The sequence below is a fragment of the Vitis riparia genome, chromosome 1 (assembly GCF_004353265.1).
Source record: "Vitis riparia cultivar Riparia Gloire de Montpellier isolate 1030 chromosome 1, EGFV_Vit.rip_1.0, whole genome shotgun sequence".
NCBI classification, from domain to species: Eukaryota; Viridiplantae; Streptophyta; class Magnoliopsida; order Vitales; family Vitaceae; genus Vitis; species Vitis riparia.
The window spans coordinates 17,222,765-17,294,853 of NC_048431.1; the positions used below are offsets into that span (position 1 = coordinate 17,222,765).

Here is a 72,089-nt window from a genome sequence, read left to right on the forward strand (position 1 = left end):
AGTTTTTACTCAACCTTCCGTGACTCAAAAGCTAATAAAAATATAATTAATTCACGTGAGAGGACTCTTTTTAACTTATTTGCTTTGGTGCACAATGATAATCATTCTGAATTATTCATAAAATTAGATTGAGAGATGTTGAAACTTGAAAGGAAAGCGTGAGGCTCCGCCTTGAGGAGCCGGTGTTTGGTGAAGTGGGTTGAACCCATGACAACCGGGTCGTATTCTGGCGCAGTACCTGCAACGCCAACCATCCAATAATTCGATTTGGTCAGTGCGCTTTGCTAACGTACGCCGGAGCGTACCCTTTTGAACTTTCTTTTTTTTTTTTTTTTTTCTACTTTTAAAAATAAAACCACCACCACTACTATTCATGTTGACCCTCTAGTATCCCCGGCTCACGTTAGGCTCCTCTCATTCCCTTGGATAATAAGTCCATTGGTTGAGTTAACGGTAACGGAAAACAAAATCGAATGAGAGTGGTCGTTAAGATACCAGTCTTCTTCTTCTTCTTCGCTGTTTGGCTTCTCGGAAAATTCTCCTCAAGGTACTGCTACTTTTCTCACCCAAACTTTCTCAGAAAATTTCTCGCCATCTCTGCTGCTGCTGCTGCTCCAGAAATTTGTCTCTCCTGTTTAAATGTTCTCAACTTAGTCTGGATCTTGGATTACTTAGCTTCGATTTGGATACCGTGAATTATTGATTATGTGCAATTTAGACTGCTTAGATTCTTCAATTTTGTACGAATTCTTCCCTTTTTATTTGCTAAACTTAAATCAAAATTGCTTACATTGTTCATGAAACAAATCCGAATACCTTAGCATTAAGTCTGGCTTAGGATGTTTTGGAGCGTATAAAAACAATCATACATATGGTTCTGCACTCTGGTGAAAATGATGAATCTATTGAAGGTAATTGTTTTGGTTGAAGTGTTATTGATGGCTTGAATAAAAGTGATAAACTTCGTTAAGAGTGACTCTATTTTTCTAGTTATTTATGGTAACACAAAAATTTGAAGATTAAATCTTTTTTGGAATTCTCCTTTTTCATTTTCCACTTTTTATTTTATCAGTAATTTCTAAACTTTGGCTGACTAGATCTTTAGAGCATTTATTTATTTTGATGCTTGAATTCGGTAACTAAGATGTACATTTGTGAGCATGAGCTCTGGAATCTTATGTTTAGAAAGTGATGAAATTGGCAAAACCTTAAAGAATGCTTTTGTGTGTGAATAACTATTTAAGAAAATCATCAGTGGCGAGGGCTCAGTCAGGCCAATAAGTGAAATTGGTTAATAAATTTGTAATTTGTGTGCTTTAAAGTTTTAATCAGAAATTGGTTCCTTGATACAGAGGAAAGAAATAAGAATGGCCGTGTTCTAATGTATCTTGGGTTTGCAATGCGGTATGTTATTGTCTTGGATTTGCATGCATAGGGAATGCTTAGGGTAGAGGCTCATGAGCATCTCGCTGAAGATGAACTGATTGGGTGTGGACTGCAGTAATCAACCAATAACCACACAACATGATATGTTAAAAGGGAGCTGGGGCATCAGTTGGGATTTCCCCTGGTTTAACTTAGAAACTTCAAAGATGGATACTGTAAAAGGAACAAAAACAAGTAGTGCAGCATATCTTTAGTGCACCAGGTTAGAAATTGACAATGAGCCAAGTATTACTGTTAGACAATTCAATTTCACTGTTACATTTATTTTGTATGCTAAAGGTTAACCAGCTGATGATGGACCTCTGCAGTATATTTAGTGGACCAGATTAGAAATTTTGGTGCTCATAAATAGGACTTTGACTATGAGGTGGCTACTACTATAGGAGAATTCAGTTGTTATATTTATTTTGTATATTAGAGGTTAACTGGTCAGTAAAGGACTAGTGCCTTCTGAACATAATAGGGTGAAGTAAACCAAATGCATTCCTGTATATATGTGACTTTGGCTTGTGCTGGTCTTTGTCATTCCATGAAGGATGAGCAATGCAGAGAAATGGGGAATTGAGACTTAAATTCCCTATTTATTATTTGGGGTCCCTTGATGCTTGAAGTAGGTTGTTTATACTTGTTAATTAGTTGTATTAGTTGAACCCAACCACATATTGTGCCTTTTGTCTGCAGTATGGGCTGAATGTAATAATACCCACGTTCTGCTTTGTTGTGAATAATTCCCAATCCTATAATTGTATCTTGCTCTGACTTAAGTTTCCTTCTCCCTCATCTCTTTTGGAAGTTGCTTTATTGTTTGAATTGTAGCTTTATTGTTCAAATTTGCCTAAGAGCTGATAAAAAGTAGGGATGCTGGGGCTTTCCTTTCTTTTCTTCCTCCCACTCCCTAGGTAGCTGAAGAGAAGAACGAAGGCATGGGAATGGATAACAATGTTGTTGATGATACTGATATGAATGGAAAGGGCATGGAAGAACTAGAGTGTGCTGTTAAAGTTTTACTAAGCTTAGATTTGGACCTGGCCTATTCTTCTGAGAAGTTGGTAAATTTGCACGTGCTTTTAATGCAAGTTTGGGCTCGGGAAAATGTTTTTGAAGCAATGGCAATGGAAAAAGACCATATCTCAGCAGACTCCGTTGAGAAGGCATTGGTATTTGATCTCTTATCTGGTATTTTAGATTCAGAGGTAAGAGAGATAGAAAATTTCATGGATACTCTCCAAGCAGAGATTGTTGATGCCCATAAAAAAATATATTCGTGCAGTCACTTGAGAGAATTATTCAATGTAATGGAAGAGAAGTTGATTGATTGTGAAGAATCTTTGAAGCAGTCCCAAGAGCAGGTTCTGAAGATGAACACACAGTTAGCCAAGTTTCAGAGGGTCTTTTTAGAATTTGAATATCAAAATGGTAAGTCATAAAACTTCGTCTAGTAGTGAACCAAATTGCCCTGAAATAAATAATGAAGATGTGTAATAAATGTAGTCATTTTTTGTTTCACTTTTTATTTACCTTCCTAACACGTGTATATTGACAGGGAAAAATGATGAGAATATTGATTCAAGAGAGAATGGTCAACTTTCAAACATAAATTTGAAGTTGAAAATGCCAGCAGTCAGACAACAAAGACATATTCTAAGGGTCCTAGATAAATCTCTTGAACGAGAGCTTGATCTTGAGAAGAAGTTATTGGAGATAAGACAGAGTGAAGAAGAGCTGAAACTAAAAATGCACTTAACTGAGCAGGTAGGTTTCTACATGGAAGAAGCAGCAGGGGCTATTTATGGAAGGTTTTTAGAGGCAGAAAATTTAGCTGAAGTGCTAATGGGGATTTCAAAGGAGTTAGTAGGTCGGCTTCAGATTGCTCAATTCAACCTGAATGGCTCAATCCAACGAGAAGCTGAGGCTAAATATAAACTTCTTGATTGCATGGAACAACTGAAAGCCAAAGAAACTGCTTCACAAAGGCTTGAGAAGATCAATTCTGAACCTTGTGTTTCTCAAAGAGAACAAACAACCAGTATAAAAGTCAATTTTGATGAATCTGAAGTGTTTACTTTGAGAGAAAAGATTCAATTGCTTGAAGAACAGCTGAAAGAATCTGAGTTACAACTGAAGAATGCGCATGCATCCAATGAAGCTATGCAAGAACAATTGAGTGGAATGGACAATCTAATTGAATCTCTAAAAGAAGGTATTCTTAAGGCAGAAAGCAAGGCTGAAAGTGCAGAAGGCAAGCTTACACTGTTAACGGAGACAAACCTGGAACTCACTGAAGAGATGGGTTTTCTTAAAGATAGTACAACCGAGAAAGCGGGCTCGCTTGAGAAGCAATTGAGGGACTTACAAATCCAACTGCAGCATGCCAAAGCCTCCTCTGAAGCTAGTCAAGAGCAGCAGAATATGTTATATTCTGCAATTTGGGATATGGAAACTTTAATTGAGGAACTGAAATCAAAAGTTTCAAAAGCTGAAAGTAAGACTGAGAATGCAGAGGAACAGTGTATCTTATTAACTGAAACTAACTTCGAACTTAACAAAGAACTTGGTTTCCTAAGGGATAAAATGGATTGCCTTGAGAAAACTCTGCATCAAGTTAAGTGTGAAAAAACAGCAAGTGCAGAAGACATTAGTATTAGGACTAGACTTATCATGGATATGGTCATGCAACTAGCCTTTGAAAGAGAGCGCATCCAGAAGCAGGTATTGACTTTCTTGCATTGTTTTTCCTTGATTCCAACTTCTTTTGTTGCTTGTTCTGTTCCTTCTTTTGCATACCTATGTCCAGGTGAGTTCAGCACCTTGTGGTTTCTTTCAAGATAATAAAGAAGAAAAGACATCAATAGATAAACCAGCTACAACAGGCTCACACAGGATTTAATTTTGGTGCAGTTGTACTCTCTAACAGAAGATAATAGAATTTTGGTGGAGAAGATACAGAAAGCTAAAAACAATGCTTCTGTAATTATGTACGGCAATGGAGATGGTGAAGAGAAAGACTTTCTGTTTGTCAAGCATAATTCAGCTACTGCTACTCAGGCAAAAACATTCAAGGAAACAGTGACAGAGCCCTTGCCAAAATCCCAGGCATGTGTTTGTTATCTTTCCTATTCTTTATGATAAGTGGACTGATCAAATCCTAAAAACAAACAGTTAAGAGGTAGAAGTGGTACTGGTCTGCCTGTTTTAGGCTGTATTTGGTTTAGGGGCCTACTTGATTTTGAGTTTTCTTAGTTGGCAAGATTGGGTTCAAAATTATCCAGCCTTATATACTATGGATAGACGTGATCATTTACACTGCACTGAGGTTCTCAAAGTGCCAACTTTGGTTGAGCCTTTGAAGGTCAACATCACTTCATTGACATCTAGGATATCTTGTTATTCATGAGTGTTTTGTCTGTACTCAGATAATAACAGCCTTGCATGCAATGCTTTAAAAAAGATGTTAATTGGATGTATGATGAGAGTAATCCTTTATTAAGAAACCTAAATCTTGCTACAACTAATCACTAGGATGAATTTAGAAGTAATTGCTTGGCAATGATGCTTAAAAGTGGTTGAAAATTTGTGATGACTCTAAAAGCAAATTATCTCAAACTTGAGGTTTAAGGTTGGCACCTCACCAAGATAAATCATAGCGTGATTAACATTTACTCATTGACAAGGCCACTATCAAGAGTCTTTATTGCTAGCTCTATTTTTTTTTTCCCCTTCCTTGTACACCTCTTATTTCTTTACATTGTACAGGGTTTGCATGATTTCTTCACTTTTGTCAATTCCCATCCTGTTTATTTGTCGGGCCTTTTTTTCTTCCTTCATTTAGAATTTGTTTCACCTGTCAAGTCTAAAATTGGGTCCCTTCATTCTTGCTTCTTCTACTTGTAAATTCTTAATGCCAGTAGATTTGTATTGGTATACAGGTTAAATTTCGTTACTCTAAGGAAAAGGTTTGTTGGAATCCAACCAAATGATTCAGATGGAATGGGTCGTAGATCCAGCTTTTCTTATAATGCCAAGTTTCACTCTTCAGCATTTATTTTATTTTTCTTCCTTTTTATATTCCTTTCTCACAATTTTGAGGCGTTTCTCTGCAATATTTATCTGAAATATTGGAAAATAGATTAATCTTTTTTGTTTTGAACTAAATCACTCACTGGATTGATGGTTGATTTATACATCTCTTAGTTCAGAAACCCATCAATGATTTATCTGAACTTGAAGTTTCTACTGATCTATGAGATATTAATGGTTGTATTTTGTAACAAATTAAATAAAATAATTTCTTAATCCTGTGCTTCCATCTGATGAATTTCATACTCCTTATCAACATCTGGTACTGTCTTTGGAACCATGAATCTTATACTGCATGGCTGTGTTGGGATGAACATGTTTTTTTATAGTGAATCCAAAATGGTCAAGCTTTACAAAACAAGACAAAACATGGAAATTTCTGACAAGGCATTTTCTTTACCTTTGTGTTACTTCATTGCTGAGAGAACTTCAGATTTCATGCAGATTTTGAGTAGTCATGGATTACTGTTCTAAGCAATTTCTTCCATTTCAACTGAATTCAGGTGGATGAACCATCAAAAGATTCACCTGAACCTGAGACTGAAGTAGAGACTTCTGTGTCTGCCAAAGATGCTGCAAATGTGGTCTCAGATGTGGTCAGGGAAAGACGGCTTAACCTAATCTACATTTTTGTGGCAGTTCTTGTCTGTCTTATTCCAGTGGCAACCATATATTTGTTCAACAAGAAGCTCATCATGGACGATGTTTTTAACGGTTAACCTCTGATTACCTCATTGCTGGGTTTGTTTGCATTTCATTTGCTCATGTTGTGTCCTGCAAGAAAGTGTCTGTACCATTTTACAGTTGTGAGTGTGGCCTTCATCAAGTTTCTTCACCTCCTAATTTGTTGTCAACATATTTTTTTTAAAGATTGCATCTTTTGTGGAATGCAAAATTTTGTACATAATGTAGTAATTATTTCTTGCTAACTGCAATAGATAATCATGTAACAGAGTGGTTATAATTTTTGAAGGAGGTGATGAATGTCAATGCAGAAGTGAGAAGAATTTTGGTTGTTATATCATATATGTAATGTTTTTTTGGCCTAAAATACTTTCTCAAAAAGGAAAGTGGTTTTTAAAATAAATTCTAAAAAATTAGAAGTTAGAACATTATTTTTAAGAACAGTATGATTTTTTTTTCCCTTAAAATAGAAATGTTTTTACTTTAAAATTTAAAGGACGAATTTTTTTTAATACCCCATTTTTCTTTAAACAATTTTTAAAGATTATTATTTTTTTAGGGTAATTTTAAAAAAGATTTTACTTTTTATATAAGAGTTAGTGATATATTTTTAAAAATAAAAAATAGAATTGTATTAAAAATTAATTTTTATTGATATTAATGATAAAAAAATAAATTTCAATTTGGTTTAACAAATAATTTTATTGTCAATTGATTAGAATGGAGGGAAAATCCACTACTTGAGTAACAAATGGTAATTCAATCCACTACCGAGTAACGAATGGTAAGCGACGTCGTTTTAAAGCAACCTAATAAACAACGAAGGCTCGAACCATCAGTCAATTTGGGAATACGTTGGAACATAAAACCCTAACCTGCGCCTATAAAACGCGAAGAACCACAAGTCCAATGGAGGCTGAGAAAGCGAGGGAGAAACGGCCAAATCAACCATTCTTTTCTTGTACTTCAACAAAGTCTGATCATAGATCAAACCTGCTGTGCTGTTTCAGGATCATGCACCGGATAGCCCCTTGCAACTTGAAGTCTAGTTTGCAAGGAAAAACTCGAGAAATTGGTATTTTTTGGTGCTAGATTAATTATTTGGCAAAGATTTGAACAGATCTCTTTTGCCAAGACAGTTTACCATTTTCCCCCTTAAATTTTCTTCTTAAACAAACATATAGATTCCCTTGTCGTTGTGTTGAATCTTGTTGCATGCGTTGTGAAACCATGCTTGTTAGGCCTACTTATATCGCTGGAGTTTTCACCTTTTTTCGATTTTACTCATTTTTTGTTGTCGTTTTTGAGGGGTTTTCCTTGAAATAAAGGATAGACTTTTTTTTGGGGATTTGCTTGAAATAAAAGGGCAAAGCAAAATGATGAGGTAGTGAGATCTGAAATTGATGTGGAAAGATAGAGAATAATATGGTCTTCAAAGTTCTCTGATTGCTTTGCTATTGCAGTATACTGAATAGGTCAAATGGGTGAAATTTTCTTTAGAAGCACCAAAATTCATGGTCTGTAATCTTATTTTACAGACTAGACGAGCATGGTGCGATAACATTACTTGTCTTTCTTCGTTCCTATGATGTCCTCGTCTTCTTTTGTCAACTGACAGGGCGCTCAGGACCCAGAATACATCTTTCACCTTTGTTTATTCAAATTTCACGTTCAAATCTGAATCCAACATAGGAGTTTTTTTATTTATTCCTTTTTCAATTTATGCTTTCAGATTTATTTATAATATTGTTTCCTTTTCAACTTATAAGGCAAATTTGTTAAAAAAATACATATTTTAAAATTTTTTATCTTAATAGAAATAATTGTGAAAGAAAGGGGACTTAAAACTTATTACTTGATTTTAAGTTAAATTATTTTTAAATTATTAATTTAAAATTTATTATTTGATTTTATTAATTAATTTAATTATTGTAAATCATCACATTTTATTTAAAGTATTGTAGCATAATTAAAAAATATATTTTTGCTATAAAAAAAAAGGTCCTGCTGGACTCTTGGGCTCCTACCATGGTGGGTGGGTGGGTTCCTTCTCATGGAAAGTAGCAACTTGGAGAAATATTCCAATCATGAACCAACTTAGAAGAATTAGTAGACAATAAGATTTGATTGAGTGGTTGCGCACAGAATGAGATTGTAATAACGAACTATATGTGCCTCCTTTTTATGGGCATTTTCAATAAATTATCATTTGCTTATTAAAAAAAGGGAAAAAAATAGATAAAATGGAAATTTCTAAAAACAACATGAAGATCATTTTATATGGATAATAAAACAAACTAAAATAAATTCACAAATTTCTAAAATTGAAATTGAAATTCTATCATATGGTGTCATTATTTTTACCTCATAATTCATCCAATTCTAGGCAAAACTAACAATCATAAATATTTATAGATTTTTTTTATTAAAAATGAAAATAGATAATATTTAGATGAGAAATGAATTTGCGGAAAAATTTCAAAATCCAACCACTTGTGGTATATAAAAAAAAAATTATTATAAGTTCCAATGAAATTCTTTTAATTCTAAATATATACTAGTAGAATGAATAATTTCAATTAATTTTTAAAAAATAGAAATTAAGATTTAATAGTATTTCTAAATTAAAAGCCCAAAAATTAATGAAATAATCTAAATAATGAAACATATATTTCAATTGTGAAATCCATAAATGTGAAGATACATCACATGAAAACAAGTGTTAATTTGTGAAATTTTTAATTTTTTTTTGCAACTAATCATAATTAACATGCTAATTATTATACAATTAGCAATTTCTTAAGGTTGCTCATTGACTATAGGTGCCAAAGTTTGGGATTTTAGGGTTTTATGTTTTATTAACCCTAATTTTCGTTGAATGAGAACTTTGGTAATTTTGGGATTTTTATATATTAAGAAATTTTACCAAATGAGTGATATGATCCTAAGGTCATGGGAAATTATTTTAATTTTCAATGTCATATTTTTATGCTTAATATATGTATATTTTGTATATGGTATGTTTTGCATAAAAAGAAAATTTTAGTAATTTTAATGGCAATAAATTTTCTTAAAAATTGGATTCCAAAAATGTATTATTTATTAAATTTTGGGATAGTGTAAATTAAGAAAAAAAAAATTGTAAAAATAAACAAGAGCAAATTTCCTTTGGTCCAAGGAATCAAGGGATATAGACTTTTAATATCATCTTAAGGCTTATCTTGATTTTATGTTATCACAACTCCAATGTTGGGCTAGGAGAAAAAAAAAAAAAAAACCAAGGATTGCAAATTTTCTTAAGGACAAGACTAGATATGTTAGTAGTGAAAGTAATCACTCCAATGTGGGCATGATAAGGATCTTGACTATACGCTTAACTTAGAATATAAAAGTGATTTGCCCAATGTAGGAATTATGGACTTGCTAGGATAAAGTCCTTAAAAACACAACATGATGTAATAATATAAGATTTCATTAATATTTACATTATAACTTATATTTCACTTTGCTATCCTACTTATGCATCATGGTTGATTTGAGTATTTGAGCTTGCATCACTTGCATTGTACATATATTTGGGTGCATTATAAGTTGCATAAAGGATCTAAGTCATTGCAAGATTGGTTCATGAGTTTAGGTAATCCATGTGAGGTTGTAGTGAACTATCTCCTAATTGGAGGGATGACTTGTCTTAATCACCTATGAGAAAACAAAGGCTAAGTTTAGTTAAGAAAAACACCCAAAAGGAGGGGGGGGGGGGGGGGGGGGGGGGGGGTGTTGAATTGAGTTTTTTAAAATCTTTTCAATCACAACAAAATTAAACAAAATATAAGCAAAGTAAAGAGATAGAGTTTAGAGAATTCAAACTCGGGTTTATAGTGGTTTGACACTTCTTTGCCTACGTCCACTCTCCTCAACCTCCTAACCGAGTGAGGGTTCCATTAACTTGAAGCTTCAACCAAGCTTCCAATCTTCTTACACTTGGATTTCGACTCCAATGGGCTCTTACACAACCTCTTCAAGATTCAACCCTCTTGAAGGCTTTAACATTCAGATTGTTACAAGATATAATCACTCAACCTAACTTAAAGATGGCTCAAATACAAGACAAAGCTAGGATGACAAACAAGAGTGCACTAATGGATATGCAAGTGGTGATTTAATGCACTTATGAAAGAAATGAGAGCTTTTTGATCAAGAACAGGTAGGTGGGCTTTGAATGCAAGTGTTCTCTTCTCAATAAATGAAGTGGAACTCTCAATTTATAGGTTTATAAGCTTGGGAGTCAAAAATAGCAAAAGGCAACCTCGTCCGGTCGAGCTAGGGGTCGACCGGTTTACCAGCCGTTGGAGCATTTAATGCATGACAGGTTACCGTTGCTTCAACTGGACCTCGACCGGACCTTGACCGGTAAAGGAATCACCTCGATCGAGAAGAGAAGGCTACTAGGAGAGAGAGAGAAGGTTTTTAACCTTTCTCGACCGGACGACCTCAACCGGTAGACCGGTTCCTCAATCGGTCGACCGGTTCCTCAACCGGTTGACCGGTTGGCTATAGCCTCGATCGGTTGAGCCTTTTTGGCCCCGAAAAACCTATTTTTTGATTCCTTTCTTTTCTAACACTTAGGCAAGGTCTTTAGGTAAATTATTAAGCCAATTTTGAAACATTTTGCCTAAGGTAAATTAGTTAAAAACTCGGGTTTTAATGAAATCAACATTTTAAAGAATAAACCGAGTTTTCTAAGATGCATGAAACGTATGAAAATCCTAAGTGCACTCATGCATTCATCTTACATTAATTTCCTATGATTACAAGTCTTCCAAGTGTCTCGATCTTGTATCCATTTGGTCATTTGATGAATTTTCGAGTTTATACCTGAGATTCTTAAACATTAAACCAATTAGTTACTTAACCATGGTTTGTTATCATCAAAACCCGATTAGGAGAACCCTTGGGCTAACAACCTACATGAGTTTCCCATGGTGAATACACTAGTGTGTATGAATTACACATTAGACAAAACCTATAGTGAATTATGACATTAGCTATCAGTTAGTTATGATTTCATTAAGCTACTGTGATGCATGGACTCTCAACCTTGAGAAAATATTGAGTTAGTGCTAAGGTCTTTAGTGGATTTAACCTATGGGTGAAACCCTGAAATGATCATATATTCCATATAGATTGAGTCATTGTTGATTAAGGTAGGTGAAAACAAGTATTTTCAAGATAGACACCATGATATCTCATAGGATTGAGATAGAGTGTTTCTTTAGATGATTTTAAGGACTTGTAATCATAAAATCTATGGCTTCTTAGCAATTCCTTTAATGGAATTTGACATATGCTCTTAGTAAGTTAGAGTATGTTAGTTGGTCATATAATTGGAGGATTTAAGACTTAAGGATGATATAAGTAATCTTGAGAGATTGATAGCTTCTCTCTTGTTAGATTACATACACCAGTTCATAGGGAGCTTGCATGTTGTGGTTAGTAAGTCATGAACATGAAAAAAATGATTAAATTGGATTTATTCACTTTATTTTTCAATTTAATTTCATAGGATGCTAGAGTGTAGTTGATTCACTATAGTGGAATGTTAACTTTAGAATTGAATTATGATGAAACTAGTATTTTCCTATAAGTCACATTGTATAGGAAAACCTAGATTACTTTGATACCTAGCCCTGAATCTTGTAGGATGAATGTTATTCTTAAGCTTCTCTAGATTGAATTACAACAAAAAAACACGGTAATCAAAACCATAACAACATAGATCTAGAGATAAAACATCATACCTGGGATTTGGCTTGATTGATTCCAATATGATGAAGTAAACCATAGGCGTCGTAGATCTCGTAGACCTAAAGATCTTCCACTTGATTACACATTTCACAGATATTTGGCATAAGAGAAGGATGGTCTTCCCTAGAGGGAGGCTAGAGTTTTATTTTCTGGAGTTTGAAAAACAATGATCAAAAGTAAAACCTTAAACCTCTAAAGGGATTTATATGGACTTTTCCATAAGCTTAAGTGACTTGAACCTTTCTTGGGCATAGGTCACTTAATCTAGCTCATTTGGATCCTAACTAATTAATTAGTTGTATTGAGCTTCAATTAATTAATTAACCAGATCTAGAAAGTCAAATCATAAGATCCAATGCAACCTTACATTTCCACCAAAACTCTGATGCACACTTATGAATTACAACCCTATAATTCCCTCAAACAAGTGTGCCACCATGAATCAAAAGCACAAATCGGGACCATAGGGACCCATAGGAAAATACTAGCTCCCTCTAAATCCAATTTTGAAGTTAACTCAACATCCCACTAAAGAGAATTATCTGTAATCCAATATTCGATGATATTATAATGAGACAAAGTTCGGGTTTGTGATCTATTATCTATTACATGTAGACCCCTCATTAATTGGTATCCATAATCTATCAAGGTATGTGTTATCTTCCTTTCAAAATTACATCACTAATCCTCTGTCAAATTCTACACAAGAAATTATTATGATCATAGTTTACTTGATCACATGTTTTTAGGATCACCAAAAAGGACACAATATCTCAATTCTATGAGATATTATAATGCCTTTGTGGAGAATACTTGTTGTCATTAGTCTCCATCAACAGTTACCTAATCTATAAGGAATATATGACCACCTTAGGATTTCACCCATAGGTTAAAACCATTGATAACTTTAGCACAAACTCAATATCTTCGCAAGGTTAAGAGTTCATGTAGTATGGTAGCTTGGTGAAACATGATTACCCAATAGTTAGTGTCATGATTCACCATAGGTTCTATTCAATATATAACCATACATACTAGTGCAACTTTGAAGGGTAACTGGTTTGCATTAATTATATTTAAAGTAGTGCAAACTTTATTATATAGATTTATGAATATAAATGATAAAGTTGTGTTAAACAATTGAAAAATAAAACTTTAATGTGTTGTAAATTGTTATATATTAGATTGAAGACTATACTGAAAGTTTTGTCCTCATTGCAAAAAACTTGGTGAGTTTTCTATTAATTTCTTACTTTTATATCATTGATAATGCTATTTTTTCCTTCATTATTGTTTTAAGTTGCACTTCTTCCTTGATAATGCAAAGAATTACCTAGTAAATTATGGGTGTCTTTGAAAGTCACAAGTTTCATTTGCTATGCAAAGTAGATTGTTTATCAAATCACGGGTTACAAGAGATCAATCTTTTTGTTATATATGGATATGTTTTGTACATGTTTAAAATGCTTTAACTGCAAACCATGGGCAACATATTTTGTAAATTTATTATTAGTTACTCATATAAATGTTTTGTTGGTTTTAAAGTTTTTCATTGTTCAATAATTGTTTTTTCTTCTCATCATCATATTATATTTAGTTAAATTAAAAAAGAGGAGTGATATACCACAATTGATATTAAACAAGTTCACAATAGCATTGTAATAGGTCTCCAACAACATTGCAATAGGTTCTAATATCATTTTTTTTTATATTTAAAATTAACTTTTTTTATCATAATTTTTCATAGTTATTAGCAAATGCATAAAACACATACAAATAACCATTTTCAAAATACTTATTGTATAATTATAATGATTGAGAAAAAAAATATTGGGTGAGCATGAAAATAGTCATCCATGAATAATAATAGCAGGTCAAAATAGACATTAGTAAGAGTAGATGTAGGAAGAAATAGGCATTATTAAGAAAACAAGACCAAAATAAACAGTCAACAAATGAAATAATGATAGTTAAAAATGGGCATTATTAACAAAATATGATTAGAAAGCTACTTTTGTACAAAGAGGCGTATTTAAACACTAACAAACTTGACGCGTCTTTGCCTAGTTCAATTGTTTCTCTTTTGTAGGAGTTTGATGATGTCTTTCCCGAGGAGGTTCCACATTGTTTACCTCATATTCGAAGAATTGAACATCAAATTGCTTTCGTGCCTAGTGCTCCCATTCCAAATTGACCAGCCTATCAAAGCAATCCTAAGGAGACAAAGGAGCTATAGAGGATGGTTAGTGAATTGATGGAAAAAGGGCATGTAAGGGAAAGTATGAGTCCGTGCGCCATGCTGATTATGAGTTTGAAAAAGGATGGGACATGGAGAATGTGTGTTGATTGCCAAACAATCAACAATATAATGATAAAGTGTCATCATCCTATTCCTTGCTTAGTTGATATATTAGATGAACTACATGGTGCTTGTGTATTTTCTAAGATTGATCTAAAGAGTGGGTATCATCAAATAAGAATGAAAGAGGGCGATGAATGGAAAACTGCTTTTAAAATGAAATATGGTTTATATGAGTGGTTAGTTATACCATTTGGATTAATTAATGCACCGAGTACTTTCATGCGATTAATGAACCATGTCTTGTGTGATTTCATAGATAGATTTGTTGTTTATTTTGATGATATTCTCATTTATAGCAAAAACTTAGATGATCATGTTGTGCATTTAAATTCAGTTCTGGATGTACTTGGAAAAGAGAAGTTATATGCTAATTTGAAGAAGTGCACCTTTTGAACTGATAAGCTTGTGTTTCTTGGTTTTGTTATGAATGCACAAGGAATACAGGTTGATGAAGAGAAGGTTCGCACGATTCAAGAATGGTTGAGTCCCTCAAGTGTAGGTCATGTTTGTAGTTCTCATGGACTCGCTAGCTTTTATAGGAGGTTCGTGAAAGACTTTAGCAATATCACCACACTTGATTCGTCCCCATTGCAGTCATGCCATTTGATTTTAGCTCAGATAGGTGTTATCAACAAAATTTATAAAACCTAAATTACCTCACACTAGGGTAGCATAGCTAACATAGTATAGTGGCTCTAGGATCGTCCACAGGGATGGGTTTTCATTGTACAGTTGAATTAAGTGAAAGAAATAAAATGGTGCTTTTCCTTATGAAAATTAGTTTTTAAAGAAAATGGAATTGTGGTTGCAAAGATTGATTTTAAGTTAAGCAAAAATAATTAGTGAAGGTAATTACAAAGAAAAGGTCTCTTGGAGCTTTAGGTTACTAGGATCGGGTTCCTTAGGCAAAGGGGGAGATTCTAGATCTTTTCCTTGCATTGGAGACAATAACATAAAGGATGGTTATCTCCCAAACCGGATTTATATTTAACAATTAAGATTTGATCCAAAGGGTTCATGGAAAATGATAGTTGCTTCCCATTAATGGCTTCAAACACTAAAGACCCTCACCTTGAACCACCTTCCAATGGCTCGTAAATGATAACTAATAGACATCTATGGATCTAGCAATAAGCATTCATAGAATCCAAAAAGCTTACCAAGTATTGGCCATTCAAGGTGCTTTTAAGGGATTTAAAGCTAAACCTTGAAATAAAGACCATTAATGATTAACAACTACTTTCATTTAAAACAAGGACAATTCCCACCTTTGCATTCAGGTCCTTCACCTAACTTCCATCACTCCAAGAAACGTAAAACCTAGCCACTCATCCCCTGAGAAATCATCCTTAGAGGTTGTTTGGCTAGAAAGAAAAGTGAAAACAAAATGAGAAGGAAAGACAGAGCAAAAAGCTCTTTGTATATCTTACTACGGGAATTTACAAGTGTTAATGTAAAACATACATATACTCTTTCTCTCTCTCTCTCTCTCCTTATATATATATGCTACCTAAAAGATATATAAAAAGATATAAAAGAAAATATCTAGGTTGGTTACAAGGAGAAACTAGGAAATTACACAAAATATCTAAAGATAAAAATTTAACGGAGTTGGTGCACAGGAAGATTTCGCATACCATGCAAAATTTGGCATGGTGTGCGAAATCCTTTAGCTGTCTCAAGTGGTTTCGCATGTTGTGCGAATTTCACAACCATGCGAAAATGCTGGTTGTTGGATTTCTTCCTCTGCTTTTCTTCCTTGCATCTCTAATTGGCTTGGAAAAGGGTTATGAAGTGCTCCAAAGCTTGGATTCTTCATGTATTTGAGCTTTAACTCGCATTGCCATGGATTTCACAAAATTCTCCCTCATTCTTGGCTTGTTTCAATAATCAAATAGCTACCAACAACACCACAACTTGCCAAAAACTGATTAGTAACCCTTGCTAGGTTCCTTAATGTGCCAATTGAGTTAAAAGGTATTAACTACTACTCAAAAGTATTTAAAACAGTTAGTTTCAAGCTATAAAAGAGTACTTTTTGAGTAGTAATCACTCTCCCAATCGACATATTGCTAGTCCCTTAGCAATGAAAGAGAGATAAAGAAGAATAGTCAGTAAAATAATTTACAAAATCATGCTAATCACTCCAAAAAATTTTCAAGTGGCATGATGCGAATTATACTCTCTCATGGAACATCAAAGAGGCAAAACCCAACCTTCAACAAGAGTCATCAAATCTCCTGCCTAATTACAATTTATAAAGAGTAGGCATTATGCAAATTTAAAGATCAAAAGAATTTCCATTCCCAAAGGTTTAATCCTTATTTTCCATAAAAATCTAAGTGTTAAGCTTATTAGTTTCCGATTATAGTATGTCGGACTATTCTCTTCCCCCAACCTGGATCTTTCTCAAACTTTAGTAACCTGACCAACCTCCAATAGGATAAGAATGCACCTATTTTATTTCACAATTTTTTCATTTTAGGAGTGCAATGCTAAAGTTATTGTTTTCTAAAGTGTCCATGTAACGGGAATCCATCGATGACTCCCAACCAATCAAGGTTTAGGGCATCAAGATTTAAGGATCTTTCGACCAATAACTCCTCAGATTTTTCCTCGGACTTTTGAGATTGAAATTCAATACCCAAGCATCTACAATATGTTAAACTCCACCTATTCACCCTTATAACAAGCATTGAGGTTGGTGACTCCCAATCAATCAAGGCTTAGGGCACCGAGTTTTAAAGACTTTCGCCGTATACCCCTCAGACCTTGCTCAAGTTTCAAGGCAAGCGAAACACTTTGTTCTTTTTCTTTTTTTTTTTTCGAAGGCTCATTGGCCTTTTATAAGGTGTCCCAACACTATTAAAATGAGGTCAAAGGTACCAAGATGAAAATTTTCTAAGTTTAGGGGGTGAGATAGTTTTTCATCTCATAACCGAAACCTAATGTGCACAGTGTGTTATAAGATTAAAGTGGAAGAAATAAGGTTGAATTCCATAGGAGTTTCAATAATTCATCAACTTCAATAAGCATAATACAAACTCCAAGATTCAAGTAAAAAAAAAAAGCAAGAACTCAATTCCTCCCATTTCATTTTGAGAATTTTTCCTTAATAACCATGGAAAGCAAAGTGAAAACTGTTAAAAAAATTAAGCCAAAAAGTAACTAAATTAACAAATTAACCTAGCATTATTAACAAAACTTCCTTCCTCAACTCTTCCCCCAACCGAGATCAACATTGCCTTTAATGTGTCAAGAGCAATTGAAAATAAAGAGAAGAAGTGGTACCTCCTGAATGAAATGGAGTCTAAGTCATATAGGAGAAACCACATGAGTTAAAAAACAAAAGAGTGATAAGTAGAGAAAATAGAAAAATGCTAAGTATAAGCAAAAATGATGTCTATATATTAATATGAGAAAGTACAATATGAGATATGATCAGGTAATACATTTAATCCCAAAATATAAAGTATCAAAACAAGGATATATCTCCACTAATATAATATAGAAATACAATAAGATAAAGAGATGTCCTATGATCAAGTAGTGGGAGCCTCAGGTGGAGATGATGCATCCTTAGGCGTAGCTGTGATTGTGGGAGGCTCATCCTGAGGTGGTGGAATCCGGACCTTTGCTGGTGTAGTGTCCTCATCTAAAGCTATAGGCTTTGATGATGTAGGAAGGTTAGGTTGAGGCTAAGGCAAGAGTCCAAGATGCTGCTGAATTTGGAGGAGAATAGCAGTTTGCTGGTCCTGATGGGCACGCATCTCAGCCATTTGCTAGAAGAGAGTAGCAGAATGGGTGGTGGTGAGTGTTTGAAAGGTATGCACAAGGGCGCGAAACTTCGAAGCTGATATGGTCATGGAAAGCTCGGATGTAGTAGGTGCGACTGGTGGAACAGTAAGAGTCATAAGCGGAGCAGCAGAAGTAGCCTCAGGTGTGGGCACTGGTGGTGCAGTCTCTGCCGGGAGCTCGCCCTGCTCTGGCTATGGGGGCATTGGAGGTGCTACCATGGGAGGGGCTCCTGAAGGTGCAGAATAGCCCGTCAACTGATTCCATTTGTCGAGAGTGAATCGCTCTCGACAAAGGCGACGACGCTCGAGTCGAGGCTCAGTAAGAAAGCCCATGTACTCTAAGATCTGACACAACAACCTCGGGAATAATAATGGAATGGTGTCGGCCTTCTGAAGCTTCTTTCTATGGACCTTCTCCTCAAAGTGGATGAGGGAGGCCATGATCAAGTGGTGCGGGCCAAAGTAGAAGCCCTATGATATACAAAATAATGTGTCTAAAATAGCTCATCTCCTCTGTATTGAATGCTGTAAGGGAAAGAGGTTGAAGCGTAGCACCACGTCTACGAGGAGCATCCCAGGTGGAAGCTCATTTCGTAAAAGGATCGAATCTGTGGAGGTCCCCCTAGATAAAATGTAGACCATGTCCCTCTAAGATACTGGGGACCACTGTCGAAAAGCAAATGGATCATCTGGCTCGTAAGGAATCTGTAGAGCCTCTGTAATATGCCTGGCCTCGAGGACACCATGACCTGCATCAATGGTGAAGTGAATCGCAGTAGGACTCGGGACGCCACGAGTAGTCATAGATTGGTAAAAGTCTAATGCTACTCTAGGATAAAAGAACTCACGAGGGGTCATGAAGTGCTCAAGGTGGTACCTCTGGAGTAGGCCGTAAGAGTCTCGGAGCTCAGACTGTTGTAGCATGGCCTCCTGATCAAAATATAGCTTCGAGTGGAAGAGTCTCGCTCTGCAATCTGAGTTGCCCTCAATGGGTGGTGCTGTGAGCATCAGACGTTTGATAATAGACTTCGGTGATAGGTCAAAAGGAACCTCAGAATCTGCAGGAGGCTCAGGTTGTGAAGCTCTAGATGACTCGCCTGGGCTTGAAGTCCTGGCCTTCTTGGCAGGAGGGCGCCGTACTAAACTTTCAGGACGCGAAGTTGTCGCCCCTGGGGTAGTAGGTGGTCTCCTCGTCTCGTATCTGCGCTGAGGAGCAGGTGAGGAAGGACCAGTGGCTGCTCCACCCTCGAAAGGTCGAATCCGCGACCTTAGGTGGAATTCGTGACTTGAGCAGAGGAGGCTCTCTGCCTCGTAGTGCGTCTCGATGAAAGGGCGGGAAGGGCTCATTTGGTTCGTGCCATGTCGGAAATGAAGGCAAGCCTCGGGTTCATGCTCGAAGGGGGCACGATATTGAATCTTGAAAATGAGATGTGTGCGGGGCTCGGTATCGAATGGAGAGAGGTGAGGTCGCAAGGTGGCAAAGGAAAATAAGGGATTCGCAGGGTGGGGGGGTGTTTGCAAAATGAGGATTTTAGGGGGGGGGGGGGGGGTGGGGTTTAAAAAGAAATGGCAGGTGACATTTCATTTTCGCACAACGCCTATTAGTTTTAACGTAGAGTGCAAAATGGCGTTGGGGGTGCGAAATTGGTTTGCAGACCCCTTTACGTTTCGCATAGTGTGCAAAATTTTTCGCAAGGTCTGCTTATTTTCGTTGGGTGTGTGAAATTGATTCGCAGGGTGTGCAAAATTTCGCACCCCATACAAAATGATTCATTGATTTCACATGCCCTACGAAAATTTCGCAGGGTGTGCGAATTGATTTGATTGTTCATTTGTTTGAAATCCCCTTGCAATTGATCATCAAAAACCTAAGTTAAATCAAACCAAAATAAAATTTAAACGAAAAATCAAAATCAAAATCAAAACAAGTAATAATATAGGAAAACTCTTAAATAAAAAATAAAACAAAATGATATGGACTCAATAGTCTTTATATAGACTAAGTCCATCAGGGAAATTGGTCTTGTCAAGCTTGATATGGATCAAGGAGGATGAATTCCTCCTCGTCGCGAGAAAAATGCTCCACAAAAGGCTTGAGAAGGTGGCCATTCACTTTGAAGCTCCCGGTGCTGTTAGAGTTGAGTAGTTCCACTACTCCATTTGAATGCACTTGGTGAATGGTAAAATAACCTATCCATCTTGATTTTAGTTTGCCCGGAAAGATGTGGAGCTTAGAGTCATAGAACAAGACTCTTTGTCCCTTTCAAAAATCCTTACGGGAAATCAACTGATCATGCTACCTATTCAATTTCTCTTTTTCAATTTTTGAATTGATGTAGGCATCGTTTCTTAATTCCTCTATCTCATTGAGGTCTAAGAACCTCTTTAACCTAGCTCTGCTTAGATCCATGTTGAGCTTCTTGATTGCCCACCAAGCTTTGTATTCCAATCCACAGGGAAATGACATGCTTTGCCATAGACTAGGCGATAGGGAGACATCCCGAGAATGGCCTTATAAGTTGTTCTATATGCCCATAGTGAATCAAGGAGCTTGACTGACCAATCTTTTCTGTTTGTGTTCACCACTTTCATCAATATGTTTTTAATCTCCTTGTCTACTAACTCAACTTGCCCACTAGTTTGAGGGTGATAAGGTGTAGCTACCTTATGCTTCACCCCATACTTAGCTAGGAGAGTTTCAAAAGACTTGTTACAAAAATGAGTACCCCCATCACTAATTATGGCTTTGGGCACCCCAAATCTTGAGAAAATGTTCTCCTTGAGAAACTTGAGAACCACTTTATGGTCATTATGCTTGCATGGGACCGCCTCAACCCACTTAGAAACATAATCTACTCTCACCAAGATATAAGAGTAGCCAAAAGACATAGGAAAAGGTCCCATGAAGTCAATGCCCCAAACATAAAAAGATCAACTATCAAAATGAGGTTCAAAGGCATCATGTTCCTGCATGTCAACTTCCCAAGTCTCTGGCATTGATCACAACTCTTGCACATGGTGTGGGCATCTTTGAAAAGTGATGGCCAACAGAAACCCGATTACAACACCCTTATGGTTGTCTTTTGAGAAGCAAAGTGGCATCCACATGCATTTCCATGACAGTGACTGAGGATCCCTTATTGCTCTTCTTTAGGAACACACTTCCTTATTATTCGATTTGCACAATACTTGAATAGAAATGGCTCTTCCCAATAGTAGGCATGAATTTTTGCAAAGAAGTGCTTCTTATCTTGTGCTTTCCACTCCCTTGCAACTTCTCCTATGACCAAGTAGTTAGCAATGTGCGCGTACCAAGAGGCAACTTCCACCAACATGAGAGACTCTTCTAGAAAATCATCATTAATGGGCATTCCAATGGAATTATGTGCGATAGCTAGCCTTGAAAGGTGGTTTGATACCACATTCTCCACTATTTTCTTGTCTTTGATCTAGAGATTGAACTCTTGAAGCAAGAGAATCCATCTAATCAGCCTTACTTAGTCAACAGATACTTCAAAGCAGAGTGATCAGTGAAAACCACGATGAAAGACCCCACCAAGTGATTACTACTCAAAAAGTGCTATTTTATAGCTTGTAATTAACTCTTTTAAACACTTTTGAGTAGTAGTTATTACCTTTTAACCCAATTAACATATTAAGGACCTTTGCAATCATTTCTAATCAAATTGTGTTAAGTTTTGGTGTTTTGATAGCTTTTTGATCACCAAAGCAATCCAAGATTGAGGAGAGTTATTTGGAATCCTTGGCAAAGCAGTGAAGAGCTCAGAAACATGAAGAACCGAAGCTTTGAAGTCCTTTTCCATAAGCAAATCCGGAATGCGAGGAGGGGAAGCAAACATGAAGCATTCTTGATGACAGTCGTGTAAGCCACTTTTGGAGCATTTCTCGGAGTTCAATTTATGCATGCTATATGTCGTTTCGAAGCTCAGGAAGTCAACAATCCAATGCTTCAAACAGTGCATGATTCGGAGTTGAAATGAAGGAGTTACATCCATTGCAAGCAGATCACTCCAAGCTGAAGGAAATTTTTGCACGGCTGCGAAATCAGCCTTGGGCTGCGAAAATGTTGTCCTTTTGCTGGGAAAATTTCGCAGCCATTTTGCATAGTGCAATGGAATTTCTCCTAAAGCTTCCCGATATTTGCGACCGACATTTTGAGATTTTTTGCTTTAGATATTTGATGTCTAAATCCCCAAACTCTCCTTGTAACCCACCTATCATAGGATTCCTTAGTCTTTAAGTAAGAAAAAAGGGTGAATAACCTCTTATATATAGTTTATAATTTCCTTTACACAAGAGTCATCATGAAATCCGACGAGAGGAAGAAATATATTTTTACAGAGCATTTGCTTTGTTTTTCCTTCATATTTTTGTTTTCTCATTATTTTTATTTCTAGCCAAACAAGCTCTGAGGAAGTTTCCTCAGAGAATGAGTGGCTAGACTTTTAGTTCCTTGGAGCTAAGGTTGCCAGGAAAGGTTCCAAATGCAAGAATTAGTAGCTTTGTGGTTTCAGCCATTAATGAAGAGAAAGTGTGATCCTTTAATGATTTCTATGTTTTTAGTTAACTTAAAAACCTTCAATTCACTTGAGCCAACACTTGGTAAGGCAAGTGATCTCCTTCCATGGAGATGCACTAGTTTACCTCTTGCGAGCTTTTGGGAAGTGACTTGAAGGTAGGATTTTCTAGAATTTCCAACACTTGGTAAGCTTTTGGACTCCAAGAAGACATCTATTAGTTATCTCTTGCGAGCTTGAGAAGGAAAGTCCAAAGTTAATGATCACCTTGAATGACAAATGCTAGGTGAGAGGCACGAGTCATTGCAAGTTGCATCAGTGAGGGGGAATTAGAGCTGAAATCCATTTAAGGAATGCATCTGTACAACACCGGTTAGAGAATTGACTATATGTTAATTCTCTAATGCGAGGAAATGAACCAAGTGACCAGAACTCTGTTTTTGCATGAGGAACCTCCCCTGTGAACCTAAACCTCCAAGGAATGTTTTTCTTCATAAGTAATTTCCATTACTTTCTTTTTAGTTAGCTTGAAACAAAACTTTTTTCAACCAAAGTTTGTGTTTTCTTTTTTAAGCTAACCTTGAAATGAAAAAACACCAATTCATCTTTGAAGTAATATCAATTGTGGAGTGAAAACCCATCACAGTGAACGACCCTAGAGCCACTATGCTATGCTAGCTAAGGCTATCCTAGTACATGGTGTAATAAGTTATAAATTTTGTTGATTACTTCCTGAGGACCAAAATCAAGGGACACCAGCTGGACATGAATCAGCTGAGACACCAATTGAGAACGTATCACCAAGTAAGCACGAAACTTATCCAAGGCAAAAACTACAACTAACAATTCTTTCTCAGTGGTTGTGTAGTTTCTTTGAGCCTCATTTAATGTCTTGCTCACGTAGTAGATCACATAGGGTTTTCCATATTCTCTTTGCCCAAGAACAGCTCCTATAGCAAAGTCACTGATATCACACATTACTTCAAAGGGCAGTTGCTAGTTGGGAGCCCTCACTATTGGTGCGGTTGTCAGAAATAACTTCAATTCTTCAAAAATCCTTTGGCATCTATCATCCCACATGAATTTAGCATCCTTCACCAATAGTTCACAAAGAGGCCTTTCAAGCTTAGAGAAATCCTTGATAAACCTTCTATAGAACCCGGCATGGCCAAGGAATTGTCTTACTCCTTTGAAATTTGTTGGGGATGGCAACTTAACAATGAGTTCAACCTTTGCTTTGTTAACTTCAATGCCTTGCTTGGAGATGATGTGCCCAAGGACAATCCTTTGTTGTACCATGAAATGACACTTCTCCCAGTTAAGCACTAAGTCTTTCTTAATGCATCGGTTCAGAATAGCTTCTAAGTTGACCAAGCATTCATCAAATGCACTTCCATATATGGTGATATCATCCATAAAGACTTCCATAATACGTTCCACCATATCACTGAAAATGCTTAACATGCATCTTTGGAAAGTTGCGGGTGCATTGCATAAGCCGAAAGACATTCTCCTGTATGCATAAGTTTCAAATGGGCACGTGAAAATGGTCTTCTCCTGGTCTTCAACATCAATTTCTATTTGAAAGTACCCGAAGTAGCCATCTAAGAAACAATAAAAAGGATGCCCAAAGACCCTCTCAAGTACTTGATCAATAAAGGGTAATGAGAAATGGTCATTCCTTGTTACAACATTCAACCTTCTGTAATCGATACACACACTCCAACCTGTAGTGAGGCGTGTAGAGACATCTTCTCCCTTATCATTTTGCACCACCTTGATCCCAGACTTCTTTGGCACAACTTGAGTAGGACTCACCCATGGGCTATCTGATATGGGGTAAATAATACCGGCCTGAAGTACCTTAAGAACTTCAGCTCGCACCACCTCTTACATGTGAGGGTTCAACCTTCTTTAAGGTTGACAAACTGGCTTAGCTTCATCCTCCATGTAAATATGATGGGTGCAGACTAAAGGGCTAACCCCTTTCAAATCAGGCATTTGGCACCCTATTGCCTTCTTACATCTTCTAAGGACTTCAAGTAGACAATCCTCTTGATGAATGGTAAGAGCTGAAAATATAACAACAAGACACTGCTTATCTTCTTCCAAGTATGTATACTTCAACTCTGTGGGTAGTGGCTTAAGAATAAGCTTTGGGGGCTCCTCCTTAACAGCTTTTTGCTTCTCCTCCTCATTGAATAAGGGTAGAATTTCTTCTCTTCTCCTCCAAGGGGGCATGGTAGCCAGCAAATCTGAGGGTTCAGGTAACCCTTCATCAAGATCCCCAAAGCTCTCAACCAAATCCTCCTACATTCTCTAATCACAATGCTCATCCACTAAAGTGTCAATCATGCACACTTTCTTTGGGTTTTTTTCTTCTTCCGGATGGATATGCTTTTTGTACAAATGGAAGATGTTGAACTCTAATGTCATGTTGCCAAACGTGAGTTGCATGACTCCATTCCTACAATTGATGATCACATTTGATGTAGCTAGGAATGGTCTTCCAAGTATGATAGAAATATAATTAGTTCATTTGACAACTAGATCCGTATCAAAAACAACAAAATCCACTGGATAGTAGAATTTGTCAACTTGAACCAGGACATCTTCGATCATCCCTCTTGGAATCTTCAAATCTTCACTAATCTATCTGCCAGAGATAGAGTGATGGATGTTGGCTTCAACTCTCAAAGTCCCAATTGCTTGTCGACAGAATAGGGTAGCAAATTCACACTTGCTTCCAAGTCTAACAAAGCTTTCTCCACACAAGTCCTTCCAATACTCACTGAGATGGTAGGGCAGCCCGGATATTTGTACTTCACTGGAGACTTGCACTGTATGATGGCACTTACTTGCTCAATCAAAAATGCTTTCTTGTTCACATTCAACCATATCTTTATAGTGCACAAGTCCTTCAAGAATTTTGCATATGTTTGCACTTGTTTGATCATGTCTAGCAAAGGGATATTGACCTTCACTTGCCTCAACACTTCAAAAATTTCTGATGCATTATTGGTTCCCTTTTTGCCATGCAAAGCTTGGAGGAAAGGTGGAGGCATGTGTTTCTTCATCATATCTTTCTTGATTACTATCATCTCGGGTTCTTCATTCATACTAGAATCATGGTCATTTTTCTTTGTACTTTTCCCTTTTCTTTTTCCTTTAATTTCCTCACTTTTTTCTTTTTCTCCTACACTCTCTTCATCATGCTTTGGCTTGGATGTGGGTTGATCAACCTCTTTACCACTCTTCAAGGTGATAACTTCTTTGACTTCCCTCACCTTTGAAGATTCTCCCTCTTAAGCCTCCATTTCATGGATACCCTTGGGATTTTGATGAGGTTGAGAAGGAAACCTTCCTTTCTCTTGCACTGTGTTGAGGTTGGTAAGCCTTGAGATTGCGTATTGGACACTATCTATCTTCTGAGACAGATCATTTTGCATCCTATCCATCATTTTATTCAATGTACTCTCCACACTGTCAATTCTTTGATTTAGTTGAGCATTGATGGACTTATGATCTCCCACAAAGTCTCCCACAACCTTGCTAAGGTTCACAATAGCTTGTTCAAGATTCAAGGCTTGCTGAGGTGCTTGAGCAGGTTGTGTGTATTGAGGTGGCTTTGGTTTCCAAGGGAAATTTGGATGGTTCCTCCAATTCGAATTGTAGGTGTTGCCAAATGAAGCATTGTTATTGGGCTTGAATTGACCAATAACATTTGCTTGATCACCAAACATCTCTCTCACTGCTGGAATTGTAGGGCACTCTTCCACCAAGTGCTCATAAGATTGACAAATGGAACAAGGCATAGCCTACACTGGTGTCTCAGAAATAGCTTGCACTTCTTGTACCTTCTTCATTTCTAGCTCTTCCAATCTCCTTGCCATAGCTGCAACCTTTGCCTTCATGTCAATGTCTTCATTCAAAACATACACCCCACCCTTAGCGTTAGGTTGAGGCTTCATTCTTCCCACCTCCCTAGCATTTGGTTCATCCCATCCTCTTGAAACTTCAGCCACATAACTCAAAAAGTCCATGGCTTCCTCCGAATTCTTACTCATGAAGTCTCCTCTACACATAGTTTCTAGGAGTTGCTTCATTGAAGAAGACATACCATCATAAAAATAGCTCACTAAGAGCCATGTGTCAAAGCCATGGTGAGGACAAGAATTAATAGCTTCCATGTACCTTTCCCAACACTCATAGAATTTCTCATTCTCTTTAGTTGAGAAGTTTGGAATTTGCCTTTTCAAACCATTGGTCCTATGAGTAGGGAAAAACTTCTTAAGAAACTCAACTTGCAAATCAGTCCAAGTTCGGATACTTCTTGGCCTTAAATAATTAAGCCAAACCTTAGCCTTATCCTTCAAAGTGAAAGGAAATAGCTTGAGCCTCATCAAGTCAATTGAAGCTCCTCCTTCTTGGAATGTATTACAAACCTCTTCAAAATCCTTAATATGCGAGTAGGGATTCTCACTTTCTATCCCATGGAAAGTAGGTAGGAGTGACACAATATGAGGTCTGATTACTAGCTGCTCAGTGGGAGACACTATGCATGACGGTGCACTCATACGAGGTGGATGCATGCGGTCCCTCATGGATTGGTATGCGTTGAAATTATCCTCTTGACCATGTTGGCTATTTTGATCTTTAGGTGGAACATCCATGATGTTCAAGCACACTTCCAACTCAGTTTCTTGAGGAGTTTCAATCTTCACAAGTCTTCCCTCAATATTTCTTATCCAATAGGGCATGCACAACTAAAAATCACTGAAACAAAAACACAGAGAACCAAAGAAATACAATATTAGGAAAAAGTTAAGGTTAGTAAAAAGCTAACTAAAAGATAAGCTAAAATAGGGACAAAGAAAAAAAATTAGTAAAAGAAAAATCACCAAACTTGTGATGAAGATCACAAGTATTCACCAAAAGTCATGTCAATATACTTTGGCACCATCCCCGACAACGACGCCATTTGATTCATCCCCATTACAGTCATGCCATTTGATTCTGGCTTAGACGGGTGTTATCAACAAAATTTATAAAACCTAAATCACCTCACACTAGGGTAGCATAGCTAACATAGTATAGTGGCTCTAGGATCGTCCATAGGGATGGGTTTTCATCGTATAATTGACTTAAGTGAAGGAAATAAAATGGTGTTTTTCCTTATGAAAATTAGCTTTTAAAGAAAATGGAATTGTGGTTGCAAAGATTGATTTTAAGTTAAGCAAAAATAATAAGTGAAGGTAACTACAAAGAAAAGGTCTCTTGGAGCTTTAGGTTACTAGGATCAGGTTCCTTAGGCAAAGGGGGAGATTTTGGATCTTCTCCTCGCGTTGGGGATAATAACATAAAAGATGGTTATCTCCCAAACCGGATTTATATTTAACAATTAAGATTTGATCCAAAGGGTTCATGGAAAATGATAGTTGCTTCCCATTAATGGTTTCAAACACTAAAGACCCTCACCTTGAACCACCTTCCAATGACTCGTAAATGATAACTAATAGACATCTATGGATCTAGCAATAAGCATCCGTAGAATCCGAAAAGCTTACCAAGTATTGGCCATTCAAGGTGCCTTTAAGGGATTTAAAGTTAAACCTTGAAATAAAGACCATTAATGGTTAACAACTACTTTCATTTAAAGCAAGGACAACTCACACCTTTGCATTTAGGTCCTTCACCTAACTTCCATCACTCTAAGAAATGTAAAACCTAGCCACTCATCCCTTGAGAAATCATCCTCAGAGGTTGTTTGGCTAGAAAGAAAAGAGAAAACAAAATGAGAAGGAAAGACATAACAAAAAGCTCTTTGTATATCTTACTACGGGAATTTACAAGTATTAATGAAAAACATACATATACTCTTTCTCTCTTTCTCTCTCTCCTTATATATATGCTACCTAAAAGATATAAAAGAAAATATCTAGGTTGGTTACAAGAAGAAACTAGGAAATTACACAAAATATCTAAAGATAAAAATCTAACGGAGTCGGTGCACAGGAAGATTTCGCATACCATGTGAAATTTGGCATGGTGTGCGAAATCCTTTGGCTGCCTCAAGTGGTTTCGCATGGTGTGCGAAATTTTGCACAACCATGCGAAAATGCTGGTTGTTGGATTTTTTCTTTTGGTTTTCTTCCTTGTATTTCTGATTGGCTAGGCAAAGGGTTATGAAGTGCTCCAAAGTTTGGATTCTTCATGTATTTGAGCTTTAACTTGCATTGCCATGGATTTCACAAAATTCTCCCTCATTCTTGGCTTGTTTCAATAATCAAATAGCTACCAACAACGCCAAAACTTGCTAAAAACTGATTAGTAACCTTTGCTAGGTTCTTTAATGTGCTAATTGAGTTAAAAAGTATTAACTATTACTCAAAAATATTTAAAATAGTTAGTTTCTAGCTATAAAAGAGTACTTTTTGAGTAGTAATCAACACTACTTACCAAAGTCATCAAATAGAACATTGGATTCAAATAGGGGGACGAACAAAAGAAGACGTTCCAATTGATTAAGGAAAAATTGACTCATGCTCTTTAATTTGCATTGCCTGATTTTACTAAAATGTTTGAAATTAAATGTGATGTTTCAGGTATGGGTATAAGTGTAGTTCTTATGTAAGGAAGAAGACTAATTGCATATTTTAGTGAGAAATTAAGCGGGGCAACCTTAAACTACCCTACTTATGATAACGAATTGTATATGTTGGTTTGAGCATTGGAAACATGACAACACTACCTTTGGCCTAAGGAGTTCATGATTCACACCGATCATGAGTCTTTGAAGCATTTAAAAAGCCAACACAAATTGAATAGGAGACATGCATGATGGGTGGAATTCATTGGGACATTTTCATATGTCATTTGATACAAGCAAGGTAAGGAAAACATCATTGTCGATGCACTTTCTCGAAGATACACATTAATTTCTACTCTTGATGCAAAATTACTTGGTTTTGAGCATATTAAAGAATTGTATCCTTTAAACCACAATTTTTGTGAGGAGTTTCGGGTCTATGAGAAAAACGTTGTGGGTAAGTTCCTTCAGCACGATGGTTTCTTGTTTCGAGAAAATATATTGTGTGCCAAATTGCTTTTTGCGTGATTTGTTAGTAAGAGAATCCCATGGTAGAGGGTTAATGGGACACTTTGGAGTTGCTAAGATCTCAACCGTCTTGTAAGAACACTTCTATTAGCCACACATGAAAAAAGATGTTGAGAGAATTTATGGTAGATGTGTCACATGTAGGCAAACAAAATCCTGAGTGCAACTCCATGGTTTATACACGCCATTGCCTATTTCTAGTGAGCCTTGGATTGATATTTTGATGGACTTTGTGTTAGGTTTCCCTAGGTCTAAACATGGTAGAGATTCAATTTTTGTGGTTGTGGATAGATTATCTAAGATGGCACATTTCATTCCATGTCATAAAACTGATGATGTTTCACATGTTGCTGATTTGTTTTTTTTAAAGAAATTGTAAGATTACATGGTATGCCTAGAACAACAGTTTCGGATAGAGATGTTAAGTTCTTGAGTTACTTTTGGAAGACTTTGTGGTGTAAGTTAGGAACTAAATTATTATTTTCTACTACTTGTTATCCACAAACTGATAGTCAAACCGAAGTAATGAATATGACTTTTTCTACTTTGTTGAGGGTTATTATTAAAAAGAACATAAAAACTTGGTAAGAGTGTTTACAACATGTTTAGTTTGCTTATAATTGTACTATTCATTATACCACTAAGTTTTCACCATTTGAAATTGTTTATGGTTTTAATCCTTTAACCCCTTTGGATTTAATGCCATTACCTTTGTTTGAACGTGCCAACTTAGATGGAAAGAAAAAACTGAATTTGTTAAGTAGATACATGAGAAAACAAGACTCAACATTGAGAGGAGGACGGAGTACTACACAAAACAAGATAATAAAGGGCGTTGACAGCTGATTTTTGAACCCAGAGATTGGGTTTGGTTTCACATGTGGAAAGAAAGATTTTTAGCACAAAGGCGATCTAAGTTGTCTTCGAGAGGAGATGGATTTTTTCAAGTCCTTGAGTGCATCAATGGCAATGCATATAAGTTAGATTTGCCAGGTGAGTACAATGTTAGTGCCATTTTCAATGTTACTAATTTAAGTCGTTTTAATATATGTGATGATTTGAGGACAAATCCTTTCCAAGATGAGGGGAATGATGAGGGCACGACTAACAAATAGAATGTAGTTTTTATTCAAGTTCCAATTGGTTTGATTACAAGGGCTAGAGCTAAAAAGTTCAAGGAAACTCTCAATGGATTGATTCATAACATTTGGGTTGAGGTAAATTCATGGAGGCCCAAGGAAGATGCTCCATGTGTCCCACAAGGATGGATTTCCATGATTTAAGCTTTTGAATAATCTAGAAGAATCCCTTAAAGAGAACATATCACAAATTTTGTAGATTGAGTGGAGTTTTCTAAATAGGTGATTACCCAATTTTGATTCATCAAGGAGAATGACTGGCTCAATTTAAAACAATCTTTTAAGATAGCTAAATTGCCTTTTGTATTTATTATTATATTTTAATTTTCGAATTGTATGGGAAAATAAGAAATTCAAAATTCCTTTGTTTCCTTTTATTTTAGGGTAGGTGTGATTTTAGGAAAATATTGGATTCAAAATTTCAAAAGTCAACTTAGGATAGTTTAGTTTCATTTTTCTAGCTATATGCAAAACCTAGGCAACATATTTGGGGATTTTCTAGTTGCCAAATTCGTGGACCTTTTTGTACTTAAATAACAATTAGCTTAATGAAAAATAATTACAGATTTCATTCATAATTTTGTGAGAGAAGATTCTCTTTGGTTCTTTTAGAACTCTTTGACCTTATTGGAGCAATTTCCGTGGTGTTCTCCTTTGACTTATTAATCAATCCTTCCATAATTGATTGTGGTGTCTTCATTATACAAGGTTCTTACTTCCGTATAAGCAACGGGTCGTGGTTTCATATAAATCTGTGTCTAAAAGATCTTGGAGTCATTCTTGATCCACAAGTTTTTCAGTTTCTTGGTGTATATCGTATCAACCTTGGCTTCCCATTTCTTAGGAAGAAATCTCAATATCTTCATCACTTTCTCAGATTCCTTATAGGTTTTTCCTAAAGCTTGAAAACCATTGATAATATTAGTGAACCTTGTAAATATCTTAACAATGGTTTCATTATCATTCATGGAAAACAATTCATAACTATGAGAAAGTATATTAATTTTAGACTTTTTTTTTATATAACTTGAATTGCTCTCTCATGAGTTATTTTAAGTAGTCTCCAAATTTCTTTAGTCAACTCACATTGACCAACATGATTATATTTGTTTCTATCTATAACACAATACAAGAAATAAACAACTTTTATATTTATTTGAGCTTTCCTTTTATCAAGCTCATCTCATTCTTGCCTAGGTTTTAAAACAATCACCCTATTCTTTAATTTAGTTGGAATATGGAGACTACTTTCAATAACATCCCAAAGATCAAAATTGGTTGATTTTAAAAACCATGTCATTCTTGTTTTCCAATAAGTATAATTGATTCCCATAAAGAATGAAGGTAAAGTGGCAAAAAATCCTTCCAAATAGGGTAACTTTGATGATTTAGTCATATCTTCTTAGATGGTTAAATCTAAAATAAGAGGTCTACCTCTTATACCAATTGTGAAACAAGGTTAAATTGATTAAGGAAAACATCTAAAGGTAAGGAAAGGGGAGAGAGGGAACTGAATTGGGTGGTTAAAACTTTTTAGAAAATTACTTAAATTAAAAAACAATGCAATAAAAGTAAAGAGAGGGGGAAATAGAGATGCAAAATCATTTTTATAATGGTTTGGCAAATCTAGCCTATGTCCACTCTCCTCAACCTCTTCTCCAAGTGTGGGTTCCACTAGTTCAAGGCTACCAATGCAAGCCTTTAAGCTTTACACTTGGATCCAATGGCTCCAATGGACTCTTACAAGGCTCTTCAAGTTCAATGTCAACTTGAAGCTTAAACTCTCAACCTTTCTCCAATAAGGGATGTTTAATCACACTCAACCTAACTTAATAAAGGCTCAAATATAGTAGAATTTAGGATGAAAAAAAGGGTGTACTAAGATGGATTTGCAAGTGAAGAAATTAATGTACTTGAGTTTGAGAACTTTGAAAATGAGAAATGAGTAAGTGGACAATTCAATGCAGGTGTTCTTTTATCAATAAATGCACAAGAGCTCTCAATTTATAGGAAACCAACCTTAGGTACCACTTTATGAAGAAATAGGCCTCAATTGATCAAGCTTTGATTTGACTGATTGAGTAGTCGTTAGACATTAAATGTATTGTAGGTGACTATTGATCCTTTTTGAGTTTTGACCAACTGTTGATCAGACCTTCAATATTGCTTAATGAGGAAAGGCAATGCCTCTATCAAGAACACAAGTGTTTTGGAAGAGAGAAAAGGTAATTTAGTGTCTTGACCAATCCTCGACCAAGAAAAGGCAATTGATCAAACTAATTCCCAATTGGTTGAATTGGTTTTGGGATACCATTAATCAATTGGGCCCAAAATAACCCAAAAACATTTTTTTTTTTTTAAGTCTAAGGCTCCTCAAAACTTAGGCAACATATTTATAAACCTTTGTATGTCAATATCAAATGGTTTTGCCTAAAGATTTTGAATATTAACTTAGTTTTAAATAATTTATAAATGTTTAAGCTCAATTTTACAAAAATGAAGTATGAATGAATGTATGAAAACTAGTTTAATCCTTAGTGCGCCAAAAGGATTCATCTTACATATCCTTAACTTGATGAGTCTTCAAGTCCTTTGAATCCCTTTTAAGTGGATGTAAGCTTTCTTTTTATTTTCTCATCAAAACTTGAAACTTTATTTGATTTAAAACTATTAATTCCTTTAACCATGTGTTGTTATCATCAAAACTTACTTAGAAGGACTCTTAGGCTAATAATAACATTTTATTCAAATATGCATATGAAATTAAAAGAAATCTCTATACATTCATATTATATATAAAATCCAAATAAGATAAATTCTATTAATCTCAAATTGCCCAAAATTTTAAAATATTTCAACATGGAGATTCATGCATAAAATCATGTATATTTTTAACAATATGCCAAAAGAATAACATATATTTTCATGATCATCATATTCAAAATAAATCTTTTAACATACTGTAGATCTCTTTTGCAGACCAAGGGATATTTTTTCTTTTTTTTATTGCTTTTATTGATGGCATTTCATGGAATGTTTTCCTACCACCCTGGGAGGAGTTGGGCAACATGTTGTTGGAGTGGGGGATGGTTTCCGTAGGAGCTGCATGCATGGGACGTGTGGCAAAGACATCACCACCTTGCCATGGTGGTGGTTGAGGATGAGACCCTTTTGCTGAAAGGTGAGCAGTGGAACGGGTAGAAGCTTATAGGAGAAGGAAAACAAAGCAAAAGAAAGGGGATGAAAGAAAAACTGGGAGGGAGAGTTTTTCGGATATAGAGGTTTTTGAGGTGGAAGCTGGAAAGAGAAGAGAATGAGCTAGTGAAGAGCAAAGGGAAAAGGTTTTCAGTGAGGGAGGCGGAGCCAAATAGAAGGAGAGAAAGGAAGTGGGTTTACTGTGGTTTTGATGTAAGCTTAGAAGAAGAAGCAGAACAACTTGAAGTCCAGCTAGTTCCGCTGGAGGGGAGCATTTTCGGGTACATTTGCTAGACCACATATTGATTGCAATTGATTTTATTTGGGTTGCTATGATTGTGTTATAATAAATCCATGCCTTATTCTTTATGTGAAATTTGTTTAAGAGTGATCTAGTTCCTTTTTAGCTTTCCTTTGGATGTCTGAGTTAGATCTTTGATCTTATTTCCACTTGGTTTTTCCCACCTATACATATGCGTATCAACTTCAATATGAGAAGGGGCTTGGTTTAATGTCTTCTTTGATTTATTTGATGCTTTATTTTTATGCTTGCTCCCTTATTATTTACTCTTTGCTCCCGATAACTATTTGTACCCCTAAGGAGAAGGGTTTTGTTAGCATTGCCATTGGTTTTCATATGGGCACAATTTTTGAATTTGGGTAGATACTGTTTCATTACTCATGGAGTCACTTGGCTACTTTGCTCAGAATTGGTGACTGCCATACTAGGGTATTGGTGTCGCCTTTTGACTGCTGATGGTTCATGAATCCATGTTGTTGAAACTAAATGGGGTGATCATTAAAATGGGTTGTAGTTTAGGAAATTGAAAGAGGAAGTTCTTTCTAGGAGATGATGATCTTTGTCATGATCCAAATTTCATTTGCATTGAAACTACATGCTATTCCATTAGAGAGTGATGCACCATCCTCTCCAAATTTATTTTCAGATTTAAATTCTTGGAGTCAAGCTTGAACAATTCATCGCCTTGGGAGCTTCTCAATTTTTGGGCATGATGCAGAGAAAGAAGTTGTGCTGGACCCACTTCTCCAAATCTCTTTTCCAATCTGGGTTTTCAGTTTTCTTGACTCCCTCCGTACCTAAGAGATCTTTAAATGCTCTGTTTCTGACACCGTTCCTTAGGTTTTGCTTTGTTTTATTTTTTTTTTCTTTTCCAAGATTGGTGGTGGGTGTTTTTGAAACATGTGGGGTTTTATTCTTTGCCTCCTCAACAAAAGCATCTCTCAATTGTTTTTTTTTTTTAAATCTTCAGGAATGAGATGGGTCTGTGAAACCGAGTGGTGCATGTCTTCTTGTACTCCACCGTTTTGCGATTTTTGCAGTTGGTTTGCTTCAAATGAGTGATGAACACAAGGGTTTTGGCTTGGTTAGTGAGTAGATGTCAATTCAACTATTGATTTGAGGGGAAAAATGGGATATGGTAATGGGTTCTACGAGTCAGAGGAGTTCAATTTATATGCCAAGTGGTTGATCGATCCTAAGCTACTGTTCGTTGGACTGACAATTGGAGAAGGTGCTCATGCCAAAGTGTATGAAATAAAGTATAAGAACCAGAATTTTGCTATTAAAATTATTCACAGAGGAGAAACACCAGAGCAGATTACCCAAGTATTAGAATGGCCCACTTCTCAGCTAGCCAAAAATGACCCCACCAGCCCCTTTATATCTTTCCCACTACTGCATGCACACATGGCTCCCATTCTGCTTTATTTTGAGAGACACATGGCTTTTCTTCAATCTTTCCATGGTTTTTATTTTTTATTTTTTATTTTTTCTTTTTTTAAAGTCAATTTTAGAATCCCACCCTCTATGAATCATTCCCAAAGGAGACATGTTCTTATTTTTTTAATTCTTCATTTTTGCTTTAAAAATAAAAATAAAATTAGTGTCAAAACTTCAATTTTAAAATAATTTTCCAAAATTCCAATTTTTAAATTTATTTATTATATATATATATATATATATATATATATATATATATATATATATATATATATATATATATTATGCTCTACCTTCTCTCATCTTTCTCTCTCATCATGTAAGTCCTTTCAAGCCCCAAGCTTTCTTCAAAGCTTTCCTCCCATTGTAAGATATTTCTCCTTATGTATTCTATGTTTTACCTCCTATGATGGATGGTCTTTAAATTATGTAAATTTTCAAGTTTATTTTAAGGTTACCTCCTATCATGGATGGTTTGTTTTATATTTCCAGTTTACCTCCTATCATGGATGATTTTATATTTATGAACTAAACAGCTTTTGGTTCCTTCTCTTTTGCTAATCCTGTTGAAAACATCACTCTTTGTGATCAAGAAATTAATCTTGTTAGAATAGATGATCTACCTAAGATATTAGGTACCCAATTCATTCATAATCTCATTATAAATGATATTTTAAGCATTCCTTTATGCATTTCAAAATTTCAAACTGATATTTTGAACCAAGGAATTTTAAAAGTTGTTTTCACATCTGAGAAAACAATTAAGTATATAGCTTTTAAGTATAATTTAACTGATTGGATTATTTTAAACCCTAATTTTCAAATTAAGTTTATTAAAGGAGAAAGTTCCATTCCTAATCACTCAACTCGTGGAATTTGCAGGGTTCACGAGACCATGGCCCCTAAAAAGAATACCCAAGCTCCTAACCAGAAAACCCAACCCAGTCAAGCTCCTTCTCCCCATAAAATGCTATGGAGCCAACAAGTTGAAGAAGAAGAAGCAATACTTCATTCTTTTAACCCTATGCCTAACAAGATGATGACCTTATACTATGATCATTCTGATCCAGTTAATCCAGTCAAGGCCACCTAGTACCCAACCATTTCAGGGTCCCAGACCTTCAAGCAAGTCACTTAGGCTAATCCCTCTCAAAAGGAATTAGCATCAAGCTCCTTTTTTTCAAACAAGCAAATTGTGGTGGCTGCTAACCCCACACCTCTTTCAACAAAATCAAGATATTGACAAAATGATTTAAATCAACCTCTTTTGGTTATAGAAAGAGAATCTTTCACTGAAAACCCCAGAGAGATTGCTGCAAAAGCTTTTCAAGAAAATTTTCATTATCCCTCTGGTGATATTTTAAAAACAAGAGAGTTTTATGAAGCAGTCCTTACAGAAACTGGTTCATTAAAATTAAGCATAATGCTGACAAATTCAGCAATATGGGTTTGACATTCTCCACCTGCCATATCTATAAGATTCTTACTATCAAGTAATGGGGCGGAAATCCTAATCTTTCAAGGGAATTTTCTGAACCATCAAAGCCAAGGTTTTTTAATTATTGGGATTATCAGAGAGCATGATATAATGCTTTTCTGATCCAGAATAGGGACTTTCATCATTCATGGATGTTCTATTTCCATCTAAGAATCAGCTTATATATATATATATATATATATATATATATATATATATAAATTCCATTTTCAAATAATTCTTCAAAATTCCAATTTTAAATTTAATTTTCAAATGATTTCCACAACTCCAATTTTCAATTTAATTTTCAAAACTCCAATTTTTAAGTTTAATTTTCAAAACTTCAATTTTCAAATAATTTGCAGAAACTCCAATTTTCAGTTTAATTTTAAAAACTCTAATTTTTATAACTTTAATTTTCCAAACTTTAATTTTCAAACTTCAATTTTCAAAATTCCAATTTTCAAATTTTCAAATTTTCAAATTTCAAATAATTTTTAAAACTCCAATTTTCAAAGCTACAGTTTCTTTCAAATTTAATTTTCTAAACTTCCATTCTCAAATAATTCTTTAAAATTCCAATTCTCAAATTTAATTTTCAAAACTCCCATTTTCAAATAATTTTTCAAAATTCCAGTTTTCAAATTTAATTTTCAAAACTCCTATTTTCACACACACACACACACACACACACACACACATATATATATATATATATATATTAAATTCTAATTTTTAAATTTAATTTTCAAATAATTTTAATTCCACTCTAGTTTTCAAATATTTTTAATTCTACAACTTTTCATCATTCATTAGGGATTTTAGTCATTAAAAATCCAATTTTTGAATAAACTTACTACCTTTTCTTTCAAGTAAGCACTTTTATTTTTATTTATTTATTTTTTATTTTAAAATAATTTTCACGTTTTTCACCGTTTTTAATAAGTATGAATGAATTTTGATAACTCATGAAACAATGAAATTTATGAGATTAATTCATGCTTGGGCTTTGGTGGGGCCCCTACATATGAGTTTTCTCTTTTGATTGTCAACTATTATGCTTATTGAATATTGCTTGATCTTTGTCTTGCTCTTTGATATGCATGTGATAATTTTATACTTGAGCTAATCTTGTTTCCATGATAGTGCACTATTACGTGCTACTAAGGTACGATTTCACTCCCACTTTAATTTGCTTATTTTGTGCATGATTCATTTTATTATTCGATCATTTCATTGGTATCATTTGATTTCCTTATTAATTGCCACACTTGCTTCACCTTATTTAGTAGAGACCCATTTTTAGGGACTTAGAGGGGTGTTACGGTCTTTTTAACGTACCTTCTCAATAAGTAACTTTGGTTTTCCACATACTGTTTTTTTCAAATAAGGAGTCACACTTAGAGTTTTCTTTCTTATTTTGATTTTCCTTAAAAATAAAACAAAAATAAGTTGCGACTCTAAGTTTTTTTTTTTCTAAAAATCATATTTTTCACCAAATAAAAAAAAAGCAATTACGTTGTCGAGTGGGAACACATGGAGCAAAATACGAGGTCCAAACATATTTTAATATGTTTCTTCAAAATTCAAATAAGGAAAATCATATATGTCAATTTATATTTATATAATAGCAGGTCAATTTTTATTTTTATTTTTTTTAAATCTCTCCATATATATATATATATATATATATATATATAGCATCTATTTCTACATTCTTGATAAACAAGATTTCGAGAAGAAAATCAAATCCTAAGAGAGAATTTCTAGTTCTTTATGATTTTTGACATAATTGTATTTTTGATAAACAAAATAATCATATATTATACTTATCATATTTTCTCAAAATAAAAAAATAAAATTAAATCATAGCATAAAAAAATCTAGTTTTCTAAAGCAAATTAACATATTTCTGCACAAGATATCACTCTTAAATATTGAAAATAAAAATAAAAATTACTAAAAGTAGTCTAAACCCTTTGTATAATTTTTAAAAAGAATCTTGTATATTAAAAATTCTGAAGATAAAATATACTAAGATAAACCCTAATAAAATAATTTCAAAAACATCACACCTTCATACAATTAAAATTCTATACTGGTATATGCAACTAATAACTCTATCTAACTTACGACTATAAGAGTTGAAAATATCATATCAATTGTTTTGCTTATAATATGAAAAATATTAATTTTGCCTATAATTTTCTATTATAAAATTATATGAATAATATCTATGTACTTGTTTTCATAGATCATAACTTAAATTATGATTATGAATTAATTTTATGTAATTTTTAGTACAACAAAATGTAAAGATAATGTATTTATAGCTGCATGTTAAATATTTTTCGCATGACTTCTGGCTACATGAATTTTACAAAATTGTTAATTGATAATTTTATTGGACACAAGGCTCTTGAGATATCGTAAATATTATGTTAGTGATATAATAATTAATGATTGTAATAATCATGAAAACAAAACAAGAAGAGATACTACTTCGTGATATAACACTACATGTAAGCAAGAACTTTCTTTTGAAGAATAAATTCAATGAAAAATTTTAAAAAAGAAAAAGAAAAGAAGAAGCTAGTCATGTTTGGTAAACTTTATAAACCCAAAAGCTTTTACTTAAAAGAGGTAATCCAAACCACAAGGTGTCATAGGAACTTATTATTTTTCATTTTAATTTTATTAGTGATTAATAGATTAGCACTAAAAGGGAAGTGTAATTGGGGGTGGAATCCGCTGGTTGACAGTGCTCCAAGGTAAGAAGAAAATGATGTACAAAAATAATAATGAATAAAATGGAGGATGTTTTGGTCAGTCGCCAAATTTCAAGTAGTACAATTTTTGTGAACACTGTTGCATTGTCTTTAATTAGATTTAAGCACAGCCTTGAAGCACAGAGAAACCAATTCAAAATGACCATATACAAGAGAGAAAAAAGCACAGAGAAACCAATTCAAAATGACCATATACAAGAGAGAAAAAAGCACAGAGAAACCAATTCAAAATGACCATATACAAGAGAGAAAAAAAAAAAAAAAAAACAGGGAAAATAGCAAATCATTCATATATTAGACGAAGCATTAATTTTTTGAAGTTGGAGAAACTGATGAGTACAGCTTAACTACTCCTCGTCTGTAGCTGCTAGCCAACCTGCTGGAATATGGCAAACATCAATACTGAAATAGCTGATGCCATGGAAGCTATGGAATAATAACTGCAGAACCTTGCAATTTTAGACTGGCTTTCCATCATCAAAGCTGTAAATGCACCATTGAAGGCAAAGCTGACTGATACTAGGAAGGCATGAAAAATAGATGGGTGTCCCTTAAAGATGATTGTGGGTACCGGATTTCCGTCTATTTGCTCCAACGGAAGCACCATTAAGAAGCCTGCTACAGTGAAGGAGATGAAGAGGATGGACTTCAATATGATGGTTTGGATTGCTGGGATTGAAATAATCTCGAGAGACTCAATCGTAAAGGATACCAATACTTTTGGTTCCTGCCCCATTTCTTGAAAGTCAAGATCAGATATGGTTCAAAAACACTGATCCAACCATTGATATATATGCAAATTAACTTTCTGGTTTTCTTGTTTCATGGAAATGAGGAAGCCGTTTCCAGGAAGCATCCCTCACTTTATCTCAGATGATGACGGCATACTCCAAATTCTTCGGTCTTTCTGTTCTCCTTCTATATGAAGGATCTAACATGTCCACAGAGGAGAAAAAAGAAAAAAAAGCCGAGACATATTCATAAGATAAGAGGCGTCACACCGTGTAGGGCCTCACGAATACACCCGGAAATGTTCGAAATTAAGTACGGTTATTTTGAAGGTGAATCTTCTTAGAATTAACATCAATGACGAGGAAAAGGAAGTATAAAAGCAGGAAAATGATGAGGAAAGCCCAGGGTATGCTCGAAGACCATATCCTAGAATTGTTAACCATTGGCATTGCCAGGGAAGAGAAGAGAGGATGTGTGGTAAATATAAATGTAATATGACCTCGAATAAATCTTGACAATAAAAAAGAGAATAGAAAAATACGAGGGTGAAATTAATATAGTCAAGATTAATTTGACTCATTTGGTCGGCCCCTGTAAGTATCCTGCTTGTGTTGTTGTTTCGACTCATAGAGCTTCCCGGAAACTACTCTCCAGCATCCTGGAATTTCTGGGTCTTCCCTTTTTGGCATATAAGACACTGCTTTACAAGCTCTATCTTCCATGGCTTCTGCCCCTACCTCCACATTAAGTCCAGATCCCATCGGAAAATCGTTGAGCTTAACAGATGAAACATTAGTTGGGGAACCAAGGAAGAGGAGGAATGTTAGCCCGTCACGAGAACCAGAAACTAGTTCTAGTATTCCTGATTTTCACACCATCGACATGGGTCATGAATCCTCACCCTCCTTATCAGAGGTAGAGCTCCAAACTCCAAGACCCAATCTTCACCCTTCCGGCTTGACGTTAAGAATACTTCTACGAGCTGCCATTCCTGTAGCATTAAACCGTGATGAACCACAGCAAATGAATTCTGCTGATCGTTTTTCTCACACTATCCTCTTGGAAATTCAACATATGGGCCAAGAACAGGGAGATGTACCGCCCCTGTTTCAAATCATTGCACAGCATGGAGATAGGGTGGCGGAAACTTCTGCAAATTTGGGGAAGACGATTGTGAGTCTCACATTCCAGGCAGGGTTGGGTCTGCTCGCACCTTCTTTGCAGAACTCATCTCCAGGTCCACTTCACGTTGTTGAGCTTGCTATGGTGATTGGTTTTGCGGCTTCTTTTATGGGGATTTTGCTGCGCCATACTTGCCCTGCAATGGCCAGAATAATGGAGAAAACCGGGTATCTTTCTGCTGCATTGGGGTTCTTTGCAATGATGACTTTGTTCCTCCACCAGAAAGTCATGTGGATCGGTTGGATCGCCTCTGCTCTGTCCTTGCTAGCTTTTACCTTAGCCTGGCTCGTACCTCATCGGTTGGGTTTGGGCACTGCAAGCTAGCATAAGGCCACCCTTCTACATTTTTACCGTAACTATTATACTTTAGTATCATAGGTTGCTTTTCAACAGAGTTGGCCACAAAACAGTATTTTTTTTTTAGGGTTAATTTTCCGGAGACCCTAGAGTTTTGACGTAAATACACTCAATTATTATTGATTTCAAATTTGATCGATTAGTACCCTTTTCTCAAATTTATTTTTTAAAGATATTTTAAGTTAATGCATTTTAAATATAAGTATTTAACAATTATCTAAAAACTAAATTTTATTCTTTAAAAAATAAAACTTATACATGAGATACATTTACAGGGGTCCTAATCGATAAATTTGAAATCTGTGGTTGCTTTGTATATTTACATTAAATCTCATAGAATCTTAATGAAATTAACCCTCTTAATTAAATATTATTTTTGTGGACAAATTCTTTTATTTCATGTGATGTTACTTGAATCCAATTGTAATAATCCTAGGATAATAATGTTTTTTTCTCTTTCTTATGTAATTGTAAAATCTTCCAATTAGTCAGCTGTATCTCCTCTCTGACTAGTAATTGGTGGTTCAATTAGTTTGGGAAACAGACAACAGTTTTTTCTCTCTCCCTTTTTTTTGTTTGGTTAATTACAGTGATGATAATTTATTTATTTATTTATTTTTCCTTCCTCTCTAAACAGTTTGACTGATAACTATCATCGTATTAATCAAACTTTAAGGAATGCACATGTCATTATTATTTAATTTAGATATGTGTATCTAAATTAAAGAAACACGCTAGAGAAGATGGCATTTCGATTTTCCAATTCGATGAGGCTAGAAAAATAAATAGAGGTTTAATTATTTATGGACTTGCCAATCAGCTTAGTAATCATACAAAAACCCGAGATCTGTTGGTGAATTTTTGTAAGCCAAGGAGGTGATTAAAGGAAAAGAAGCTGTTTTACGAAGACTTGTAAAACGAAGCCCACAAGCTCTGTGGAGCCAAGTTCGACTGAGGAATGAATCAACTCTTGTCTCCATCCTGAAATATGGCAAACACCAGTATACAAATAGATGACGCCATGGAAACAATGGAATGGTAGCTGAAGATCCTTGCAATTTTAGGCTGGTAATTGTGGATCATTAACCCGCAAAATGCGCCATTGAAGGCAAAGATGAGTGATATTACGAAGGCATGAAAAGCGGAGGGGAGGCCCTTGAAGACGACAGTGGGTACCCGATTACTTTCTACTTGCTCAAATGGAAGGGCCACCAAAATGTTTGCAGTTGCGAAGCAAATGAACAAGATGGACTCCAAGATGCTTGTTGAGATTGCTGCCTTGTTTGAAATTTTAGTCTCCACCAGAGGGCGAACTGCAAAGGATATTTGCTGAAGCTGATGATGCTTCTTCTCTTCCCATTTCATGATGGCCAAGATTGTTGTTGAGGCAATTGTCGTTGCTTAAATATATGTGTGTGGCTTGGAATACCAAGTGCTTTTGAGATTTCAAGGAAACGAAGCGGCTATCTCCAGGAAACCTCATATTCGTTGAAATACACAGAAGACCAATTCTGTGGGGTGGACGTGGACCCCCCCGTTTATATTATAATGTCGGCATATGCAAACTGTGTATGACCATTTTTCTTCTTTATTTGAGATTCGAGATAGAAAGTTGGACTTTGAAAAGCATTGTGAACATGAACAGACACTAACATGATTCCTGACAGGAAACTTCAAATACGCGTTCCACTGCTTTTGGTTGGAAATTTACATCAAGATCCAAGAGGAAAATTCCATACATGTTCCTTGGCCTTGAGAGGATCAAGGCTTCCACCCTTGTGCTTTCATTGTGCCTTCCATTTTATTTATTACGGTTCTATTTTTTTAAAATTAAGCTATCCGAGATGTGTTTATTAAACTGAAACAAGAGATCGAAAATAAGACAATATTAATTGCCAAAAAAAAAAAAAAAAAACTCTTATGTATTATCCCATCAAATTCCCAAAAAAGAAAAACATTCTTTATATATAGTTAGAGATTTAAAAAAATTAAAATGAACCATATAGATATAAATTTAATTTTGAAATTTTAAATATAAAAAATAATTACATTTCAGATACCAAAAAAAATTTAATTAAAAATATTGTTACAAATTTCAAATAAAACTAAAAAATAAATTTACTTTGTAGAGTTAATTTCATCAACCTCCCTTGAGATTTGAATTGAATATACCTAATCACCATTAATTTGAAATTTTATCAAATACCTTCTCATATCTTGTTCATTTATTAATTTTACTTGCTTTCCTTTTTATTAAAAATAAATAAATTATTTAATGAAATGGCTAAATGTTTAATCAAAATCTCATAGAGCTTAATATATTTAATCCAAATGAGTGAAATTAATATTTACTTTATTAAGTTAAATAAAATTAAAAAGATAATAAAATATTTTATAAAATCTACTTATTAATATACTTATTGTTTTCGTTTTTTCCATCATATAATTTTTTTTTGAATGATATTAAGTTTTTTTTTTTTTTATATCATTTTGTACTTTATATTTTATTGATTAATTTTTTCTTGATATATTCTATTCCATCATTTGAAAATTTTAAATTTATTCACATTAATTGGATCTATATTTAGTCTTAGCCATTAAAGATAATATAACTAATAAAATACTTTGAACCATAGACAATTATAAGTATCAACTTCTTAGTAACTATTTATACTATATTTAAGTGGATATATGAATTCATTAAAAGTTTAAATATTTAGATACTGAATATATTAGCAATATTACCATATAATAGATAATTTCTAGGTAAAAATTTTCATCACTTTCAATTGATTTTATATTAATTTGAAAAAAAAGATCTCAAACTTTATGAAAAAATTATAAAATTTATTGGAAAACATTTTAAAAGATTTTTATGGTAAAACATTTTTTTTTTGCCATCATCAATAGAAAGTTGTTGATTTAAGGTTATCATATTTTTCAAATTTATGAACAATTTTGTCCCACCAAACCAAACTTTCTAGCTCTACCACCATGGAAAATCACTTACAAATATTATTATAAATTTTGCAAATGTAAAAACCATAGGCATAATGAAATGTAGAGTAAATTCATAATTCTGAAAAATTAGGTACATACATTTATCTAGACCAAACACTACCTTTCTCAAGGCTCTTATACTCGCCAACACCAACATTAGTCTTCATGTTCTTAGTAAACTAATCAATGACCTAAGCGTTTGATCAACCACCACAACTCAACCACAAATACGATTAAGTTCTTGAGAGTGTTAGAAATATGTAAACGATTAATAACAACTATAATTTAGTGCATGTACATTTTTCAATACCATAAAGTGTATTTATATAAAGAAAATCATAGCTTGTTTGGATTGATAGCTTCACTAATAAATAACAAATATTCAAAATTTATAAAAATAAAACAAAATATCCAAAAGCTGCCTTTGGCATTTTGAAGCCCAAACAACAAGCACTTTTTAGAGCTATTATTAGGGAATTCTACTTCTAGAAGCGTTAGAGGTAATTTTAGGTTTATGATCACTATGTTAGCAACTCAATGAATATAATTTAGTCATTCCTTCACCCATTTTGCAAGATTGTTTTTAGAAGCTTTTGTTATTGTTTTTTATGTAGTTTATATCTCTTAGTTTTACTCTTTAACTTAGTTAAAATCAGCATTTATGCACTTTGTTAAGACATTGAGTCTTTTTATTATGTTGCCAATTTTGTTCCCATTAATGTTTGGCCAAAACAGTCCTTTTAGATGGTGACTTACTCTCCATTGAATATCAAGCGTTGTTGTTTGTCTAACTGAGAAGTCATAGGTACGTTTCAAAAGGTTTGACTTATGGCAAGTTAGGCTCCTAAGAGGTATTAATAGGAATGATACTTTTTTAATTAATGAAAATTGTTTTTTTATAAATACTATAAGAAACAAGGGATGCTCAAGCAGGCAACAATGCTCAAGTGTTGGGATTGCTCAAGTGGTGGTTAAGTGCTTTTGAACTCTCATGACTTTTTTCGCCAAGATTTGGAAGATATATATATATATATATATATATATATATATATATATATATATATATATTTTAGAATTTCATGCAAATATTATTTGGAGACCTTATCATATCGAATCTCTTCAAGATATTTGCTTATATATACGTCTTTATAAGTCTTCTAGGGCAAGGGATCAAAATTATTTTTAGAGAGGTTCATTGAGGAGAAAGCCTAAGCACTATACCATATCCGATCTCTTATTCAAAGGATTAAAGTATTAAATCTTGGGTTGAAGACTTTCATTCCTTCAGCGAGGCTATTGCGTCATAGACATGAATCAAGTTGTAGGTACTGGAGAGTAAGTCTTGAGGGCGATCAGGTAAATTTGTGTAACTTGATCTCATATAGTGGATTTATATTAACGGTCTTAGACATCATGGTTTTTTATCTCCACAATCAATGTGGGGATTTTCCACATAAAAATTCTTATGCTTATTGCATATCTTTATGATCTTGCTTACATTGCTTATTGTTAAAAGGATTGATTATCCCTAACTTCTCATAGGAAATAATTGGGTATAATATATAAATCTTATTTAAAATTTTTAAATCGTACCCATTCACCCTCACTCTCCCTTCCTCCCTTTGGGTGTTGTCCTATTGGACCACTGTTTTTCACACTTTAATTGTGTTGTATGATAGAATGGACAAGGGATTTGGGAGGTTGGTTAGTGAGTTTGTTGATTCACTATCCACTATCTAGCCTACTATATCACAACAAATTTAGCCAACTCTTGTGACAAAAGAAAGGAATAATGTTAATGAGCTAGCATTCTTACCCCCCAAGAGTAGAGGAACATTCAATGTAGTGTTATGAACAATAATTTAAACCTCAATAACTAGTCATTTAAAATCCTTAAGGATTACTTTCAGCCTTACTAGAGTAAGTGTACCATCATGTATTGTTTTTCCTTACATTGCTCAACCTATAAACATTAGGCCACAAATTATCCAATTGTTGCTTTAATTCTATAGAATGAAGGGTTAAGAAATCTTATGACTATTTAATTAAGTTTGAAGAGGTGTGCACTACATTTAGAGAGCTAAGTTACAATTTGGGTCACTTGAAGGTTAGGCTCTTCTCATTTTCCTTGAAAAAAATGGCAAAACAATGGTTGCATCACTTAAGATATAGAAGCATTGGTTCCAAGTATGAATTTCAAACTACCTTTCTAAGTTGATTTTTTTCAACCTAAAAATTTACCTATTTGAAGAGATAGATCATGACTAATTTTTGCATAAGGAGAAGGAGACCTTATATGAGTGTTGAGTTAGGTTCAAGGATTTTCTTTTAAGATGTCTCAACCATGATTTTGAGACATGTAGGCTTGTTTCTTCTTTTCATAACGAAACCTCTCTATAAATGAAACAAACCATTGAGAGCGTGTGTGAAGGAAAATTTATAAATCATGAACTTGAGACTTCAAGATCTTGGAAGTTCCAATCCCGAATCTAATTCTTTTGCTTCAACATAGCAAAACTCCACATCTAGTGGTGAAGTTTTGAAAATGAACACTAAAATTGACTTGCAAGCCAAAAATTGTGTTGACAAGGAAATTTTAGGAGTTGAAGATGAAAAAGAGCAAAGAGATTAAAGTTATAATAGAGGGTCCTAACTCTTGTTTTTAAATTGCAATCAATTATCTATAGATCATTAAGTTCAAATACAATAGAAACAAGTCTTGAATAAATAAAAGTTATTGGACAATTTATAATTCAATATCAAAATTGATTTGTAAACACTTATAATCCTTGTTAGAGGAACCATCCAAATTTGAGATAGAGAAGTGAAGTCCCCTCAAACCAATATTTGTATGTTCAACCTTCATTTCAGTAGGAATAATAGCAATGCGGAAACCTTTTTCTCATTAACATCGGTATCAAGGGCCTTAACAAATATATTTTCAAAACCTTATCCCTCACACCCAAACTGAAACAAGTTCTTCACAAAATTTTCAGCCTTACATCCTACTTAATAGGAGAGTTTTTAAAGAAAATGTGCTAACATTCATTCCCAAACCTGAAGTCAACATGCCTAACTGTTTTCTAATTTGAAGCTCCAACTGACACAATCACAAGTGCTCTATCAATGTAGGAATGGACAAGTTGTCAACTTAACCAACCAAATTCTATGAAGCAATGTGTTGTAGAAGGGGAAGCATCCACAAAAGTTAAGGATATAAAAATTGTGATATCACTAAAAAGTAGGAAGGTAGGAAAAAAAAAGTATATGAGAATAAAACAAGGAAGATAAATCAAGAGCAACGAACTAGCTATTTAAGCTTATGGCAGAATCAAAATTAAAAGATAATAAAAAAATATTTTTTAAAAAGAAAATAAGAAAGTTGAAATAAAAAAATGCACAAAGAAAATGAGAAAGAAAATAGCAACAAAATTTTTGTACATAACACTCATATTTCTCCTCTATTTTTTCTAGCTTTACAAGCCAAAAGAATGAGTTTAACAGGGAAATCATTGAAGTCTTCAAATACGTAAAATTAATATCCTCTTACTTAATGTTATTGAAAAAGTATCATTTTATGTAATTTTTTTAAAATTATGCAATTAAAAATTCAACAAGTGTACATAAAAAAACTTTCATGGTAGAACAAGGAAGTGCAATCATTCAAAGGAAGACCCTCCATGGACCTGTATTTTTCACGTATAATCATACTCGAAAGTTAAAATAGGACACCATATATATATATATAGGAAAAAATAAATTAATTAACAATGTTAGAAAGAGATTATCAAAACAAATTAAAATTATCTAATATGTACAAGGTATCTATAATAAATATCAAGATTCAAACATGGTTGAAAATTTATTAGAAGAATAAAATTTATGGAAACATTTTGTGACTCAAAAATTGGACAACATACAAACATGTAAAAAAAAAATGAATTTATTCAGTAGGGTTATTCAACATAGCAAGATGCATATAATACATATCAAGGATCTAATAAAGTTAGATACACATCAAACAAGACTAATTAAGAAAACATTCAAAGATGCAACAAACAGGGTAGCAAATGAACATGTGAAAGATCAATTTATTTAACATGGTTAGAATTGAATTACCCACAAAAACAAAAATCACCTAACATATTCAAAATGTTTAGAATACATTTCAAGGTTAAAACAATACTTAAATATACACAAAATAACCTAAATGTGAGGAAACATTTTATGGAATAACAATAGGACAACACGTAGACTTGCAAAAGATCAATTTATTCCATAAGCTAAGAGGTAGATTTTTCAACAAGGACAAAATTTTCTAATATATTTAAGATGTCTATAACATATTCCAAGCCTAAAAAATGATTAAAAATAACTCAAATGATATAGACAAAAACTTTTTATGGCACAAGAACAAGACAACCTATAAACATGAAATGATGTAATAAGTCAAAATATGCTTATGAGTATTATTCAAGTAACTATTAGCACAACTAAAGAGAAGTAGACAAGAATTTATATAAACTAGTATTATTAGATGATTTACAAACAAATGTTCTAAGATCTTGGCCTATGTTTATGTTGTATGAAGTTCTCATACTCTCAAACTTCAAATGAATATAGAAAGGAACTCAAAAGGCTAAGGATGTGTCTCATAAAAATTCAGCTTTAAAGAGAATTTCAAAAGTTGTAAAATTAAGACACGATTTAAAAAAAGAAAATTGTATGCTTAAACATTAGCCAGATTAATTTGTATCGATACTCCAACATTCTAACCCTTAAATAAATATGTTCGAAGGTATATAAGGACTAAAAACAATCTTAATAGATTTCGATTTTTAGAACTATCTATGACTCCAATAATAAAAATGGTTAAAAACCAAGGATATGGGAAAAATGAATAGTGTTAGCTAAAAATATGGGTAATAGTTTATCTATAATGCTCCCACATTTTCTTAACTCTCGAATGAACATAAAATAAAGTTTAGAAGGATCAACACTACTACAAAATTATAACGTTTCATTTTATGGCATTTTCATAGTGTCATTATTTAGCTTATAATGGAATATACAATAGAGCTTATTAAGAACATCATTGTTAATGTAGTTTTTTTTTTTTAATTCTACAGTGCTTAACATAAAAATCATTGTTTGATGTGGCTTTGCTTACTTATAGTTTGGTATACAATGACACTTATTGGAAGTGTCTTTGTTTTTCTATTCAATCTTAGCATTTTTTCAAGTGTCAGCATTATAATATGAAACCTTGGCACTTTTTATAAGTGTCATATTCTTTTCTACTTTACATACCTTAATTCCCAAATAAAAAATAATCATAAACCGCACCCCTCAAATCCCACTCTTAAACCCAAAAAAACCTAAACATTTTAGGACCTTACATATAATGATAACTCCAAAGGGAAGACTGTTGACAATGAGTTCCCACCAAAAAACTTCACTAACATTTCTAATAAATATTCACCATTATCATCCTCAGTGAGAATTTTAGACCCCATAAGACCACAAGTATCCTGATAAGCTATCAATGAGTTACTTTTGAGAAGATCTACCAACAAATTCCATTGGCAAGCTACCCAGGTTTTCCATTTCACATAATATCTCAAGAAAATAGGATATGAGTTCTCTTGTTTTTGTTATATTTTTCCAACCCTTTGATCGAAAGATTTCTTTGATCTGTACTTCATAAATATTTGTTTTATGGTAACTAATTTATGTTTAGATTTTTTTTACTCTAAACCATGATTTAGTTGCCAAGAGAACTATGAAAAGAACTAAGGAATTTGGAGCTATTAAGAGGAGGTGGAGGTGTCTATTTTATTTTATTCTAAGGAGAAGTCTAGAATTCTTTTTTTTTGGTTATTTTTTATACCTTAAACCTTTGTTTCTTTGTGTGTATTCTATATAGTTCTTGTTTTTTGGGTTCTTATATATAACTTTATGATTTTTTTTTACACTTTGAAATGTATGGAAATGAACTCAAAGTAAGAAAAAAGGGAAACAAAAATTTCCTCTTTATATAATGTCCATTTATATTTTGACTATTTTGGTTTTTGTTATATTATCACTCTCTCTTTCACTCATGTCATTTAACTTTATTTTTCCATTATTTTGATGTTCTTAGAAAGTGGTATTTAAGATTCTAGAAAATGGTTGATTGCATAAAAGTTGTTGGCTATTCAGTAAACTTAAGTGTAGAAATTTATTGTGTTTGTATTCTCTTACCCGTAATGTTACAATAGTTGTGTAATAGGATTTCAACCAACTTATTTTGACTTGAGGAGAAGTTAGTTGAAGCCCTTTGATGTTCATATATAAGGATCTGGAAGACATAGTTTTTATTTAACTAGTATATTCACTAAATCATTAATTTTAGCCCTTAGCATATGCATTCAATCTAAGTATGTCATTAACTTATATTTGGATTGTTGGTTTGATTGGTTTAGATTGGATTATCTAGAGTTTTTACAAAATTTGGATTTGGACACCATAAATAGTTGTAGTAAATCAGAACTGAGATATGGATTCGTACTTATTGGATTACTTTTGGGTGTACAATTCTAGAGAAAATTGAAATGCTCTATATGGAGGAACCTTGATCTTGGTGTATAATCCAACAAATATTGTCCTGTTTATTGTACAAAGCTAACTCTAGAGGAACCTTTACCAATCACGTTTGCTCCCACAGATGATTTAGGTAGTGACTTTTTGAGAGGAACTTCCAACATATTTGAAACTCTAAATTCTGATAGCATTATTGAAGCACCAGTGACACTAAAGAGTTTATGTATACCAACAATTAAGTATGTGAGTAGCTTCAGTTCCTTAAATAGCCAATATGGCTTTTGGGTCTTTCTCTTTTCCTTGTTACAAGCATAGCACCCACCTTGTGGCTACCCGTATTTTTCATATTCCTTAGCATCAATACAACCAACATCATTTCCTTAATAGGACAAGAAAAATATAAATGGCAAAAATTATGCATTCATTATGCAAATGCATACTATAAACTTCTTTTTCTAGTTAATTGTTTAAACTAAGTCAACATCATTTAAGGTCTTCAATTTTATGTTTTTTATAGACGCATCCTAAAGAATTAGGTGCAATTATTTAAGTTTTTAAAAGTGAAATGGTTACAAGTGTTTCAGGATCTTAGTAAATGCTTCAAAATGATATAAAATACTATATTTTAGGAGCCTTATAGCATATTCTAGGAGTTAGTAATTCAACATAGAGGGTGTTTGGTGAAGTCGCTAGATTTTTTCTTATACTAATAGCCACACTTCATAGTCCTAAAATAATGTTGTGAATCAGACAAAACTATATACAATTATATTATCCCAAACTGTTATAATCTTCTATCTAATTAAACTATATTATTCTAATGAGGCTTTAGAGTTTTAATCCATTGGGATCAACCATACTTTATTTACACTTTTAGTTTTCATTTCTCCTTAATGTTATTACAGTTATTTTTTATGTGGAAGTCCACCAGTTTAACAATGTGTACATTTTGGAATTTAAGCATGAAATGAGATATCATCGACTTTTCACATTATAAGGTGGTTTGTTATTTAGTTTGCTAAGGTTTGTATTTATTCTTGGAATATGTAGTGTTTTAACTCTCTATATCTCACAAGCTGCTTTAGCGACAAACCTCAAAAGGTAAATCTCGGAGTGTGTATATCGCAACTCATCTAAAAGTAGATCTCGAAGTGAACAAAAATACTGCTCATTTAGATAACTCAATCTGTAAGGTAATAATGATGAAAGCAATCTATCTCATGAGCATCTGGCTAAAGGATCCACCTATGCTCCTTAGGTGAAACCTGATGTGATCCATCTCTGTCTCAACAAATCCATGTATGGAGGTCCTAATATAGTTAATAGTCGAAAGCCCCATACTAGTACTCAATCTAAAACCAAGTTGGTCGTTGTCCCAATCTCAAGGATACTAAAAGAAAATGGGGAAATATGCCCCAGTATAAGATCTGATGTCAAAGTCATAAGGTAAATAACCAACACCTATCATCCATCCTTGTACTACTGTCTAGTCAAACCTCATCGATGAGAGGGGGAATATGCTCCAGTATGGATATCTGGTACACAACAAAGAATATGACATCGCCAACCAAACATTTGTCAACGCCAATCAAACATCTCAATAATCAAGATCAAGGATAGCCACACAACCCAACCACGACTAAGGATCTCAGAATAGAGGGGAAATATGCCCCAATGTGGATATCTGATGCACAACAAAGAACATGACATCGTCAACCAAACATCTATCAACGTCAATCAACCATCTATTAACATCAATCAAACATCTCAATAATCAAGATCAAGGATAGCCACACAACCCAACCATGACTAAGGATTTCAGAGTAAAGGGAAAATATGCCCCAGTGTGGACATTTGATGCACAACAAAATGATGAATCTGATATCATCAATGGACTGTCTCCAAACTCAAAAAAATCCATCAAACATCGATATGCCAAGCAAGAGAGAGAAAACAAGTGCTTCTAAAAGTATTTCCCATAAGCAAAAACATAGTAACGACTTTACTTCAACCAATCTACAAAAGCCCGTCCAATTGAAAACTGTCAAAGATAACGTCTGATCTCACGACCTTAGGGTGGTCTTAAGACGCGGGACGTAACGTAGGCCAGGGTGATAGGGTGAAAGAAATAAAGAGAAACTAGGCTCAAATACCCAATGATCAAATCCATACCCTTGCATATAGTGTATTGCATAGAAAAAATCTCTTGAGCCATGGAACTTAAGAGGAGTCCATGGGAATGTCGATGGTGAAATGAGAAAGGAAGAGAAGTGGTCAAGCCATCAGTGGATCATGAAGAAAGGTGTCAAATCGGAAAAGTGTATAAGTGTCAGAATGGGACAAAAAATGGGATAAATAAATAATAAGAAAGAAATTATGGAAAATCAAATGAAGGTAGTGAGAAAGTAAAAAATGAATAATGAGCAACGCATATCAGTACAACAAGGTAAATCGTATCACTCATGATGGAGTAGTAAAGAAGACACTGATTCAGAGACCTTATTGAAAGGTTACTCAACTCTCATACCTATAAAGTATAGATCCAGGAAACAAAGGATCTCATAAAACTAAAAAATCTCACAAAAAACTCTCGTCCCTCCAACTGCATAATGAAAGTGACTTAAGGAGCAAAAAGTCCTTATGAAAAACTTGCACAAACCCTCAATGATAAACCTAATAAACCCTTAAATAACAACACATGCTCAATGGAGTAGGATGTCAAGTACAAACGTATCACTACATTTTTTTTTTTGTTTTTTTTTTGCGGTGTGCGCATACCTTGGTCATCAATAAATCTTACTCCAATGAGAAACTAAAATGAATGAATAAACTCTCTCAAATTACTCACGAACCCCATCCCATGAGACAATCCTTCAAACTAAAATCTCCGAATCAATGGCAAATGATGGGATGAAGAGAGTGATATGACTGCTCTCTATGCATTAGTATGTGAAGAATCATCATTCCAAGTGAAGGAAATATGAAATGTATCAACCACTGAAAAAAACCAGGATTGAGATGAAAATGTAAAAATAATGGAACATAACAAATAGGAGGGTGAGGTGATAATAACAAGGATGAGAAAGATAAGCCTATAAGTCCAAAGCTCATGAGACTTTCCCAGCAAAACAAAACTATAAATCAAAGGGCCCTAACCCGGGTGTAGAAATGATAAGTAGGGTTATAGAAAAAAGAAGGCTACAATATATCATATGAGGCTCAATGGGCTAGAAATAGTCTAATATATGAATAAAGGTGGTAAAGTGTAAGGCTAACCGAAATGATAGCCACTCATCTTGCCACCATAGTCTCAAACGTAATACTTTTTCAGCTGATCCAAATTGGTAGGCTCTAAAGGTTGGTTTCCATCTAAGTCGGTTAACCATACAACCCCTTTTGAAGTCAACTCTCGAACAACATAAGGCCCACTCCAACTAGGTCTGAACTTTCCTTTGGGGTCTCCAACCAAACCTCTAAAAATCCTCAAAACCAAATCCCATTTCTGGAATGGTCTAGACCTAACTCATTTCTTGAAAGCACAAACTATCTTCCTCTGATAAGCCTGAACATGATCTATTGCGCTCAATCTCCTCTCATCTAAAAGGTTAAGCTGATCAAATTGAGTTTGAGCTCACTCTGTCTCAAAAATCTGCTGCTTAAGGGCTACTCTCAGTGAACCCATCTTTGTCTCAACTGGCAAAACAACCTCCATACCATATACCAGAGAGTCAGGTGTAGCTCTTGTAGAGGTGTGAAAAGAGGTACGATATGCCCACAGTGAAAAATGGAGTTTCTCTGACCAATCTAAAAATGACTCAACCATCTTTCTCAAAATCCTCTTAATGTTCTTATTTGCAGCCTCTACTGCCCCATTAGTCTGTGGCCTGTATGTGATTCATGCCTAATTGGTGTCTCAGCTGATTCGTGTCCAGCTGGTGCTCCTTGATTGAGGGATTAATCAACAAAATTTATAACCTATTACACCATATACTAGGGTAGCAAAGACAAAGCTACTATAGCATAGTGGCTCTAGGATCGTTCACTGGGATGGGTTTTCACTTCACAAATGATATTAATTCAAAGCTGAATTGGTGCCTTTTCATTTCAAGGTTAACTTTAAAGGAAAACATAAAGATGTTTGAATGAAAAAAGGAAAGGTTTTAAGCTAACCAAAAGTAGTAGTAACTGATTTTACTTAGAAAAGAAAAGTGTTTCTTGGAGTTTAGATCACTGGGCTCAGATTCCTTGTACAAAAAGGAGAGTTCCGGTCACTTGTTTATTTTCCTCATATTAGAGAATTAACATAAAGTCAATTCTCTAACAGGTGTTGTACAGATGCTTCCCATTAATTGGATTTCAGCTTTAATTCTCTCACTGATGCAACTTGCAATGGTTCAAGCCTCTCACTTAGCTTTACCATTCAAGGTGATCTTTAACCTTGGATTATCCGTCAAAAGCTCGCAAGAGGTAACTAATGGATGTCTCCTAAGAGTCCAAAAGCTTACCAAGTGTTGGCTATTCTAGAAAATCCTACCTTCAAGTCACCTACCAGAGGCTCGCAAGGGGTAAACTAGTGCATCTCCATGGTTAGAGATCACTTGCCTTACCAAGTGTTGGCCCAGGTGACTCCAAGGCGTTTTAAGTTAACTAAAAACATAAAAACCATCAACGGGTCACACTTTCTCTTCATTAAACACTAAAACAACAAAACTTCCAATTTAAGCATGTGGAAACTTACCCGGTTACCTTAGCTCCAAGAGACAAAGAGTCTAGCCTCTCATCCTCTGAGAAAACATCTCAGAGAATGTTTGGCTAGCAAGAAAATGAAAATGAAAGAGAAGACAAGAATATATAGGAAAAACAGAGCAAGTGCTCTGTATTTTCTTCCTTCCCAAAACTGTACAAAGGATCCCTTGGAACCAAAACTCTAACACCCAGAACAGGCTCCTCGGGCTCCCTTTTAAAACCAAAATTACAATGATAGCTATTCCCTTGATATTTTGCCAAATTCCTAGCTTAAAAACTAAGGAAACCTATCATTGGTGACTTACAAGGAGAATTTGGGCATTTAGGCAACAAAAATCTAATGAAAAATATCTCCAAGTGTCGGTTACAAATATCGGGAAGCACTCAGGACCACTTCGCAGGTGAAAGGTGAGGTCTGCGAAATTTCGCAGGTGCACAAGAAGAGCTGCGAAATTTCTTCATAGCAGCCAGCTGCTTCATCACCTTCACAAAGTTGACTTCCCTCTTGTGGTGCTTGGCTTCCATCGCGGCGTGAAGCTTCAGGGGAACTCCATAGCACTGTGCAAAAAGGCTGCGAAACCATTCCGCAACAAGAATGGTGATTTCGCAGCACTTTTCTGAAGCCTTCCTTCAGCTTGGAGCAGTTGTCTTCCAAAGGCTGTAACTTCCTCATTTCAGCTTCAAATTGCACACGGTTTGAAGCATTGGATTGTTGACTTCCTAAGCTTTCAAATGACATATTGTATGCATAAATTGGACATCAGGAAGTACTCCAAAATTAGCCGCAGTGACTGTCATCAAGAATGCTTCATGGCTGGATCCTCTTTGCTTCCCTTCTTTGCTTCTCTCCTTGCATTCCGGATTTGCTTATGGCAAAGGACTTCAAAGCTTTGGTTCTTCATGTTTCTGAGCTCTTCATTGCTTTGCCATGGATTCCAAATAACTCTCCTCAATCTCATAATGCTTTGGTGATCAAAATACTAACAAAAACACCAAAACTTATACATTTTGATTAGAATTGATTGCAAGGGGCCTTAACATGCTAATTGGGTTAAAAGGCACTAACTACTACTCAAAAGTGTTTAAAATGATTAATTAGAAGCTATCAAATAGCACATTTTGAGTAGTAATCACTCCCCCCAACCGACATATTGCTAGTCCCTTAGCAATGAAGGAGAGAAAAATAAAAATAAACAATACTATAATTTACAACATCATGCTGATCACTTCAAAAAATGTTTAAGTGGCATGACTGATCAAACTCTCACATGGAACATTAAAGAAATAAAACTCAAACTTCAACAAGAGTTATCAAATAACTTGTCTAATCAAAATTCTTAAAGAGAATGCATTATGCAAATTTAAGCTTCAAAATCATTTCCACTTCCAAAGGACCAAACCTTACTCTTCCACAAAAATCTATGTGTTACTTATTAGTTTCCGAATATAGTATGTTGAACTAATCTCTCCCCTCAACCTAGTTCTTTTCAAAGCTTAGCAAACTAATCAACCTCCAATAGGCTAAGAACGTACCTCTTTTTTCACAATTTTTTTCATTGTAGGAGTACAAGGCTTAAAGGTATTCTTTTTTAAATTGTCCATGTAACGGGGGTCCATCGATGACTCCCAACCAATCAAGGTTTAGGGCATCAAGCTTTAAGGATCTTTCAACCACTAACTCCTCGGATTTCACCCCGGACTTTTGAGAATGAATTTTAATACCCAAGCACCTACAGTATGCTAAACTCCACCTATCCACCCTTGTAACGAGCATTGAGGTCGGTGACTCCCAACCATTGAAGGCTTAGGGCACCAGGTTTTAAAGATTTTCACCATATACCCCTCAGACCTTGCTCGGGTTTCAAGGCAAGCAAACATTTTTCCTTTTTTTTTTTTTTTTTTTTTTCAAAGGCTCATTGGCCTTTCATAAGGTGTCCCAACACTATTAAATGAGGTCAAAGGTACCAAGTCTAAAATTTTCCTAAGTCAAGAGGGAAATAGTTTTTCATCTTATAATCGGAACCTAGTGTGCACAGTGTGTGAATAGCTTAAAGTGGAAGAACTAAGGTTGAATTCAATAGATGTTTCAACAATTCATCAACTTTAGTAAGCATAATACAAACTCTAAGTCAAGTAAAAAGATAAAAATTCAATTTCTCCCTTTTTATTTTGAAAATTTTTCCTTAATAACCATGGAGAGTAGAATGAAAAACTTAAAATTTTTAAAAATTAAGCAAAAAACAACTAAATTACCAAAATAACTTAGCATTAATAGCAATACTTACTTCCTCAACTCTCCCCCCAACCAAGCTGAACATTGTCCTCAATGTGACAAAAGCGATTAAAAAATAAGGAGGAAGTGGTACCTCCTGAGTGACATGGAGTCTGAGTCGTATAAGAGAAACCACATGTTTCAAAGAAAACATAAGAGTTAGTGAGTAGAGGAAATAGAAAAAATGCCAAGCTTAAACAAAAAATGATGTCTATGTATGATTCTGAGAAAGTAAAACATAAGATATGATCAATGGATACCTCCAATCCCAGAATATAAAGCATCATAACATGGAGCTATGTATACTAATATAATATGTAAAGACATAAATAAAGAGATGATCAAGTAATGGAAGAGTCATGTGGAGCTGATGCATATGTGGTGGCCTCTTGAGTGGATTGGATCAGGACTTTGGCCTCTGCTTTGGTAGTCTCCTTAGGTGGCATAGTCTCCTCAACTGGAGCTCTCAGTTGGTAGCTATGGGATTTGATGGTTTTAAGGAGGTAAGAAATGGAATGAGAGGTTTCATGTGTGTGATCCCAGGGTGCATGGGGTTTTCCTCTAGTCTTGGCCATGGCTGAAATGGAGAAAAGTGGCTGTTCATGAGTTCCAGAGGGTACTCAGCTGGTGCGTGGGGCTCTGTTGGCATTTTAGCAACTTCCCTTAGCTTTGCAAGGTGTTTTTGCAAACTTCCTTCCATTTTTCAAGTCAATTTCACAATTTGAAGGCCATTTCGACTTTTGGTGGTGATATCGCAGCCATTTTGAAGCTTGGAGGTGATTTCGTAGCCCAAAAGTGATGAAAAGAAGGAAAAAAATTTCGCAGCCCATTTCGCAGCTGCGAAACGAGGGTCACTGTGCTGCAAAATGGCACTCGTGTGCCAAGAAGTGGTTTCGCAGCTACGAAACACCCTTCCAAATGGCGTCTCGACTGTGAAATTCCCGCTTAGCTTTGCGCGCTCGTCTTCAAACGGCCATAACTTCTTCATTTTTCCTCCAAATTGCATACCGTTTGAAGCGCTGGACTCCTGACTTCCCAAGCTTTGAAACGAGATATGGTATGCATAATTTGAGCTCCAGGAAGTGCTTCAAAAATGTCTCCAACAGTAGCGAAATAGAGGTGCGACATTTCCGCTTATGGTTTGCACAGTCATCTTCAAACAGCCATAACTTTTCCGTTTCAAATCCAAATTGAGCACCGTTTGAAGCTATTGACTCCTGACTTCCCAAGCTTTCAAACGATATATGGTATGCACAAAATGAACTTCAAAAGTGATCAAAATGTGTCCAATAGTTGCCGAAATGGGGGTACGACTGTGACATGTCTGTTCATGGTGTGCGTGCTGAAGGATTTTAAGGTGTGGAGGTTTCGTAGCCATTTTGCAGCTGCGAAATGAGTGTACGGAGCTTCCAAATGGGACTCTTGTTCCAAAAAGTGGTTTCGCAGCTTCGAAATCCTCTGCAAAATGGAGCTTTCCCTGCGGAAATGGGATCTTTCATGCTTTGGTGGTTCGCAGCCGTTTCGCAGCTGCGAAATTGGGGTTACTGTACCGCGGAATGGCGCTCGTGTGCCAAAAGTTGGTTTCGCAGCTGCGAAACACCCCGCAGAATGGAGAAATTGCTGAGGAATCGCTGCGGAATTGGGGCTTTTTACGCCTTAGTGGTTCGCAGAGCACTTCGCAGCTGCGAAATTGGGGTTCCTGTGCTGCGGAGTGGCACTCGTGTGCCAAAAGGTGGTTTCGCAGCTGCGAAACACCCTTCCAAATGGAGCTTTCCCTGCGAAATGGAGGATTTCATGCTTTGAGCTTCGCAGCTCACTTCGCAGCTGCGAAATGGGGGCTTCTGTGCTGCGAGTGGCACTCGTGTGCCAAACATTGGTTTCGCAGCTGCGAAATCTTTCGCAGAGGGCTCAAAGGTGTTGCGAAGTGATTTCGCAACAAAATGCCGATTTCGCAGAGGCTGCGAAATCTCGCAGACCCCTGTTTTTCCCCTGTTTTTGCTCTGTTTTCGCAGCGATTTCTTCCCGATTTCTTCCCGATTTCTTCCTTTGCAATTCCTCTTGATTTTGATCATCCAAAAACCTATATTACATCAAAACAAAGTAGAATTAAATCATTAAAATCAAAATTAAAGCATTTAAATCAAAATTAAAACATTGAAATCAAAATTAAAACAAGTAAAAAGTAAAACAAAAAGCTATGGACTAGTTAGTCTTTAGAAAGACTAAGTCCATCAAAAAATTTGATCCTGATTTAGCTTGCCCGGATCCCATATGAAGTTTGCATCTCTCACTTGAGGCTTGCTGAGTATGATGGCAACAAAACCAATTCCCTTTTTGCCATACAAAGCTTGGAGAAAAACGGATGCATGTGTTTCTTCATTTCTTCCTTGATGACTATCCTCTGTGGTTCTCCTTGTACATTAACATCATAGCCATCTTTCTCTATCCTTTTCCCCTTTCTCTTTCCTTTGATTTCCTCCCTCTTTTCTTTCTCTGTTTCACTCTCTACCTCATGCTCTAGCTTGCATGTGGGCAGATTAACCTCTTTACCACTCAAAGTGATCACTTCTTTGACTTCCCTCTTTTGTGAAGATTCTCCCTCCTTAGCCTCCATTTCATGGATACTCATGGAATTTTGATAAGGTTGAGAAGGAGAGTTTTCTTTCTCTTGCACTGTGTTGAGGTTGGCAAACCTTGAGATTGAATCTTGGAGATTATCTATCTTCTGAGATAGATAATTTTGCACTTCATCCATCTTTTTCTCTACACAGTCATTTCTTTGACTGAGCTGAGCATTGATGGATTTGTTAGCTTCAACAAAGTCTTCCATGACCTTGTTAAGATTCATCATAGCTTGGTCAAGGTTTGAGGCTTGCTGTGGTACTTGAGCAGGTTGCTGATACTGAGGTGGCTGTGGTTTCCAAGAGAAATTTAGATGGTCCCTCCAATTGGAATTGTAGGTGTTGCAATCACCAAACATTTCCCTCTCCGTTGGAATGATAGGACACTCTTCCACCAAATGCTCATAAGATAGACAAATGGCACAAGGCATAGCTTGCAATGGTGTCTGAGAGATGGCTTGCACTTCTTGCATGTTCTTCATTTCTAGCTCATCCAATCTCCTTTCCATAGCTGCAATCTCTGCCTTCATGTCTATGCCATCATTCAAAATATACATCTCACCCTTAGCATTAGGTTGAGATATCATTCTTCCCATATCTCTAACATTTGGTTCATCCCATTCTCTTGAAAATTCAGCCACATAACTCATGAAGTTCATGGCTTCCTCTGCTATCTCGTATTCAATATGGCATGCACAACTAGCAATTTATGAATTAAAAACAAAGAACACAAAAGAAAATAAAAGAAAATAAAATTCTAAAGATTAAGACTAACTAAAACTAGCTGAAAGGTTAACTAAAACATAAATAAAGAAAAATAACAATTAAAAAGAGTTAGTAAAAGGAAAAGAAAAGTCACCAAACTTGTGATGAAGATCACAAGTGTTCTCAAAAGATCATATCATTGCAAAGTGGCACCATCCCCGGCAACGGCGCCATTTGATTCATGCCTAATTGGTGTCTCAACTGATTCGTGTCCAGCTGGTGCTCCTTGATTGAGGGATTAATCAACAAAATTTATAACCTATTACACCATATACTAGGGTAGCAAAGACAAAGCTACTATAGCATAGTGGCTCTAGGATCGTTCACTGGGATGGGTTTTCACTTCACAAATGATATTAATTCAAAGCTGAATTGGTGCCTTTTCATTTCAAGGTTAACTTTAAAGGAAAACATAAAGATGTTTGAATGAAAAAGGAAAGGTTTTAAGCTAACCAAAAGTAGTAGTAACTGATTTTACTTAGAAAAGAAAAGTGTTTCTTGGAGTTTAGATCACTGGGCTCAGATTCCTTGTACAAAAAGGAGAGTTCCGGTCACTTGTTTATTTTCCTCATATTAGAGAATTAACATAAAGTCAATTCTCTAACAGGTGTTGTACAGATGCTTCCCATTAATTGGATTTCAGCTTTAATTCTCTCACTGATGCAACTTGCAATGGTTCAAGCCTCTCACTTAGCTTTTACCATTCAAGGTGATCTTTAACCTTGGATTATCCGTCAAAAGCTCGCAAGAGGTAACTAATGGATGTCTCCTAAGAGTCCAAAAGCTTACCAAGTGTTGGCTATTCTAGAAAATCCTACCTTCAAGTCACCTACCAGAGGCTCGCAAGGGGTAAACTAGTGCATCTCCATGGTTAGAGATCACTTGCCTTACCAAGTGTTGGCCCAGGTGACTCCAAGGCGTTTTAAGTTAACTAAAAACATAAAAACCATCAACGGGTCACACTTTCTCTTCATTAAACACTAAAACAACAAAACTTCCAATTTAAGCATGTGGAAACTTACCCGGTTACCTTAGCTCCAAGAGACAAAGAGTCTAGCCTCTCATCCTCTGAGAAAACATCTCAGAGAATGTTTGGCTAGCAAGAAAATGAAAATGAAAGAGAAGACAAGAATATATAGGAAAAACAGAGCAAGTGCTCTGTATTTTTCTTCCTTCCCAAAACTGTACAAAGGATCCCCTTGGAACCAAAACTCTAACACCCAGAACAGGCTCCTCGGGCTCCCTTTTAAAACCAAAATTACAATGATAGCTATTCCCTTGATATTTTGCCAAATTCCTAGCTTAAAAACTAAGGAAACCTATCATTGGTGACTTACAAGGAGAATTTGGGCATTTAGGCAACAAAAATCTAATGAAAAAATATCTCCAAGTGTCGGTTACAAATATCGGGAAGCACTCAGGACCACTTCGCAGGTGAAAGGTGAGGTCTGCGAAATTTCGCAGGTGCACAAGAAGAGCTGCGAAATTTCTTCATAGCAGCCAGCTGCTTCATCACCTTCACAAAGTTGACTTCCCTCTTGTGGTGCTTGGCTTCCATCGCGGCGTGAAGCTTCAGGGGAACTCCATAGCACTGTGCAAAAAGGCTGCGAAACCATTCCGCAACAAGAATGGTGATTTCGCAGCACTTTTCTGAAGCCTTCCTTCAGCTTGGAGCAGTTGTCTTCCAAAGGCTGTAACTTCCTCATTTCAGCTTCAAATTGCACACGGTTTGAAGCATTGGATTGTTGACTTCCTAAGCTTTCAAATGACATATTGTATGCATAAATTGGACATCAGGAAGTACTCCAAAATTAGCCGCAGTGACTGTCATCAAGAATGCTTCATGGCTGGATCCTCTTTGCTTCCCTTCTTTGCTTCTCTCCTTGCATTCCGGATTTGCTTATGGCAAAGGACTTCAAAGCTTTGGTTCTTCATGTTTCTGAGCTCTTCATTGCTTTGCCATGGATTCCAAATAACTCTCCTCAATCTCATAATGCTTTGGTGATCAAAATACTAACAAAAACACCAAAACTTATACATTTTGATTAGAATTGATTGCAAGGGGCCTTAACATGCTAATTGGGTTAAAAGGCACTAACTACTACTCAAAAGTGTTTAAAATGATTAATTAGAAGCTATCAAATAGCACATTTTGAGTAGTAATCAGTATGCAGAAGATCTATGATGTCGGATGCCATACTTCTGCAACAAAGTGTCAACCTCAGCTCGAAAGTGTACCCCTCTGTCTGAAATCAACTCATGTGGAACCCCATAATGACAGATGATGTGTGACTTGATGAAACTAGTAACTCTAGCAAATGTCAACCTCGCATATGATGCAGCTTCCACCCACTTGGTGAAATAATCTATGGCAACTAAGATAAACTTATGACCACTAGTAGATTTTGGTGAAATCTTCCCAATAATGTCAATACCCCATACTGAAATAACTTTGGTGAGGTCAAAGCGTGTAACTCTGATGGCGGTGCACGAATGAGATCACCATGAATTTGGCACTATGGGCATCTCTGAACAAACTGACAACGATCTGTCTCCATAGTTAACCAGAAGTAGCCTATCCTCATAATCTTATGGGCTAACATGTGTCCTTCCATGTGTGGACCACAAACTCCCGCATGAACCTCTCTCATCACTCGATCTGTAGAGGATTGATCTAAACACAATAGAAGCATACCATCAACTGATTGCCTATATAGAGTCTCTCCATAAATCATAAATCTAGTGGCTAACTGCCTCAATGTCCTCCGATCCTTGGCTGTGGTAGCCTCTAGGTATGTGCCAGATCTAAGAAACCAATAAATGTCATGATATTAAGGTAGATAATCCTGGACCTTTGTCTCTCCAATCAGACAATAGTAAGTGGGTGCAAACCTCGACTCAATCAGCAATGGATGTATAACCACACCAATCGAAAAGTCCACAAAAGAAGCTAAGGTAGCTAAAGCATCAACAAACTGGTTTTACTCTTTAGGTAGATGAGTGTATCTCAAGTCATCAAATCTCCTAACCAGTAACTCTAAATAAGCATGATATGACCTAAGCTTTATGTCCTTAGTTTTCCAATCACCCTAAATCTGTCTAAATACCAAATTGGAGTCACCGAATACCTCCATCTATCTAATGCCAAGCTCCAATGCAGTCTCTATATCATATTGGAGCTTCATACTTAACTATGTTGTTCGTGGCGGCATGTCGATTTGAAAATGCCAAACAAACTGAACGCAGAATATGATCACCCTAGGGGGATATCAACAAAGCGCCTATCCCAAACCCTGAGTGGTTGGCTGCACCACTAAAATACATGCACCAACCTAATAAACTAGTCATAGCAATGAACTCCTCATCTGGAAAATCATCGTTAATTGGTCTACCCTCAGATATCAATAATGAGGCTAAGTGATCGGCGACAATGCTTTCTTTAATAGACTTCTAAGGAGCATACTGGATATCAAAAGTGCAAGCCATCTCATCAGTCTACCAGTCAATGCAGGTCTGTCAAACAAATACCTCAACGGATCTAGGCGAGAAATCAAGCACACTAAATACTCTGTCATGTAATGTCTCAATCTCCTAGTGGCCCAAACTAACACTAAGCAGAGACGCTTAATCATAACATATCTCTTCTCATACTTCAGCATCCTCTTATTCAGATAGTAAATAGTTCGCTCATTTCTTGAGTCATCAAGTTGAGTTAGCATACATCCCAAGGCCATGTCTGAAACTGACAAATACAAAAGAAGTGGATGTCCCGGCATAGGAGGCACTAAAATAGGAGAAGAAAGCAAATACTCTTTGATATTCTCAAATGCAAGCTGGCAATCATCATTCAAAATTATTGGTTGGTTCTTCCTCAAAAGACGAAAGATGGGCTCACATATGTTTGTTAATCTGGCTATGAAACGATTGATGTACTATAATCTGCCTACAAAACCCCTGATCTCTTTATCAGTCCTCGAAATAGGCATGTCAAGTATTGCTTTGATCTTATCTAGGTCAACCTCTATGCCCCTCTCACTGACCATATGCCCCAACAATTTCCTAGAAGTCACTCCAAAGATGCATTTCTTGGGGTTCAGCCTCAATCTGAATTTCCGAATCCTCTCAAAGAATTTCTCTTAAGCTGCTACGTGATCTGCTCTATCTTGGGATTTCACAATCATATCATCCACCAGATGTGATCTGCTCTATCTTAAGCTGTGTATTACTTCATTCAAAACTATATAAAAAGTTGGTATATGAGAACAAGCTCCCAAGATGTTTGTTTAAAGAAAATTACAAACTATATATAAGAGGTTATTCAACCTTTTGATTCTTACTTACTAACTAAGGAATCCTATGATTGGTGGATTACAAGGAGAAAATGGGGATTTAAACAACAAATATCTGAAGAAAAAAATCTAAAAGAGTCAGTTGCAAATATCTGGAAGCACTCAGGTGGATTTCGTAGGCATGGAACATGGGTTGCGAAATTTCGCAAGCTAAAAGTCTCCATTTCGCACAAAAGGCTGATTTCGCAACTTGCACATTGTGATTTCGTAGCTGCGAAATTGGCTTTCAGCTTGGTCGATTGGATTCCAATGGCTATAACTTCTTCATTTTAGCTCTGATTCGTGCACCGTTTGAAGTGTTGGACTCCTGACTTCCCGAGCTTCGAAAAAAAATATAATATGCATGAAATGGACTCCATGAAGTGCTCTAAATGTGTCCAACAGTTGTTGTCCTCTTGAATTCTTCATGTTAGATTTCTCTCTTTGTTTCTTCTCCTTGCATTCATGATTTGCTTTTGGCAAAGGACTATAAAGCTCCAAAGCTTGGGTTCTTCATGTAAATGAGCTTCCATTTGCTTTGCCATGGATTCTAAAGAACTCTCCTCAATCTTGGATTGCTTTGGTGATCAAAAAGCTATCGAAAACACCAAAACTTAACATAATTTGATTAGAAATGATTGCAAGGGTCTTTAACATGCCAATTGAGTTAAAAGGTAATAACTACTACTCAAAAGTGTTTAAAAGAGTTAATTACAAGCTATAAAATAACACTTTTTTAGTAGTAATCACTCCCCCAAACCGACATATTGCTAGTCCCTTGGCAATGAAGGAGAGAAAAAGAAAAATAAACAGTAATATAATTTACAAAATCATGCTGATCTCTTCAAAAAATTTTAAGTGGCATGAAAATCAAACTCTCACATGGAACATTAAAGATATAAAACCCAAACTTCAACAAGAGTTATCAAATACCTTGCCTAATCACAATTCATAAAGAGAAGACATTATGCAAATTGAAGTTTCAAAATGATTTCCATTTCCAAAGGGTCAAACCTTACTCTTCCACAAAAATCTAAGTGTTACTTATTAGTTTCCGAATATAGTATGCTGAACTAATCTCTTCCCCCAATCTAGTTCTTTTTTAACACTTAGCAAATTGACTAACTTCAATAAGTTAGGAACGCACCTTTTGTTTCACAATTTTTTCATTGTAGGAGTACAAGGCTTAAAGGTATCATTTTCTAAATTGTCCATGTAACGGGGGTCCATGATGACTCCCAACCAATTAAGGTTTAGGGCATCAAGCTTTAAGGATCTTTCAACTACTAACTCCTCGGATTTTACCCTGGACTTTTGAGAATGAATTTTAATACCTAAGCACCTATTGTATGTTAAACTCCACCTATTCACCCTTGTAACGAGCATTGAGGTCGGTGACTCCCAACCAATGAAGGCTTAGGGCACCAAGTTTTAAAGATTTTCACCATATATCCCTCGGACCTTGCTTGGGTTTCAAGGCAAGCAAACATTTTTTTTTTTCAAAGGCTCATTGACCTTTTATAAGGTATCCCAACACTATTAAATGAGGTCAAAGGTACCAAGTCTAAATTTTCCTAAGTCAAAAGGAAAATAGTTTTTCATCTTATAATAGGAACCTATTGTGCACAGTGTGTGAATAGCTTAAAGTGGAAGAACTAAGGTTGAATTCAAGAGAAGTGTCAACAATTCATCAACTTTAGTAAGCATAATACAAACTCTAAGTCAAGTAAAAAGACAAAAATTCAATTTCTCTCTTTTTAGTTTGAAAATTTTTCCTTAATAACCCTGAAGAGTAGAATAAAAACTTAAAATTTTAAAAAAAAATTAAACAAAAAAAACTAAATTACCAAAATAACTTAGCATTAATAGCAAAACTTCCTTCCTCAAATCTCCTCCCAACCAAGCTGAACATTGCCCTCAATGTAGCAAGAGCGATTGAAAATACAGGGAGGAAGTGGTACCTCCTGAGTGACATGGAGTTTGAGTCGTATAGGAGAAACCACATGTTTCAAAAACAACAAAAATTATGAGTAGAGGAAATAAAATAAGGTTATACCAAGTATACTAAAAAAATGATAGATATGTATTACTTTAAGAAAGTACACTATGGAGCAAAAACAAGTAATACATGCAATCCCAATATATAAAACATAAAAAACATGGGATTATGAGTTCTACTAAAGTAAAGAAATACAGAAAAGAAAATAGACAAATGATCGTATGGTGCTGGGAGGATCATGTGGAGACGATGGCTCGATTGTAGAAGTCTGAATACTCAAGATGGATGCCTCTATATGTCCTATAGTCGTCTCCTCAAGAGGCATAGTCTGCTCGACTAGAGGAGGGCCCTGGGACGGATCTGTAGGCTCTGATGGGATAGGCATATCATGCTCAGGTGGCGATAGAATACCCAAATGCTGCTATATCTGCCTAAGGATGGCAATATGTTGGGTCTGGGTGGCAATAAGTTGATCCTGATGTGCACGTATGGCCGCCATCTGCTGGATAAGGATGCTCTGAGTAGCGATCAATGTCTGCAAAGTATGACATAAGTCTCTGAACTCTGAAATGGATATGGCGATACTAGACTCAGATGGATGAGGCTCGAATGCAGTTGGTACAACTGGCGGAGTCTCGGGAGTAGCAGAAGGAGCGGAAGATGTAACCTCAGGCATAGGTCATGTAGAGGGAACTGCAGGGGCAGGTGCTCTCATGTCCGTAGGTATCACAACCCGTTGTGGCTCCTCTGGATGCTCTGGCTGTGGTATCTCTGGATGCTCTGGTCTAGCTGGGGCTCCTAGCTCTGCATCATAGGCTGTCATACTAGTCCATTTGTCGAGAGTGAATATCTCTCGGCATATGCGTCTGTGCTCAAGCTGAGGCTTAGATGGATATCCCAAGTGCTCTAATATCTGACAAACAACCTCGGGAATAGAAGTGGAATGGCATCCGCTCTCAACAGCTTCTTCCTGTGGACCTTCTCTTCAAAGTAAAGAAGAACGACCATGATAAAATGATGAGGGCCAAAGAAAAATCCCTTTGATATCCTGAACAAGGCCTTTAGTAAAGCTCCTCTTCTCTGCACTATATGCTGAAGTGGATAGATGTTGTGACACAGAAGTGCATCAAGAAAGAACATGCTGGGATGTAGCTCATTCCTCAATAGATACGAGCGTGTGGATGTCCCTCTGGATAGTATATAAACCATATCACTCTGAGAAGGATGAGTTCACACTCTATAATCCTCTGGACGTGCTGGCTCATAAGGAATGCGCAGGGCCTCTGCTATGTGTCTGGTTCCCAAGATACCGTAGCGTCTGTCAATAGTGAAGTTGATGACAGTAGGATCCCGGATGCTATGCGTAGTCATAGACTGATAAAAGTCTAATGCTACACAGGGATAGAAGAAATCCCTTGGAGTCATCAGGTGCTCCAAATGGTACCTTTGCAGTAGATGGAATGAATCTTTGAGCTCTGGCTAAAGCCTGAAGGTCTCTCTGTCAAAACAAAGCTCGGAGTGGAATGGCCTAGCACGGAAATCCAAATTGCCCTCTATGGGTGGCCGAGTGACCATAGGCCGCCTGATAATCACCTCATGAGTCATCCCAGAAGGAATCTGAGACTCTGTAGTAGGTGGCTGAGGCTCTGATAAAGGCTCTGATGGTTCTACTTGAACTGATAGCCTTGCTTTCTTCTTAGGAGGGCGACTAGCTGATCTTTTGGTACGAGAGAAGCTTGCCCCTGGTGTAGTGGGTGCTCTCGTGGTCTCATATCGTTTCAGAGGAGGACTTGGGGGTGCTCCCTCTACTGAAGGTGGGATGGCAAGTGGCTGTGAAGGCTCAGTCATGGAGTCTTGCATAGGAACCACTCCTGGTACTCTATTGTGGGCTGACGGAGATGGGGTCTTGGCTCCTCTTGTTTTAGCCATGGCTGACTTGAAGAAGGTTGAGAAAAGGTGGCCGGAGGTGTGCGGGAGGCTTTGCTTCAGACTGAGGTCCTCTAGAATCCCCTTGGAGATGACGCTATGGTTTGGCTCAATTTCGCACTTGAGGGGGATTTTCACAGGACAAATGACCGGTGTGAAATGGAATAAAACAATTTAGAGGCTCAATTTAGGATTTAAGTGACGGTTGAGATTTTTGCAACATGAGGGTGATTTCGCAGCTGCAAAATGATTTCGCAGAGGGTGCTTGGTCTGCGAAATTTGGCTTTGGAAGGTTTTGTAGCTCGTTTCGCAGCCGTGAAATGGGTATTTGGGCTGCGAAATGGCACATGTGTGCCTGAGAAGGGTTTTGCAGCTGCGAAAAATTTCGTAGAGGGTGGTCTTCGGGCTGCGAAATGGTTTCGCAAATGGGGGCCTATTTCGCAGCAAGACCTCAATTTCACAAAGGGGCCCCTTTGGCTGCGAAATGGTTTGGCAGAGGAAACCCCTTTTCGCAGGGGAGCTATTTTGGTTGCGAAATTTTCGCAGGCCAATAAATTTCCTTGCTTTTGAGCTCATTTGGTTCCTTGAGACCTTCTTTCACCTCTTTTGCAATTCCTCATAAATTTGATCATTCAAAAAGTCTAAGTTATCTCAAAATAACATAAATTAAAACTAAGATTAAAATCAAAACAATTAATAAAACTCTTAAATTAGCAAACTTAAACAAAAATATGGACTTTGGCAAAACCAAGTCCATCTAACCCCTTTTTGGTTAGGATTTCTATGGCTCAAGGGGGTTGACTTCCTCCTTATCTTGATTAAATGGCTCCATGAATGGTTTGAGACGATGACCATTGACTTTAAAAGTGTCTGTGTTGTTGGAATTCAGTAGTTCCACCACTCCATTGAGATGCACTTGGTGAATAATGAAAGGGCCTGTCCATCTTGACTTCAGTTTCCTAGGAAAGATATGGAGCCTCGAGTCATAGAGTAAGACTCTTTGTCCCTTCCGGAATTCTTTGTTGGAGATTAACTGATCATGCCACCTCTTCATCCTCTGTTTTGCAACTTTGGAATTGATGTAGGCGTCATTTCTTAATTCCTCCATCTCATTAAGGTCTAAGCACCTCTTTGCCCCGGCTCTGGTCATGTCCATGTTTACCTTCTTGATTACCCACCAAGCTTTATATTCAACTTCCACAGGGAGATGGCACGCTTTGCCATAGACTAGGCGATAAGGAGACATGCCAAGAATAGTCTTATAAGCTGTTCTATATGCCCATAGTGAATCATGGAGCTTAACAGACCAATCTCTTCTGCTCGTGTTCACCACCTTCATCAATATATTTTTGATTTCCCTGTTTGCTAGCTTAACTTGCTCGGAAGTCTGAGGGTGATAAGGTGTAGCTACC

At 35.7% G+C, this 72,089-nt stretch overlaps 1 protein-coding gene and 1 non-coding gene across 3 annotated transcripts; both read left to right on the plus strand.

Annotated features, from left to right (window-relative positions):
• The first annotated feature begins 380 nt into the window (after positions 1–380).
• Positions 381–6,542, plus strand: LOC117921843 (WPP domain-interacting tail-anchored protein 2). Of its 2 annotated transcripts, none has more exons than XM_034839803.1 (5): positions 381–547; positions 2,303–2,862; positions 2,990–4,155; positions 4,345–4,539; positions 6,027–6,542. In XM_034839803.1, the coding sequence occupies exons 2-5, from the start codon at positions 2,370–2,372 to the stop codon at positions 6,240–6,242; spliced, it is 2,070 nt and encodes a 689-aa protein (XP_034695694.1). In that variant the 5' UTR covers positions 381–547; positions 2,303–2,369; the 3' UTR covers positions 6,243–6,542. The 2 variants fall into 2 exon arrangements, with proteins under 2 accessions (XP_034695694.1, XP_034695691.1); XM_034839800.1 differs by having other exon boundaries at positions 2,346–2,862.
• Positions 6,543–7,577: 1,035 nt separating this feature from the next.
• On the plus strand, positions 7,578–7,658 carry LOC117926252. The gene has a single exon (XR_004653091.1). It is a non-coding gene; the product is annotated as a small nucleolar RNA R160 (small nucleolar RNA).
• Positions 7,659–72,089: the final 64,431 nt, after the last annotated feature.

Excerpts from the sequence above, each read along its gene's own strand:
- LOC117921843 (XM_034839803.1), top strand. The coding sequence starts at position 2,370 with ATGGGAATGGATAACAATGTTGTTGATGATACTGATATGAATGGAAAG. Across the intron at positions 2,863-2,989 it reads AGAATTTGAATATCAAAATG|GGAAAAATGATGAGAATATT; the intron begins GTAAGTCATAAA and ends GTATATTGACAG. Across the intron at positions 4,156-4,344 it reads GAGAGCGCATCCAGAAGCAG|TTGTACTCTCTAACAGAAGA; the intron begins GTATTGACTTTC and ends ATTTTGGTGCAG.